Raw genomic sequence first — 72,089 nt, forward strand, 5'->3', positions numbered from 1 at the left:
CTGCTGTTTGTCCCAGCATCCTGTAGACAGAGGTATGCTCCCTCTGTACATGACAGTCCCATGTAGCTAACATGACTAATAATGCATCTGTCATAAGAGATGGGAAAGGATGGAATGGAAAAGAAAAATGGTAAGGTGAAACCATCACAAAGCTTTAGTCTAAACGAGGGGTGGCCAACTTGAAGCTATCCAGCTGCTATTGGACTACAACAATCATCATTCCCAGCCTCTGTGGCTGGGGATAATGGAAGCTGTAGTCCAGTGACAGCTGGAGAACCTCAGGTTGGCCACACCTGACTAAATAATGTTCATATTTTGTACCATAAACCAGGCCAAGAATTGCTTGGCTGTGGCTTACAGTCGAGAAGAGACAAAATATAAAGATAAAAGTCAGGAGCAGAAGCTATCTATCTGAGCAGAGTTAATAGTCAAAAGGTTAGTCTGCCTCCAAATACCAGCTTGCTGGAGACAAAGAATAGGCAATGCCTTTATGTCCTCCTTGTAGCCTTGCTGGAAGCATCTGGCTGGCAAGTGTTAGAACCAGGATTCTGGATTAGAAGGTATTTGGTCTAATCCAGGACTGCACATTTTCAGGCATCCAGCTGTTTTTGGACTACAACTCCCATCATCCCCAGCCACAGTGGTCAACAATCAGGAATGATGGGAGTTGTAGTCCAGCATCTGTAGGAGAGCTGAAGTTGTGCAGCGCTAGTCTAATCTAATGAACGCGTCTGTTATGCTCATGTTTACCTAGAAACAAGTTTGTGTTCAATGGGGCTTCTAACTTGCCTATCTTATTTCATAATTGTTATGTGTTTGCATAAATTTTGACACAGTGGGACCCAAACTCAGGCTAGTTGTAATTAATTAATTAATTAATTAATTAATATTTATACATGTGTATACCTTGCATTACCAAAGTCTCTAGGAGGTTTACAACAATAAAACAAAGAAATTAAAACATATAAAAAGTTAAAATTAAGATAGCTGCCCATAAAAACTATGAGATCGCTAAAAAGCTTGGCTGAAGAAATGTGTCTTCAGTTGTTTTCTAAAAGTCCACAGGGATGGAGCAGGTCTAATCTCAGCAGGAAGTGTGTTCCACAGCTCTGGAGCAACTTCAGAGAAGCTGAGTCATCACCCAACGAGCTGGTGGTACCCTCAGATGAACCTCCCCTGAAGAACCTAATAGGTGGCGGGGTTCATAACATTCTTTTGGGGTATCTCTTTTCCCCCATATGGATCATAGATTTTGTTTTCACCAGAAGCTTTAGCTGTAAGGGTTTTGAAAGCTTTTGAATTCATTTTGGTTTGAATTAAACAAACTGTAGTTCAAATGAGACTCTAGTCTCAGTGATCCAACGTAAGGCCAAAAGGCAGAAGAATTCAGTCAGTCATCCAATGCTGTGAAACCATATCCACAATTTGAATCAATGTTATGTAGTTTCTCTGATTTATTAATGCAAGTCAAATCTGCACTATAGCCTAAAACTGGTTTAACAGTCATTCCTTCTCTCCAGGGAACTCAGAGAACATTGGTTCTGTGATCTTGGGGGAAGGGGCACCAGGGATCTCTGCGAGAGAATTCTCAGCACCCTCTCTAAACTGCACGCTCTCAAATTCTTTGCCGAAAGCCATCGTATAAAACCAATATGTTTGTAATGTAGATATATCCACAGAGAAAATGTGCAGCTGCAAAGAATACAAATGTATTGCCTCCTCAAAAGGTCCAAATTCACTGGGAATTGTGTGGTTTAAATAGCAACAGTACACTTCAGTGTCACATCAAGGATATGGCAGTCTAGCAAAGAATTTTTCCAATTAAACTGTTTTAAGTGGGCAAGGCAGAACTGTGCGCATGGCTCAGGTTTTTCAAAAGTACTATGTGACTACAGATTGCTTGGATGAAAATCCCAAATTATCACATCACAAGGGACTATGAGAGAAGTATATATTGCCTTAAGAAATATGCTTGTCTATTGATTTCAAATTACATGATGGATGTGGTGGGGGGAAGCTTCTTTTGCTCAGGAGAGGAGCAGTGTGCTCTTATTCTGTAGAATGGAACTAGAAGAAGAAGAAGAAGAAGAAGCTGCCTTCTTAGTCTAATCCTTTTTTTTAAAAAAAGAAATCATTAGAATAACTGATACACATGAAAAAAACCACACTCTCTTGTGGTATAGGAAGAGACCAATTCATGTTGAAGTAGTCAGCAAAGGTATAGAAGAGAATTAGCCTCCATTATGTCAAACACATGTTTTATGTTGAGAATCAGGCTCCATAACATTCCATAATTCTCCATAAGGGAATTAGTCTCCATAATGTTAAACAGGGCAGAGGTTGGAACTCCATTTTGTCTGAATGCATGAAACTGTGGTTTCGAGCTGAAAGTTACTAGGGGTGTGCATGGTCCAGAATTCCCCCAGTCCAGCATGGGGGGGGGACTGTTACTTTAAGCGGGGGGGGGTGGTAGTACTTAAACCCCCCCCCCACCGCTCTTCCCCCTCCAGCGCTGGTCCTTTTAAAAATCTTCTTGGGGCGGCAAAGTTCCTCCCTGCCGCCCCTGCCCCCGTCGTTGTTCCTTAAGGCTTAAAGAGAGTAGAGCTAGCGGCGCACATGCTCCCTTCGCAGTGCGCACACTCGTCTCTGTTGCTGGTGTGCGCGCGCCGCATACGTCACGTGTGACATCACACGTGACGTATGTGGCGCGTGCGCGCCAGCGACAGAGACGAACGCATGCGCTGCGAAGGTAGCATGCGCACTGCTAGCTCTACTCTCTTTAAGCCTTAAGGAACAACGACGGGGGCAGGGGCGGCAGGGAGGAACTTTGCCGCCCCAAGAAGATTTTTAAAAGGACCAGCTCCGGAGGGGGAAGAGCGGCGGGGGGGGGGAAGTACTACCACCCCCCGCTTAAAGTAACAGTCCCCCGCCCATCCAAACCTCCGGACCAGGGGAATTACGGACTGGTCCGGAGGGCTTTTAAATAGTGCCCGAACCAAAACCATGCACACTACTAAATGTTACCTGTGGTTTGGCTTGCCAAACCCTAATTTGAATCTTCAGTTAGAAAAGAGGTTCACTACTGAGACCTCCGGTTTGGCTGCCAAAGTGTTATGTCCAACTCCAGATGCTGCCATAACCGTGGTTTCATGTCAATGTTCGAACCGCAATAATAGAGGCAATGGTGCACACCCACCCAGGGACATGGTTGCTCTATGCATGCTATGGCTTTTGCTGGCCGCCTCTTGGAAATACAGCCCCACACCTCCTGTCACACGTGCAGCTATGGAGTTGCTTGGCAAGAGGGACGCCGCCCCATCCCATTGAAGGCTTGTCATTCTCTCAAGTGGCACAGCCCCACAGGGGCATTCCCTCTTCCCACTCTGTCCCTTGCTCCCCACATCTGGCAAGCAGGAGGGGGAGGGGGAGGGGGAGGGATGATGGGATGGGCACTAAGTGCTTCACTCCCCAAGAATAAAGTGACAATGATGTATGTTCATAAGCACAAACACTAAGCAGGGCACCCCATCACTGCATTGGGAGGGGAACACTTAGCGGGTTTGTGTGTGAGTGGGGTCAAGTCCAATCCCCAAGCAGGCATTCTGGAGCAGCCGAGTTCTATTTGTTCACAGAAAGGTTGAGGGTGGGGGCAGCCCCTAGGATTGCTCATGAGAAGGACCATCTGTGAGCAATAATTTCAAATGTACTAGGTGGTGCTCTAATACTTGCTGCCCATTATCCCACAGACTGCTCTCTCACAAGAGTGCCAGCCCATCGGGGTTCGGCATTGAGCAAGGATGCTCTATGGAGGAAAGCCGTGGGGGCAGGTACTTTAGGGAGTGCTGTCATGGTCTTGGCAACTGCCACCATGTAGCTATTAAACCATGCACCTTGTCAACCTGTCCAACCATGTAGAAATGTGCACCCTTGCCTGCATCCCAAAATGCTGCCCCCTCAGACCTGGGTCCACTGGAAACTGGGGGCTCCCCTCTCCCGCAAATCCCCACACTGGAAGATCTACATATGGTGCAATGCTGGACTGAGCCCAGGAATTTTGAATGGGCTTAAAGGTCCATCCCAGAACTGCAGAAGGCTTTGTGGAGAAAGGGGTGTGGCGGTGCTTGAGCTCAATCTTTTGCCAGCAAGCAACCCCTGCTGGAGTGATTAGCTTGACCAGTGAGAGTGCAGTCTGGAGTGAGATCAAACATCCCCTGATCCTCATGGATAGCCAACATGAGCAGGGCACCCCATCACTGGGAGGGGAGCAAATATTTTGGTGGTAGGGTGCTCCTATCTGAGTTTAAAAGGCAGCCTCAAGCAGGAATTCTGGAGCAGGCAAGTTCTATCTTTTTCACTGAAAGATTGGGGAAGGGGAAACCACCTTCCCCTTTGCAGGGGGTTGTGCTACCCAGGCTTACTCATGAGCAAGGCTGGTCAACAGGTTCAGTAATGCCCCAGTTGCAGGAGAATGCACAACTACTGTGAAGGCAAATATGGCCAACCTGGGATGGACCCACTGCTTACTTCAGGCCATGGGGACACCCCCTTACAACTCATGTGAAGGACCATCTGAGTGGAGGAGAGAGAATTGCCAAGCAAAATTTCTGATTATGCCTGACAGCAAAACATCCCCTTTACCCATGGACCAGTCTCTCACGAGAGTGACAGGTCACTGGAGCTCTATATTGAGCCAGGTTGCTATGTGAAGGAAAGCCATGGGGAGTGGTACCCCGGATACTGCTCTCCTTGTCTTGGTGACTGTCACCAAGTTGCTGTCAGTGTGCCCCCTGCCAGGCCCTCCATCCATGTGGACAGGTGCACCCTTGCCTGTGCCCCAAAATGGTTACCCCACTGTCCTAGCAACACTTGAAACTGTGGGCTCCCTTCTCCTGTGATTCCCCATGCTGGCAGACCTGCACACGAGCAAAAAATTCCTCACCCAGTTTGAGGGTGGCAAGTGCCATTAAAATTTGTTTTTAAAAAGGCCCTGGGAGTGCTGTAGTAGCCCTGGCAGCTCCCCCTGCCCCCACCAGCCTCCCCAGGCCAGTTTGGCCTTGTTTGCATGCACAGTGGCCATTTTGTGGTGGTCATTTGCATGGCCTAGGCCTATCGGAGATGGGGGCTGCCGGACATACCCCCGTGGCCACTGCAGAAACCCCTGAGGCTGCCGAAGCCCTCGGAGATGGTAAGTCAACCTTTTAAAAAACAATTATTTTATTATTATTATTTTTAACAGCACTCACCATCCTCAAACCAGGCCTGAATGAGCCCAAGAGGTTTTGTCCGACCTCGGACCAAACCACACCCAGTTCGGTCCAAGGTTGAGCCTTCAAACCGATCCAGTATTAGTGCAAGCCAGCTTGATTTTGAGCTGGTTTGTACGTTCCTATTAGAACAGACCACCCCAGCATATTTTGCCCTCCCTCATCTACATATTCCCTCCTGGAAAGGCTCAATGTTCCCCTCCCAGAGTAACAGGGAAAGAGCCCATCCCCACTCACTGGATTCGTGCTTGTGCAGTACTATCAGACTGTAGGGCTCTTTGGGAGCTGCCAGTGCCATCGCTGCCAAGGGTGGGTGGTTCGCTCCAAAAATGCATGATTGTGCTCAGCTCACCTCCTTTGAGATAGTGGTCAACTGTGGATGTTCTGTTGACGTGCTGACGCTTTGCCCACAGTCTGGCTATGGAGCTTGCTGGGATTGGCCTCAGAGGCCACACAGAAGAGAGGGAACTCCGGAAACTGGAGGTTGGTGGGCCATGGCTTGATGAACCTCCACAGTGCAATTTACTGTTTGAAGTTGAAACCTTGGGTTTGCCAACCTCCGGTTTCATATTATGTATGAACTAGGCCTTTTTAATGTACTGCTACTTGACTTGGCATAGCAGCAAGGTGAAAGTTGAGGTTTCTGAACAGACAATATTGAAATGTCATTCATTTCATAGCTTTGAAATGTCATTTATTTTATGTGATTTGGTCACTTTATTTTTATGTGATTTGGTCATTGTGACACAAACATACAAGCTATAGTTTTTCTGGGTGCCATATGAATTTCTGCTCCATTTATATATCATTATTCATCCCACTTCTTATCAAAGACGTTTACTAGGCAGGGCAGCTGTGTCCAGCCTATTTGAGCCAAGCACAGAAATGAGATGAGTGAATTAGGATTAAGTAACTTTTCTAGTCTGAGAAGCTGCAAAAAAGTAGTTCTCTTACCCAAATACAGATGCAACATTTAACCTGGTTATAAAACAAACAAACAAACAAACAAACAAACAAACAAACAAACAAACAGGTTCCAGCATTACATCTGAAACAACTGTTGGAATGACACATTTGCTTCCTTTCCATTCTTAGTGAGGAAGTTGCACTCATTTAGGCCTTCTGCTCATTAAAGACAGACAGACACACACTGAAACCACGATGACTGAGGCAGAAAAGAAATGCAGCTTCCACATCTTAACAATCTGCCTTTTTCCCCCCAATCTATCTTTTCTTTGTGCTAGGATAACCAGAAAATGGGATTTGCAGATTGCAGAGCTGAAGCTGTCCTTGAAAATTGGTGGTGCTCACTCTCCATATGACTCTCCATCCAAATGTTACCAGTCTGGTGTGAAGTATGGGTGTGAAGTCTGCTTCCACTATGGGGAAGCAGGGACATCTTATTAGGGATGTGCATGGAACTGTGGAGGCACGGTCCGGCGCTGGCGGGGATCTCCCTGTAAGGGTGGGGCGGGTTGCACTTACCCTCCACTGCTTTTCCCCCGCCAGAGCTCCATTTTTCCGAAATGTTTTTGGGCGGCAGCATTCTTCCCTGATGCCCCTGCCCCCGTTGTTTGCCGGAAATACCCGAAGTACAGATTACGTGTGCGCCCGTTGCACATGTTGCACATTGCGTGCGATGTGAGCACACAACATGTGATTGCATGGCAGGCGCGTGCATGGTGGCAAAAGGTGCATGCACGATCGGTACTTTTGGCAAACAAAGGGGGCAGGGGCAGCAGGGAGGAACGCTGCCACCCCAAAAACATTTTGGAAAAACAGAGCGCTGGTGGGGGAAAGTGGCAGGAGGGGTAAATGAAAAAAAAAAACGCCCTTAAAGAACCCCCCCCCCGGTGCTGGACCGGGCCACTTTTGAGCCGGTTTGGAGGCCTCTATAATGGCCTCCAGACCATTTCATGCACATCCCTGCAGCTTATATGGATATAAGAAGCTTCCAGTTATTGGTCCATCTATATTCTTGCAATGCCTACTCACCAGTAGAAGTTTTCCAAGGCTTCTAGAAGAGATCCCTCCTAACCCTGCTACCTGAGATACCAAGGAGTGAAACCTGGAACCTTCTGCATGCAAACTATGTGCTCTACCACAAATTTATGACGCCTCTCAATTACACTACTCCAGTAACATAGAAACTGGGCCTCTATGTCTTTACAAGGTTTGTTTGTTTTTTAAATCCCTTGGTCGCTGTCACTTGCTACAGATGCATTGTCCACAAGTTCAAGAGATGAGCTCAAACAATATACAACACGATCTCAGAAATGATTTGGAGGCTACCCCACCAGTCTCTGCCAAAAATATGTCCATGTCCATCTATAACAATTGATCTCCAGACATCCAGTAATACAAGGGTAAACTGGCTAATCCCATAGCTACTGTCAGCGTTTGCTGATATGTTTGTTTCCTGTCTGAAGCCAACTAAAAGTCAAATAGATCTTTAGGACACATAACTGTATAATAATTAAATCCCACTAAGGACTGAAAAAGAGGGAAAGGCCTATGGGGGAAACACTATTTTTTCTAGAGGAAAAAATGCTTTAAAATACTTATGGAAAACATGTTTTTTTGCTATGTATGTTCAGAGGAATGGGGCTGGCTCGAGCATCCATGCCTCCCATTACCAGCCAGAATCATTGCTTCACCTTGCTGCTTCCTTCCATTGTTCCTGCCTGTCATCATTTCCCAGCCAGCTAGCACTCACTAGCTGTATGAGTTATTTTCTTTCTTGCTCACTCCTAACGCCAGCTCATTGGGATCAGGGCACAAGAGCAGCCCATTGGAGCCCAGATGAACCAACGGCCAGCAGTGGCTCATTTCCCCAGTGGGCAGTTGGTTCATCTGGCCTCTGATGGCCCGCAGTTGCACCAATGACAATGTCCTGGTGTCAGAGGTGTGGTTGGCATTAGGGTGCGGGCGCTTCCCATAGCCATTTCCCAGCTGGTTAGTGCAGTGCTCACCAGCAGCATGGGTTCTCTTTTCTCTCTTGCTCAATAGTACAGAACCCATGCAACCAATGAGCATTGTGCTAGCCATCTGAGAAATGGAGACAGGTGGCTGCAGGGAGCAGTGAAGCAGGTGAGATGACAACCTTGGGCAGAGGGGGGAGGCGGGGTGCAATGCCCTCAACTCACTGCCCCAGGATGCAGGTGCTCCCTGAGGCCATTGCCTCACTTTACCTCATTGGTGAACCACTCCTGCTGGGAAATGAATCTCAAGGCTCTTTGTGTTTAAAATGACTTTTGAAATTCATACAGGAACAATGCTTTAATTCAGCCTCTTGCAAATTTTGTATCTTGGAGTTTTCTATGTGATGCGGTATGAACCAAGCCACATGACTCGATGGCACAACTTTACTTTACACAGTAGAATAATCCCATGCTGCAGCTCCTGGATTGTAACACATCAGGCTACAGTGGGAATTATGTATGAATTCTAACCCATTTGAAATAGCTACTTGCACAAAGAGCCTCAAGCTCTACTTGATAAACGCTTTAGGCAGAACTGCGAAAGGTTCATAAAACACCACATTCTTGGATGAGCACAACCATCCAAACCAGTACTCCATTGTATAAATGTGGAGAGCCAGGTGTCACTGCATACCTCAAAAGCAGTGCATGAAGACAACCACTGTGTCCCCTACTCTTTGGCATCTGTCTCCGAACGGGGGAGTTTATCTAGTTATGATGGATGATATGCACTCATCGATCAGTCCTCCATTAATTTACTTTTAAAACCCTTTAAAACCCTTTTAATCAACACATCTTGAAGAGCTGAATTCCATAAGTTAATTATGAATTGTATGAAGTAGTATTGTCTTCTTCACAGTACTACTGGGTGCTTTCCAGACTGTGAGCTTCAACGTGGGAGGAAGCGGTGTAAAATCTGAAGGCTAACCCTAACCGACTTCAAAGCGTGTCACATTTTGAATCCGGTTAGGCTTAGCTGTCAGATTTTACACCACGTCCTCCTGTGCTGAGGCTTTGAGGGGAAAGAGTAAGAGAAAGGAAGCAACCCCACATCTCTGGATCCTCACACAGAGCGCTTCCCTGTGTGAGAGAGAAGATTAGATGGGGCGGATGACATGATGGCTTTCACTCCCCTGCTCCCCCCCCGGAGAATTTGTGCAAGAGCTCCAGGCTCTTGTAATAATACTAATACTAATACTAATTGGCTGATTGCAACCGAGGGAGGTACAAAGGGAGAATGCAAGAGCAGCACCAGGGATTTTTTTTTTAAAGCCAATTGCAGAGGCTGGTTGCTTTGTGCAAGAACGGAAGGGGCAAGGAGGCTGATTTCAAAAGCTGAGAGGCAGAGATTAAGATATATCCACGGATAAGCCCTCCACATGACACTTCAGGGAGAAAACAGAGCAAGCCTGCAAACTGCTCTCAAAACTAAGAAAATCATCTACTATTGCACATACAATGCTTTAAACCTGAAACGTCAAGATAAGATCCAAATACAGGCTGTGGCTGTGAGAATGGCACCTTTCTGCTGCCATATACAAGACAGTGTCAAAACCCAGATCATACAAAAGCGCACCAAGCCTATATGTAAAGTAATTTTAAGTTGCTGTCTGGAAAGCACCCTGCCAGTCAACTTCACTGGGTGCCCCCATACAACACATAATAGTCATCTGTAGTATTCCCCACCCCACTAAAAAAAGTTAAAACAACTATCCAGGCTGTGGGGGGGGGGGAGTTTAGCCCTTTTTCTCCCTCTTTCAGCTTCTAGCCTCCAAATTGATTTGGTCCTGTGAGGGGAATGATAGGGGTACTCCTTAATTTTCCTCCCATTGGGTCAAAAGTAGTTTTGAGGGGCTGATTTGGAAGTGACAACTGGTGGACAGGATGGAAAGTTGCCCCCTTCATGGCCTCCATGCCAGTCTTCCATCAAAGATTGGAATCTTGGAGGATGAATTACATAAAGAAACAAGGAATGAAAAAAATATTAGGGAGGAAACAACAATTAATGTTGTGCATCTCAGTTTAACCTTCAGAGTCCACTGAAATGCAACAAGCCACAGAAAATCAGTTAGTCTGATCAAGAGCACATTTTGTGTTCTGTGAACATTGCTTAGTGACATATATAAGTTCCTTTGAGAGTAGATTTGTGCATGATACCCAACTCTATTTCTCCTTCCCATCACATTCCATGAAGGCTATTGAAGTGCTAAATTGGTGTGTGGGGGTGGTAACAGACTGGATGGGGGCAAACAAATTAAAGCTTAATGCAGACAAGAAAGAAATGTTCTTGTTGATCTGGTATTAGGAACTCAACTGTCTTGGATAGGGTAGCATTCCCCTTGAGAATTCAAGTGTGTAGCTTGGGGTACTCCTAGATGCTCAGATGGCTGTGTCTAGGAGTGTGTTTGCTGAACTTAGGTTAGTGCAGAGGCGTAACTATAGGGGGGGCAAGGGGGGCACGTACCCCGGGCGCCATCTTTTCTGGTCACATGGGGGTGCCACCATGACAAAAATATTTTTTTAATTTTTTTAAAATTTTTTGTTAATACAAATGTTTCCTGCTCAGTGCAGCAGCACTGCAGCAGTCAAGGGAGCACATCAGTGCCCCCTCCCCCACGAGCGGTCCCTTCCGTGCCGCCCACGCCCCCCCCCATTGCTTTGCTTGGCGGCGGGCGCTTGTGAGGAAAAACCTAAGTATAATGTAGTATGTTGGGGGAGTGGGGGGGGGGCGCAGGGGGCGCCATTTCAGTGCTTGCCCTGGGCGCCGTTTTCCCTAGTTACGCCTCTGGGTTAGTGTGTCACATCTGGCCACGGTAACACATGCCTTAGTTACTTTGTGATGGTACTATTGCAATGCTCTCAATGTGGGCTCAAAAGTGTTAGAATTTAGCTGATCCAGAATGCTGTAATCAGAGCCAGTTATCAGCAGCATCCCATATTAAATAGGTCACTGGCTTCCAATCAATTTCCAAGCCCAGTTCAAATGTCCGCTCTTTGACATCTGTGTCTGCTTCTAAGAAACAACTAAATACCTTTTTATTTGTTCAGGCTTTTACCCCTTAGGGGCTGCCACAACCCTTAACTCTCCTGCTTCTTTTCCTTTTTTTAAATGCTTGTTGTTTTTTGGTGTTATGGTTTTTACTGTTTAACTGATTTTAAGGTTTTAAATGTGATTTGGGGGGGGAGTTTTATTGTATTTTAAATAAAATAAAATAAAATAGTGTTCTCCCATATGATTCTGCTCTTCTGCAGAGATCTTCTAATTTTCTTTCTCTTGACTGCATTTGGAGCGGAATACTGGAGAAGGCCCCTCTGTGGGCTGGAATTCACAGGCCTGCCACACACCCCTCTTTGATGATTTCATCGCTATATTGATACTTTTCCTTTCTGGCAGCTATTTGAACTGCTGACCTCCTAAGTTTTTATCTCTTTGGTATTTGTATTATCTGCTAGTTTATCTTTCTCTTTTTAAATCAATGTGCATATCTTACCTTTTGTATTTAAATGCCTTATTCTGTTGTGAACCAGAGGTGGGCAAGCTTCAGGGTTGCAGGATCTGCTTTATTTTTCACTAGAATTCTAAGGTCCACCAACCAGAGCCAGGAACAAAATGGCTGTATTCATCAGCACAAATCTGCATCTGAGTTACTAAAGATCAGGAATTCTAATACAACCTGACCCTACACCATCTTTATTATAATCTGTTCTGTTCTCATGTAATCCTTACCTTCCTACTCAGCAATTCCCTGGTTGTGGGTGGGACTCTAGGGCCTGAGCTCAATTAGGTATGGAAGGGGTTGGGGAAGAGAGAAGGTGAAGCCCCATACTGGTGTAATGCAACCCCATCCTTCTCTGTTTTTGTAAAGGGCAAGGGGGGAAATCCAGTGGGCTACTTTTTAAATATCTTTAACAAAAACAAAGGTTTATTTAACAAAGAAGGGGGGGAGGGGAAGAAACAACAGGAATGACTCAAACAGATAGACAATTTCAAAATCAATCTCTAACCCACATAGTAAAAGACCATTGGTGTTCAGTGTCTCAGCTGGGTCTCTCATCTACAACAGCTTGCAGGGTCATGCTGTAGTTCTTGCTTGCAGCTGTAGTACCTGCGGCACTAAAGTTTCCATATGTGTCCTGTCTATACAGCCAATGACGCCTGGGAAACCCTTCTGCTGGAACTCTGCAATCACCTCCTCTGGGCTGCCCACCTGGATCACTTTTTCAAAGAACAGTTCTACCAACAGGTAAACCACTTACCAGAAAATCTCGCATGCCGCTGAGGCGCCAACCGCAAGCAGGATTGGCTCCATCTTGCTGTCAAGGAAGCTGAAGGTATCTCTAGACATCCTGAAGCTGCTAATGAGCTGCTCATCATCCCACTCCCAGGTGTCATCCATGGACTACCATGTGTTGTCATACCTTATGGTACACACCTTCTGTCTGCAGTCCAGTCCTCCTGCAGAAGGTAGGCTAGGGTGGAGAGGTCCTGAGCACTTCCCTGAATGCTCGCCATGGTGCTCTGAAGCGTGCATTGAATCTATTGCACCTGGCTGATATATCATGGAACCTAGTAGCTGCTGCCCCTGCACACCCCAGGCTTCTGAGAGCCTGCAGCACTTCCCTCTTCTGCAGAGATCTGTCTCTAACTTCCTTCTCCATGCTGTGATGGATGATCTCCATGACGCTGTACACAGCCACACTGGGTGCCGTGCCCACCACTGCAAGACTGTTCCTTGTTGCCAGGCAAGTAGGTGGGATTTGGCCACACATGCTCTGGAAACTTTGCAGTGTGAAGGTCCTTGGATGGGCACTTCCAATATAAGGGGTGGGGGTGAGTGGGATTGTGCGACCTTTGACCTCTTAGCCAACTGTGTGGCAATAGTCGGAGTTCCTGCAGAGGAGGAAGCTTTACTGGTGAGAGTCCTTCCCCTAGGCACGTGGTGGTGGACAATCTTTTTACGGCTATCTAAGCCTTGCCAGGCTTCCAGGGGAGAGGTTCTGTGGCATTCTAGCCTTCCTAGGCCTTCACTCTGCACACTGATCAACCTTGACTTACAGCTTGTGTGTCTGGTCCCTACTTCTGGCCCATCCAATGTGTGGGAGCAGTGGCTTTCCTCCTTCCAGTAGATTCTGCAATGAGGGCCACTGAGACTGTTACCTCCTTTTTGCAACCACACAGTGCCCATTACTGTGGCACAAACATTCCCAACCCATACTTCAAGGTAGAGGGTGAACCACACAGTACTATTTATGGATGTGCAAACCAGCTTGACGTGGAGCCAGTTTGACACTGAGCCGGTTCAGTTTGACGGTTTGAGGTTGAACTGAACCACCCACTGTTCGGTCCGATTCCAGACCGAACAGCCCCCAAATGTTAGGGGGTTTGCGGACCATTTTTTGTTAATAAATAAATAAATTTCACATTACCCCCCTTGGGGGAGTTCCTGGAGGCAGCGGCGAGGGGGGGGGTCCACAGAGGTTCCCCCACCCCCCGTTGACTTTCTATATGCCTCCCTCCGGCCGGTTTGGCCAGCTCTTTGGCCGGTTTTCGGCCTTCCCTGCTTGGTGCCGCAGCCTGTTTGGAGGCCAATCGCACAAGCACACAGCCTCCAAAATGGCCACCGCACAGAGCAGGGATGGCCGAAAACCAGCTGGAGGGGGGCATATAGAAAGCCAGAGGCGGGAGGACCTCTGCGGACCCTCCTGCCACCTGCCACCTCCAGGAAATCACCCATGGAGGATAAGGTAATTAAAAAAACAAAACGAAAAAGGGTACATGACCCCCACCCCCTGAACATAGGAACATAGGAAACTGCCATATACTGAGTCAGACCATTGGTCTATCTAGCTCAGTATTGTCTTCACAGACTGGCAGTGGCTTCTCCAAGGTTGCAGGCAGGAATCTCTCTCAACCTTATCTTGGAGATGCCAGGGAGGGAACCTGGAACCTAGAGGCTCTTCTCAGAGTGGCTTCATCCCCTGAGGGGAATATCTTGCAGTGCTCACACATCAAGTCTCCCATTCAGATACAACCAGGGCAGACCCTGCTTAGCTATGGGGACAAGTCATGCTTGCTACCACAAGACCAGCTCTCCTCCCCTGGACCAGACCAAGCCAGCGGGGTTTGAGGAGGTGCCAGACTGGACTGGCCTAGTCGGGTTCACATTGGTCCAGACTCAAACAGAACCAAGCCACACGGTTCCATGTACATCCCTAGTACTATTTGCAGTGCCCAGTTGAAAACTACCTAGATGATGTAAACTGCCCAGAGATGGAAGTTTGGGGTAGTCTACAAATTTGAGAAATAAATATTATTTGAAAACCCAACATTGCAGGGACACTCCAGCATGGCCACAGAGTAGGGATGTGCACAAAAACCAGTTCACCTGATTTGGTTCGAATTTGAACCGGGTTTGAACTGGGAAGGGGAGGTTCGGTTTTGGTTTTGCTCAACCCCCCCGGTTCAGATCGAAATTGAACTGTTTTGAACCGGTTAAAACTGGTTTGGACTGGTTCAAACCTCCCAAAGTGGGTGGGGTGGTAGCTGGCACTCATGAGTACCTACCACCCAACCCCCAAAGCAATTGGACACTTGTATGATTTTTTAATGAATTTTTGATTTTTCCCCTCATAGGGTATAATGGGACTCGAACCAGCCCATTATTCCCTATTGTGGAGCACCCATGTGGAGCCTACCACCACCCCACGTTTGTGCCCCTAGGTGCTCCATAATAGGGGATAATGGGCTGGTTCGAGTCCTATTATACCCTATGAGAAAAATAATTAAAAATATTTCAAATATTCATAAAAAATCATAGGCATGTCTGATTGCTTTGGGGTTTGGGTGGTAGTTGGCACCTATGGGTGCTCCACAATAGGGAACTGTGGGCTGGTTCAAGTCCCATTATACCCTCTGAGAAAATATATATATGAATTCAAATATTCATAAAAAAATCGTACAAGTATCAGATTGCTTTGGTGGTTGGATGGTAGGTACTCATGGGTGCCAGCTACCACCCCACCCACTTTTGGAGGTTCAAACTGGTTCAAACCGGTTCAAATCAGTTTGAATCGAACCCCCTCCAGTTTGGTTCAAATTCAAAACAATTTGAACCTGATGGCTGGTTCTGGAACCTGATGTCTGGTTCGGTTCGAATTTGAACCATCGAACCAAACCTGTTTGAATTTGAACCGTTTGCACATCCCTACCACAGAGCTCCACCACAATGATCAAAAACTTCATAATGCTAATTGGCCCCTGTTTTTGCAGCAGGCATTTGGATGCAGGCAGGCCTGCCTAGGCAATCACTTGCACAGTGCATTGTGAGCACTGGTGTGGATAACAAACCTGGGGGGAGCACACCATTGAAAGAAATGGCTGAATCAACTCTGAAATTTGGCTGGCAGGACAGGCATGATTGCTCTTTGGCATGCATCAATCCAGCAGCCTCTAAAACTTCCTCAATCCTTATTCCTTGCCTGAGGAGAAGGAAGACTGGGCAAGTTGCACCCCCATTGCTCTGCTTCTCATGGGCACCATATTTTGGGAGTCCATTGCCTCCAATGTCCCCACTCTTCCCCCTTTCCCTTTGGGCAGCCCATGAAAGAGTGTGCCTCTGCACCATTTCCTTTCACTGGGCCTTTATTTTTCCATGGGGATATGTGGGTGGGGGCAAAATACTTTGGTAGGTGTATGAGCACTCCCTTTGCCACAAGACAACAGGTTTTCAGTGGTGTGCGGTGGAAAAATGTTGCCTTTTTTGGCCCTTCTGGGGTGGCAGATCCCACCACCTGGCCCACATAACCAGGCCCCCACCCACACACACACCCTTGTGTCTCCTGCTGTTGGAGACATGTGCACTCTCCAGGTGTTTCCTCGAGGGGCCGAAGGGGCTGCTCACACACATAGAGGCTATTCCCACGATCAGGCGAAATCCCCTAGCCTGATTTCCCCTGACCATGAGAACAACCAGGCTCGGTGGCCTCTAAGCAGTTAACCCGCTAAAGTAACCCTGCCCTAAAACCAGGTTTGTGAAGTGAGCACTCCTCAAACCTGGGTTTTTTAATTGTGTGTTGCTGTGGCGCAGCTCCACGCTGCAGCCTCATGAGTAGACCCCCAGCCGGGAGGCTTAAAATCAGCCTCCTGGCTCGGGGGTCTCTCCAGCATGACCTGCACGCTTGCACAGGGCATGCTGGAGCTTCTGGGGGCCACGCAGCCCCCGATCCTCCCAGACTCCGCTGGCTCCATAATGGAGCTGGCAGTCATGTGGGTGGCCACTTCGGCCACCCGGAGCAGACTGCCTGCTCATGTGTGAGGAGAATGGGCTAAGCCCGCTCTCCTCGCTAACCCACTCCAGGCTCTTCTCACTGATCATCACACCTCATAGTCTGAAAAACCTGCACCTTTCTTGAGCAAGGGCCCTGTCTACAACCCCCAGCATGCTCCCTCTCCTGGACATCACATCACTGAGGTGATGTGAATGAACAGATCCTCCAGCTTCTGAGTGTCCAGTATTTTCCCCAGGGCTCTACCTGTGCCAAATGTTGAACCCTGCACAAGCTCCTGCTCCAGCAGGGAGCCCTGGCTCTCCTCTTCCAAGTAGTGGGAGGTGCTGCAGGGAATTTATCTGTGTCTTATCATCATAGTTGTCCCCAAAGTCCATGGAGTAGAGCCCTGACTGGAAGGGCATCCACAAATTGCACAAGTGCACCCCTCTCCCTGGCTTCCCTGGAAGGTTCAGCAGTAGCTGGCACACCTATGTGGTGCATGGTGGGCTGAGGCAGGCATGATGGGCCTGACACACTAGAGCAGCCTGGAACCTCTGTTGCCCTCATGGGTAACTTTGGCATGGCTGCATGGGGCACCATAGTAGTTGCTGCAGCTGGACCACCAGGATGGGCAGATGAGGCAGTGGAGGTGGCTGCTTCCCCAAATGCTTGTTGCTGCCACCATTTGGCTTGCTCTTTGCCTCTTGCCTTGGATGGGGTGCCCAGTGCCTGCAGTTGCCCAGGCATAATGTCCACCCTGTCCAGGAGGACTGATGTCAGCTGGTGATATAGCTGGAGTGGAGTGGAGTGGAGTGGAGTGGAGTGGAGTGGAGTGGAGTGAGTGGAGTGGAGTGGAGTGGAGTGGAGTGGAGTCCTCAACTTGTTGTGGGTAGTGACCTACTTGAATTTCTTCTTGAAGTGCTTCAGTCTCTCCTTGCACTGGGCAACGGAGTGTTGGAATTTCTGCTTTAACCAGTTAAACAAGGACTCATTCCAGAACTGGTTCGGGAGTGCAGACTGCCCTGAGTCCAGAACACCCCAGTCTCTACATCAGTCCACAGTTTAGCACTGACCTTCTTGACTCCTTCCCCAGCCTGCCTGCTCATGGTGCCTGTGGCACTAGTGGATGGTGAGGCGGTGTTAGGGTGCTGTGACTGCATGGCTATTGCCAACTTCCAAAGAAGGGAGTTAGAGGTTCAGGGACCCCAACCCATTGTCTTCACACAAGGGAGAAGGTCGATGGGAATGGGCCAAGACTGCATGGGGTTTGTGTGGGTTGGCACCTCATTTACACACAGAGGGCTTGAGGCATAGACTGGCCTTCAAGGCCTTTCACATGCTTTGCTCTGCCCATGAAAGCTGCCTGTAAGGTTTTGTTCTCAGAGACAGCTGCAGGCCACGAGATAGCACCAAGGAGGATGGACAGTGATGACAGATTCATGGAGCACCTTTGGGGGGTTACAAGTCTGACTAGGCAAGCTTCCTAGGAGAACTCAGGGAAGCACATGGGTGGCACCTTTCTCTGCACCAGCACCCAGTTCCAGGCCCACACCTGGAACCTCACCCAATACTTGTGGTGGGACTAGGAGTTAATACGTAATCACAATGCCGTTCTGAGGCTGATGTTAAGAAAGGGTCACTTGCAGGATGGCTCTGGGGAACTGGGGCCCAGCTTGAACATCCCCTCCTCCAAGCTCTATCCTTGTATGTGGACACTCCTCCATAGAACATCTGTAGCACTTGTGGCTGCATCGAATGAGCAGGCAGTCCTTTGCACCTCTCCTAACTTTTGCACATAGCATCCCCGATGGGCCCTCTTTTATGTACTACCAGAGATATGTGTCATCAGACCACCAACAGGAATTTTGTCCCTGTTGTTGCCCTGGGCACACAACACAAATTCCCCGCAGAAATACCAAATATGAAGGCCATGCACCTGATGGTCTAGAGGCCAGGTGGCACATCTGTCATGTCTACTTTGCAATTCTGAGTGCATTGCAGGAGCACAGTTTGTGGCATGAGGTAAATGGGTTTAGGAGGGGGGAAGAACAGACTTGAAAATATCTTCTAGAGTGCCCCCAGGATAAAGTCGGGGGCACAGCGGTGCAGGTGGCAAAATTGACATGGGGCTCACTCTATGAATTCTGCAACAAGGCTCCATTTCTGCTTTCCATGAAGCAACACGTTTTGTGGGTTGCAGGAGAACTTCTCCATGTAATCATCCCCATCTGACACTCCTCTCATGTCACAAGAACCCTGCTCATGAAGCGTACAACTTACAGTAGGCATCCACCAATGTTCTTCTGTCCCTTTAAATGCTGCATCTGGAGGGACGTGGTATCCCTGTTGCCAGGGGGTAGGAGGAGGAGAAGGGAGAAAGCTGTGGGGTGGGGTGCAGGCTCCAAGAGGTGGCCAGCGTGAAGCATGGCAGACATGGAACTGATGCTTTTCTGTTCTGAACTGCTCTCTCTATGGTTCCGGGAGCAGCCATGGCACGAAACCCAGGTTACGATGGCAGCAGAATTCAGATGGCACTGTGGCACCTCCAAACCTCAGGTCGGAGCAGCAAAACTTGCGACAAACTGAAGCTTCAATTCACAGTTTGGGGAGTGAAACCTTGGGTTGCTTTTGTGATGAAACTGCAGTTTCACATATTCAGATGGCCATGAAAGCAAACCTCTGCCTTGCTTGCCTCCAGTTTGGCGCTCTGTCCAAAGGCAGCCTTACAGTTGGAAGGGATTTTGGAAGCCTTCTTGATCAGTGCAGGAATGTGATACAGTATCCAGCCTTTGTTTGAAGGCCACCAACAAATGAAAGCCCAACAATGGACAGGACAGACTGTTCCACTGTCAAGCAGCTCTTACTATTAGAAAACGCCTCCTAATGTCTGCATCTGCTTCCTTGTAATTTCAACTCAGTGATCCTAGCCGTGCCCTCAGAGAAATATGATTGTTTTCTTGCATGCCCCTAGTATCTAGTTGTCACATTTAGATGTCAGTGGGTTCTGCAAGTTGACAATTATGAAATAAAGTTATGCTAGCACATATCTAGTTATGCTAGCACATATCTAGTCACAGAATGACCTTCAGAGATCAATTCTGAATGTGACAGTAAGTGAGGAAAAAGTATTTTATTTGATTGGTATTCTCAGGGAGATGAAAGCATTTTAATGATCAATTTATGCAGCTAAACATGGCTGTCGCAGCAGAGAAAACCACTAACTTTAAGGTTTCACAACCAGAGCATTTAAGGAAGTGTTTCATATTGACAGTCACGGCACATAATTGGGTGTGGCATGCCTGGGGTTTTCTATATTGGCATGGCAATGCTCTTGTTCAGGTCTCATTCACTTTGGTGGGGCTTGTAGTGTGTTCCTGTGGCTTTCAAGCCTTATTCAGACATTTTTAAAAATGGTGCTGTAAATATGTACAGTGATGCAAATGGTTTGAAAGTTCTACCCCAAACCCATCACTCACTGTTCTGCCATGCTGCTCACACTTACAGTGGTGTTTGTCTGAACAGGGAAGCACCATTTCCATGATGGTGAGTGCTTCCCTCATCATGAGGCTGGATCACCCCAGCCTGATGATCATGGAAGCACCCAACATCACAGATACAATTCTTCCCTGTTCTGATAAATGCTGCTATATGCATGAGCAGTGACATGGTGAATGACAGGGCAGGGGTGGGATTTCCAACCCATTTACATTGCTGTACAGTGCTGGAAAACACTTCTGTGTTGATTTGTTCCAAATGAATTTGCAAGCTTTTTAGTGTTCAATCCAGTGTCTGTTCACAGATCAAAGTAGAACTTGCAAATATTTCGAGTTGGCTTTTACTGTCTTTATGGTATCACTAGTAAGTGAGGCCCATTGTTGACTTGGCAAAGTCATTTTTGTGTAGATTAAACTTCTATGAAAGTGTACAATTTACACACCATGAAGCAGTTGAGTATATTCAGATAGACTAATTTCTTTGGGGCTGGGGGGCGGGGAGGTAGTAACAAGGCTGATTTATGACATTGCAAGAAAGCTCTTGATAGATTTCTGCACTGACAGAAAAACTTTGTATTTCCTCAGAAGTCAATTTCTCATAAATTGTGGACAAAAGAGCATGAGAAATTGACCCAACCGATCTGTACCTTGCTTTACATCCATCTCCATCACATTTACATCTCCCCTTGTCAAATGTGAAGGAGTATCAAATCAGGAAGAAATCAAATCTGTTTCCTTTCCCATGCCCTATCCTCACTTATTAGCCCTATCCACACATTATGTTCACTACTCATAGAATCTGTGTACAGTGTACACAGGTACAATTAATCACTCATTATATTGAACACAAATTTAGCAATACTCTTTGTATCTGTACCATGTATCTGAGGGACTAGGGATGCACACAAAATGGATTTTGCATGCTCTTCCGAGCTTGAAATGAAACAAAAATGGCCAGAATGTTTCGCCAAAATGTCTGTTCAACAGAACAAACTCAATGTTGTTCATATGTTCTATGGAACAAACTTGAAACGTTTCAAGTGTTTTGTCCATAGTGAACAATGGGGAAACTTGAAACACCCTATTATTCCCCTAGGGACAACAAAGTGGGTTGGGTGGTAGGGTATGATGGGTGCTACCTACCACCCAACCCACAAAAGAAATGTACTAAGCAGGCAATTTTAAACATTTTTTTTTACATTTCCTCAAAACCCCAATAAGATCCAGAGCAGACCAGAGCAGTGAGCAGTGTTCCCTCTAACAGGGATTCTTAGATGTTGTTGATCACAACTCCCAGAATCTCCAAGCAAAAGCCATTGCAGCTGAGGATACTGGGAATTGTAGTCAACAACATCTGGGAATCCCTGTTAGAGGGAACACTGGCAGTGAGTGAAGCACAAATTAGTCTCATTGCCAAACATGGGGCTTATCACAGCAGTCACCAAGGAATCTCTCTCTCTCTCTCTCTCTCTCTCTCTCTCTCTCTCTCTCTCTCTCTCTCATTCTCTCTCTCTCTCTCTCTCTCTCTCTCTCTCTCACACACACACACACACACACACACTTTATTGGTACTGTCCATGTCTCACCACACGCTATCTCACAAACAAAAGAAATCACAACTCGAGGAAACATCAGGTACCTAAGTTTTGCCTTTGTCAATTTGAGATCCAGCAAAACCAGATAGTTATAGAAGCAATAGCACAGCATATTATACTGTGAAAAGAAAACCACAAAAGCAAATCTTCCTTCTTCCTCCCCTGTCCTGATGTATCCTCTTCTTCAAGAGAGGCACAATATAAGGGCTCTCTCTGCCTCCCAGTCCCTTTGAATATATTTTGAATTTGAAATTCCCTCCTTTTGTGTTTCCCCTCCCTCCTCCCAGCCAATGAGGGCACAGTTGCCCATGACAACACTTGATTTGAATAATAACAAGCCAACCAAGTAGCAAGGAGATTCTAAGCAAATTAGAAGTCAGTGCCAGGAAACCAATCACCAAGGGAAAAACAGCCCCCCCCCCAAATGCATGAAATGTCAAAACATTTCAATCAAAACAGGGTTGTTGTACCCAGGCCCAGGCCCAAGAAGACACAGAGACATAGTATTGGGATAAATGAGCCACGCTTTATTAATTACAACAAACCTGGCGGACTGAAAGGTGATGAATCACCTGAACGAAACAGTGTGGGCACCTAGGCTTGGGCTAGGATTCCTTCATCCTACCCATCAGCCAAAAGGGCAACACACCCTGGCTCAGGAAGGAGGCAGGTACATCCCGCCTCGTTCCTTCGCAGCCAACCACCCCCTATGAAAGAGGGGATCTGGGCAGCTTAGGGTCTTTACCCCCCCGGACCGCAGAGCCCAAAGGTTGGCAAAGACCCAAAGCAGGTTTCTTGGCAATCAAAGTCTTCCCGTACTGCACAGGCAACAAGGAAGCGACTGACCAATCCACCTTAAAGTACCCAAGGGTGCTCACCGATAAACTAAACCAACTTACCCAAGCCCGCATTGTTCCTGCCAGCGTGGCCAAACTAAATGCACCTAACTAAGACCTGACTGCAGAACGAGTAGGCGAAAAAAAACCCAACAGGTGCCGATCAGTTGAGAGCAAAAAATTCCTACTCGGCCCCAAAGGTGACCAGTCGCTAGACCCGTTCTGCAACAGGGAGGGAGGGCGGGGAAGCTGAAAACGCTCTGAGACGCCGAGCGGGACGCCACTCGGTGGGGAGCCTAAGTCCCGCCCCCGCAGGCCGATCAGCCAATCAGGCTGCTTCTTGGGCCTGCCTATCGGGGCTGGGACAAACACCCTCCCGCTTGCACGAGGCAAGGGGAGGGGAATTCTTTTCTGAGTTCAAAATAAGACCTTTATTTAGAGGTTGTCCAGTGCTGAGTTTGAAACACTTGACATGATGTGTTCTGAGTAGGAATGTTTTGTGGTTGAAACACTCTGCACATTCCTATGAGGGACTTGTACCCAGGTTCACTTTTTAAATGAATGCAGGTAGGTACAGGTCCACACAAATAGACATCTGAATGCAGAAGTGTACAAGCATCTGAATGCAGGTACAACAGAATGTCTGAACAGGGCTATTGTCATATCCCAGATGGTTCAGAAGAGTCCAGTAAAGAGGCTTCTAAGTTATATATGCAATGATCTGATGTTTCAGTGTGTTTTGAATAGAACTTGACAGCTGGGGTCAAAGTATCATCTGACTGAAGGACGGGGACCTCTTTCAAGCTTTGACACGAGATATTGCTTCTGTTCCAATAATTATGCCAATGGCTTTGGGCGTGCTCTTTTTTGCTTGCTGTATAGCATATCACGTCTTTCAAGGTTTTGATATCTCAGTGAAAGGAACATCTGATACATTTCCCCCATGCGCTATGGAGGAACAGTTGTAGAAACAGCAGCTGGATTGTGTAATAAGACAAACTGTATCAGAGGCAACACATTAGAGAAACTCCTTGAAAGAACTTTACATTTTTGCAGGCCTCTCGAAAGTAGGAAACAGGTCTGTCCATATTGTATCTTTGTTGCAAAGTCATTGTGTGGCTTTTCCCATCTTTGCTTGTTCATTGATTCCATTGTTCTCTCATTTGTTTTGCTCATTGTGGTGCAGCATCTGCTCATTAGTGAGAGTAAAATCATTTTCCCCACTTGTTCTCAGCATCTTGACTGTTTCCTCTGGGCCATTTTGCACAATGTCATCTGTGCAGAACACAGCTCTTGCTTTGATGGTATTTTCAGTTCAGCATAAATTAGTAGTGTCGGGCGGGAGGAGGAAGTCAACTGCAAAATGGGGACGCTGGGATACATTTTAAGAGCATTCACTTTTCAAGGCAGCAGAGAAGAAATCACATTGACAAAATTAAGAAAATAAAAATACATGCCTGGATTATTGTCTAGGCTTATTAATGTAGCAGGATTCAAAGGAACAAAGTAAGGGGTTTTGGTACTTTAAAAACACCTATTTCAATACTGGATTGTGGGCAGCCAATATCTTAACTTTTCAACTATTTGATTTGCATCTAAATGACACATTGCTTGGAAATGCAGGTTACAGTAGAATGGCAGTCCCTTTTAAAAACTGAAAATGCCACTTCTGGAAAAGGACAACTGGGATCAGAGAACCAGTGGGGTGTGTGCACATAATCTTTTTTTTTTTTTAAACACTACCCACCTTTTGGGGGGGGGTTACTCTGGATTTTGCACCCCCAAGCAGGGTTTCAAAATAATCTTTTTCTTGTAAAGGGAAGTGAATCACTTGGGGAAATTTTTGAAATATGATAAGAGTTTGAACAACTGTGCCACTTCTTCAGTCCCATTAGTTGCACTCCCCAGCAGCTTTCCTTTCCTTTCCCTTTCCTTTTTTAAAGGTGGCCATTGGGCTATTGATAAACATTTGCATGGAACTTGTAATTTAGCCCTCAGGCAATCAATCAATCAATCAGTCAGTCATGGAAGGCAGGGTTGCCACTGATCCAACGCATCCATTACTGGGGTCTGAAATTCAGCAAAATCCAGAATCTGCCCTACCTACATCCTGGCTTTGTACGTCCTGGTTCTTCAACATCTAGTCTCTTCCCTTCAAGTGGGTTTGTGATTGTTATTATTTGGTTGTATGAATCTGACCCAATTTGTGTGAATGTAGAGTCTCTCTCTTGTAGGAACATACCTAGTTTTAGTTCATTGGGGCATTTTCCAGACTAGCTGCTCATCAGCAGCAAAATGCCTCTGTTTGGGCAAGTTGCATTCAAAACATAAACAGCAGGGGGAGGAGTCTCGCAGCAACTAACAACCCAAAAAACCAGCAACCTTTTCACGCTGGATATACAACATCCTAGCTCTATATCACAGTGATTAAATTCAAAACAAGGCATTAGAAATGTGAATGGTACCCTGCGGTCTGCATAGGGACTGCGGTGTCATGACGCAGGAAGTGTGGAAGCACCTGTTGTAGGATTTAATCTGGAAAGTGTCCAGTAGAAAGGGGGCCCAAGCTCCATGGTTTTCATGTACCAGCTACACAGTTTTTAAGTATATGTATCCAAGGCCAAAGTTTTTCTTAGGGACCTGGGGTGGGGGGTGGGGGGGAAGAAAGCAACCAGCAATGGATTAACCTCTAAAAATAAACTAGAATTGGAAAGTTTATTTTCCTCAGGAAAAAAAAAAAGGAAAGGAAAAATCAATAAGCTCTGGGAGTTTGTGAGCCAGAGTGCTTAGCCTGCTAAATGCAGCTTCTCAAATAATGTGTCAGTATCTGACTGTAATTCTTAAGCTGCTTACTCTGGAGTAATGCTGCTGAAGTGAGTGGAAATACTCTGGAGTATACAGTTTGTGGACCTCAACCTTAGTGCAACGAAACTAAAGGAGTTCTATGATTTACTGATATTATGGAGTTGCCGGTAAATGTCAGCAGGTTATAGGATCAAATACAGAGTAAGAAAAGTTTCTACTAAAGTTTCCATCAGCACTAAAATATAAAAAAATTGCAAAACTACAAGTTCATTCTTTTTCTATTGCTCAATAAGTTAAAGTTAGGATGGTATATGATCGCTCCTTAAAGACTCTAACTCTTGGAACTTATTGGAGGCAGAAGAGAATAAATTCCTATAATTTTACTGCATGTGTGTTACACTAGTAAGGCTCAGAGCTTTAGCTAATGTAATCAGTAGATTAATCAGCCAAAGCTTTTGTTGATTAATGGACAGAAGCCAATTTTAATCAGTGAGACGGTGAGTTAAGAAATCATGCGGTTGTTGTTGCTACTGTCCAGCTTTTTAAAATCATCCAGTGTGACCTCTCAATCAGCTAGTCTTAGGGATGAGCACATTTCCTCAGTTCTGCTTCATGAATGCTGAGCAATTTCAACATCCTTTTGCTTCCACTCTGGTGGAATTCCTCCAGAAGTACTGGATTGTTGGAATGGATTTGTGCATGTATCCTAAAATTGGGGTGGTGAAACAAAGCAATTCAAACACATTTTAAATAGAAATACTGGTTTATAAAAGTATTCCTTCTCTGAGGGAAGGAAGGATGCCTCCTTGTCTTAAGGAGGAAGTCATTAGATCATTTCTGAAGAGGCCTGCCTTAGATCCCTCAGAGTTAAGCAACTACAGACCTGTCTCCAACCTTCCATGGCTGGGCAAGGTGATTGAGAAGGTGGTGGCCTCCCAGCTCCAGGTGGTCCTGGAGGAAACTATCTAGACCCATTTCAAACTGGCTTTCGGGTGGGCTATGGGGTGGAGACCGCCTTGGTCGGCCTGATGGATGATCTCCTATTGGGAATTGGCAGAGGGAGCGTGACTCAGTTGGGCCTTTTGTATCTCTCAGCGGCTTTTGATACTATTGACCATAGTATCCTTTAGGAATGTCTGAGGGGATTGGGGGTGGGAGGCACTGCTTTGCAGTAGTTCTGTTTCTATCTCATGGGTAGATTCCAGATGGTGTCCCTTGGAGAATGTTGTTCTTCAAAATCTGAACTTGCATATGGTGTCCCTCAGGGCTCCATATTGTTTCCGAAGTTATTTAACATCTACATGAAACCTCTGGGAGAGATCATCAGGAGATTTGGTGCAGGGTGTTATCAATATGCTAATGACACCCAAACCTATTTCTCCACGTCAACATCAATTGGAGAAGGCATAACCTCCTTAAATGCCTGCCTGGAGGCAGTAATGGGCTGGATGAGGGATAACAAACTGAGGCTGATTCCAGATAAGATGGAGGTACTTATTGTGCGGGGTCAGAACTTGGGAGATGATTTTGATCTGCTGGTTCTGGATGGGCTCATGCTTCCCTGGAAGGAACAGATTCACAGTCTGGGGGTGCTTCTGGATTTGAACTTCTTATTGGTGTCCCAGGTAGAGGTGGTGGCCAGAGGTGCTATTTATCATCTTCAGCTGATACGCCAGCTGCATCTGTTTCTAGAGATGAACAAACTCAAAATGGTGGCACATATGCTGGTAACCTCTAGGCTGGATTACTACAATACACTCTACAATGTGGGGTTGCCTTTGTATGTAGTCCGGAAACTACAGCTGGTTCAGAATGCAGCAGCCAGGTTGGTCTCTGGGTCATCTAGAAGAGACCATATTACTCCTGTGTTGAAAAAACTACATGTTCCAGGCAAAATACAAGGTGCTGGTTATTACCTATAAAGTCCGAAAAAAACTTAGGTGCAAGGTGAATAAAGAATGTCTTCCTTCACCATGAGCCCCACTGCCTGTTAAGATCATCTGGAGAGGTGCATTTGTGGTTGCTGCCAATTCTTTAGATGGCTACTCAGGAACGGGACTTCTCCATTGGTGCTCCTGGATTTTGGAATGTGCTTCCTGTTGAAATAAGAGCCTCCCCATCTCTGGCAAGTTTAAAAAGGCACTGAAGACACATTTATTCACCCAGGCTTTTAATTAAATGTATGGTTTAAAATTTTTAATGTTGGTTTTAAATGATTTTAATGTTTGTTTAAATGATTTTATTTGTTTAACTTAATTTTTATTATAATTGTTAATTGATTTTAATTGTGTTTGTTTTGATGTAAACCACCCAAAGCCATTTTTGGAAGGGTGGTATATAACTCAAATAAATAATATTTATAATAATAATAATTATTATTATTAATAGTAATAAAAATAAATTTTGCTTTAAAATGTGAATAATTTCACTGCTGAGCTATAGTGCAAATTCAAAAATAAAACAAAATGTGGGGTGCCTTTCGAAGGTAGAATTCATTTCTTAAATTTACTTTTGGTACACTTTTACTGAAAAAAACAAGACTTGCAGGAATATCTCCGCAAATGGTTATGTAAATACACCTTTAGAACAATAATTGATTCTGTTATTTTGAGTTCCACACTTGTAAACCTAACCAGTCCAGTGAAAACTCAGAAATTGGTTGGAATACAGCAGAAGCAGACCAGAAGCATCCCTACTATATACCCAGCCCCTCCCCTCTCCAACAGCTAGAAAAGATTAGCAACTTGAGAATTAACAGTGGGGGATTTAAAACATTAAGAGTGGCAACAAAATAATTCTTCTTTTTCACTACTAAGAACATAAGAACATCCCTGCTGGATCAGGCCCAAGATCTATCTAGCATCCTGTTTCACACAGTGGCCCGCCAGATGACTCCAGAGAGCCCACAGGCAAGAGGTGAGGGTATGCCCTCTCTCTTGCTGTTGCTCCCCTGCAACTAGTATTGACAGGCTTCATGCCTCAGATGCTAGAGATGGCCCATAGCCACCAGTCTAGTAGTCATTGATAAACGTGTCCTTAATGAATTTGTCCAAGCCCCTTTTAAAGCCATCCAAGCTAGTGGCCATCACCACATCCCATGGCATAGAATTCCGTAGATTAATTAAGCACTGTGTGAAAAAGTACTTCCTTTTGTTGGTTCTCAATTTCCTGGCCATCAGTTTCATGGGATCTAGTGTTGTGAGAGAGGGAGAAAAAATTTATTTACTCCAGGCGTAATTTTATACATCTCAATCATGTCTCTGCTTAGTGGCCTCTTTTCCAAACTAAATTGCCCCAGATGCTTTATCCTTGCCTCATAAGGAAGGTGCTCCATGCCCCTGATCATCTTGGTTGCCTAGCTACTCTTTCACAACTAGCTACTTTGAGATGTTGACAGTTTCTCATTTGTGGAAGTGCAGGAGATGGTGAGGGCTGAACCAGTGCTTTAAATCTCTCCAGAATTCCATTACTGAAAGGATCAGTTATGCAAGGAAGCCCTAAGGGGTTCTACACAGGAGGAACTGGTTGTGTTGCACATGAACAGAATAATGTATAGCCAGATTCTAATTCTATGTTTGGTTGTCGCTGTTGAGTCTAGTCAAACTTAGTTCTCCCCCCCCCGCTCTTTTTAAAAACTAAAAGGACACCATTTTTACCCAAACACTAAAGATTGTGGCAAAGCCACCTACCATAAGAAGTTCCTCTTGAATGGACTGAGATTTTCTCTTCTCAAATCCTACTTCTGTGTTCCTGTTGAAATGGGTCCATCAGGCATATTTAAGTGTCTAACTTTGAAAGTGGTTCCACTGCTAATACTTGTCCAAGCAGAACTAAGCCTCCAAGCAAAACAGAAAATAACTTTTAAGAAAACCTAAGCTCCGAGAAGCAGTTTTGAAACTTGAAAATTGTCTTCTAAAGGAGGCTAAGCTCAAAGAAACTTCACTGAAAACTTTTCCTTCTAACTATGAAGTAGCTGGAAATTGAATTTCCTTTTAAATTGGCTGTTGACATGAATCTTGATTGTTTGAAAACATTAATAATTGTGATGTTACTTCTCCAGTTATTCTATGTCAGGCCTATGCAACATATGACCCAATGAGCTAAACACAGAATACAAGCCTAGCATGGCAGTCTTGTAGGGCTTGATAAACTGTTTACTGCCTTCCAAGACTAGAAACACTGGGGATGTGTGTTAGTCACCTGGATTAATAATACAGTCATCCCTTGCCAACCACAAGGGTTCCATTCTCACAAAACCCTGAGGTTGGCAAAATTGCGGTTGGCAAGGCATAGACGTCAATGGGAATGAAGGGATTAGGGAAACCACCATCACAAAACGTTGAAAAAAAATCACTTTTTAAAAAGTTGAAATTCACTAAAATAATAACTAGAAATCTCTAGGAATTAACCCTCCCTACCTAGCCCTCTACCCTCTCCATCTTGAGAAAGAGCAGTGGCAGGAGGAAGAGGAGAGGAAACAGCAAGTGGGAAGGAACATTGCAGCCTTGGCACACACCGGGTGGAGGAGAAAGTCTGTTGAGTGGGGAGAGAAACTCAAGAAAACAAGAGGGGAAAGAGGGGTCTGTGGGCACCAGGAGTCAAAATCGACTTGATGGCACACCTTATGGTTTGAAAATGTAAACTGGTAAATCCTTAGTGGTGCACTGGTGAGATTGAGTAGGAACTGAAAAGTGGATCTGTTTTTCTTTAAGCGAGGATACAATGGGGAGAACTTTGAATGTTGGACCAAACCAGCATCTCAGGTGATGTCCCACTCAAGGAGCCAATCCTGGATTCCCCCACTCCCCACCCCAGGACTTAAGGGAAAAGTTAGGTCTGCTAGGGCTGGAAATCTCCTAGGGTTGGATTTCTGGTTGGCTGGCAGTGTTTGTGTCGTTGCCAGGGGAGAATCCCGAGTGGAGGATTCATTCATTCCAGATGAGGGCCCCAGCTTGTGGGAGGCCCCACATTCCCGAACTGAGTCAGTTTGACTGCTGGTGTTAAATACAAGGCTCGGACCAGAGGAGCTTTGCTCCCCGGAAGTTTGCTAACAGGAGTTTGCAAACAGATAACAAAGGAATTTAGCAGGAGTTTAGTGGGAGATTGGTGGGGAAAGCTGTGGGGAGACACACAAGGCAAGAATAAGGTGAATACTACTCAACCTTTGTAATTTTCTTGGAAGGCATGACTAAAAACCATTAATTAGCTGACAACGGTACCCAGTACCTAGCTTCAATCCCCATATACTCGAAATAGCCAATAAAACTAGTTATGAAGGTAGAATGCCAGCAGGGGAGGGGCTGCTTCAGAGTGTATTGCATAGAACGTCGCATGTATGACTATCTGCCTGAGGGGCAGAAGTCGTGGATGTGCACTTGGTGGAAAGAGCTCTTGGCTCTCAGGGAACAAGTTCATTCCCTTGAAGCCAAGGTGGCTGACTTGGAGAAGCTCAGGGAGGCAGAGAGGTGTGTGGATGAGACCCTCAGGGATGTGGTAGAGGCATCCCACTCCCATGCTGATGGAGCTTCTGCTGTCATGGAGAATGAGGGTCTCAGGGAAGGAGGACATAGGCCTGAGGAAGAAGGAAACACTCTCTTAGCAGGGACCCCTCCTTGGGTGATGTGCCCATATCCTCTCACACAAAGGATACTCCTCCAGGGGGTGGGGTGGGGGCTCTTAGTGATTCAGTCATTAGGGGCAAAGAGAGATGGGTCTGTGACCCATGTGTAGACCATACAGTGACTTGCTTGCCTGGTGCAAAGGTTGTGGACATCACACTGCATCTAGGTAGGCTGTTGGGCAGTGCTGAGGAGCAGTAAGCTGTCATGGTGAACGCTGGCACCAACGATGTTGGGAAATAGTCGGGAGGTCCTGGAAGCCAAATTTAGGCTGCTAGGTAGCATACTGAAGTCCAGGACCCACAGGGTAGCGTTCTCTGAAGTGCTACCTGTTCCACACGCAGGGACAGCGAGACAGGCGGAGCTGAAGGGTCTCAATGCATGAATGAGAAAGTGGTTCCAGGAGGAAGGATTTAGATTCGTTAGGTACTGGGATACATTTTGGGGAAAGCAAAGCCTGTACAAAATGGATGGGCTCCACTTGAACCAAAATTGAACCAGGCTGTGGGCGCTAAAAATCAAGAAGGTCACAGAGTAGCTTTTAAAATGATGCCTGGGGGTTTGCCAGCAGGAACAGGGTGGTATCTGCTTCAGCCGGCAAAATCCCCTAAGGTGTGAGGGTGAACATGTTTTGGATAGCAATAGCACTAGCAATAGCACTTACATTTATATACCGCTCTATAGCCAGAGCTCTCTAAGCAGTTTACAATGATTTTAGCATATTGCCCCCAACATTCTGGGTACTCATTTTACCGACCTCAGAAAGATGGAAGGCTGAGTCAACCTTGAGCCCCTGGTCAGGATTGAACTTGTAACCTTCTGGTTACAGGGCGGCAGTTTTACCACTGCGCCACCAGGGGCTCCTCTGGATGAACCTGAAGGGGACAGAGTAGAGTCAGGAGTTGAGCAGAAGGAAACACAGGATAGTTTCCAAATAGGTCAAATGATAGTAAGGTGGATAGCACATGCCAGCTCCAGGTGAGGGAGCCAGCGTATAGGTGTCTGTATATCAATGCCAGAAGCCTCTGAGCCAAGATGGGTGAGCTGGAGTACTTGGTTACTAGTGAAAACATAGAAATAGTGGGTGTAACAGACACTTGGTTCAATGGTGAGAACCAGTGGGACATGATTATTCCTGGATATAAATTCTATAGAAGGGACAGGGAGAGGAGGGTTAGGGGAGGAGTGGTACTGTATATCAAAAAAGGGAAAGATTCCAATAACCTAGAAAAACCTAGGTGGACCAGAGTCCTCCACAGAATCATTATGAGTAACATTACGAGGACTGAAAAGAAATGTGTTACTAGGGACGTGCTATTGCCCACCGGATCAAAGCACTGAGAATGCCCCGGAGTTGGAGAAACAAATAAGAGAGGCATCAAAGAGAGACAGGGCAGAAATAATGGGTGACTTCAACTACCCACACATAGACCGGGTAAATTCACATTCAAGTAATGACAGAGAGGCCACATTTCTAGATGTGCTAAATGACTGGTGCCTTAGGACAGTTAGTCACGGAACCAACCATAGATATGGCGACTTTGGATTTAATCCTGTGTGGTGCCCAGGACCTGGTGCAAGATGTCAGAGTTGCAGAACCATTGGGTAGCAGTGACCATATTGTGATTCAATTCCACATATATGTGAGTGGAGAATTGTCAAGGAAGTCCAACACAAATGCATTGGACTTCAGAAGGGGAAACTTCTAAAAAATGAGGGGACTGGTAAGAAGGAAGTTGAAAGGGCAAGTCAGGAGGGTCAGATCACTCCAGAAAGCATGGAACTTACTTAAAACCACAATACTAGAAGCTCAGTTGGAATATATACCAAGAAGGAGGAAAGGTACCACGAAGTTCAGGAGGATGCCAATGTGGCTAACAAATAGAGTCAGGGAAGCTATAAAAGGGAAGAAGACTTCCTTCAGAAAATGGAAGTCCTGCCCAAATGAAAATAACAGGAAGAAACAGAAACTCTGGCAAAAGAAATGCAAGGACACAATAAGGGATGCAAAGAGAGAGTTTGAGAAGCATATAGCTAGAAGTGTCAAGGGAAATAAAAACTTCTTTAAATATATCAGAAGTAGAAAACCTGCCAGGGAGGCAGTTGGCCCCTTAGGTGATGAGGGTGTGAAAGGGATAATTAAGGAGGACAAAGAGATTGCAGAGAAGCTGAATGAGTTCTTTGCATCTGTCTTCATGGTGGAGGACACTTACTACACACCCTCTCCAGAATTGAGTTTTTCAGGTGAATTTGAGGTGACAAGGGAAGATGCTCTAAACCAGGGTTTCTCAACGTGTGGGTCCCCAGATGTAATTGGACTTCAACTCCCATAATTCCCAGCCAAAGGCCACTGGAGCTGGGGATTATGGGAGTTGAAGTCCAATAACATCTGGGGACCCACACGTTGAGAAACCCTGCTCTAAACTGTCTTGAAAAGCTAAAAAATAAACAAATCACCAAGGCCGGAGGGTTCTGAAGGAAGTCAAATGTGAAATTGCCGGTCTCCTAGCAAATATATATAACTTGTCCATACAATCAGGCTCTGTACCAGACTGAAAAGTAGCCCATGTGACTACCATTTTCAAGAAGGGATCCAGGGGGGAACCAGGAAATTACAGGCTTAATAATACAGGCTTTACCCAGCTTAACTTTGGTGCCGGGTAAATTGATGGAAATTATACTTAAGGATGAAATTAAGCATATAGAAGAACAGGCCTTGTTGAAGGAGAACCAGCATGGCTTCTGCAAGGGAAAGTCTTACCTCACTAAACTTTTGGAGTTCTTTGAGAGTGTCAACAGGCATGTGGATAAAGGTGAGCCAGTTGACATCGTATACTCGGACTTCCAAAAAGCTTTTGATAAAGTTCCCCACCAAAGGCTCTTGAGTAAACTTAGCAGTCATGGAATAAGGGGACAGGTTCATGTGTGGATCGGTAACTGGTTGAAGGACAGGAAACAGAGGGTAGGAATAAATGGACAGTTTTCACAATGGAGGTAGGTAGGAAGTAGAGTCCCCCAGGGATCGGTACTGGGACCCGTGCTCTTGTTCATAAACGATCTAGAAGTTGGGGTGACCTGCGAAGTGGCCAAATTTGCAGATGATTCTAAACTATTTAGGGTAGTGAAATACACAATGGATTGTGAGGAACTCACAAAAACTCTCTCCAAACTGGGGGACCGAGCGACAAAATGGCAAATGTGGCTCAATGTAAGCAAGTGTAAAATGATGCACATTGGGGCAAAAAACAAACTTTGTATATACGCTGATGGGATCTGAGCTGTCGGTGACTGACCAGGAGAGAGATCTTGTGGTCGTGGTGGACAGCTCATTGAAAGTGTCATCACAGTGCACAACAGCTGTGAAAAAAGCTAATTCCATGCTAGGAATCATTAGGAAAGGGTTTAAAATAAAAATGCTACTATTATAATGCCCTTATACAAATCTATGGTGTGGCCATATATGGAGTACTGTGTACAGCTTTGGTCACCATATGTTAAGAAGGATATTGTAGAACTGGAAAAGGTGCAGAAGAGGGCAACCAAAATGATTAGGGGCCTAGAGATTCATCATGAGGCTAGGCTACAGCATCTGGGGCTCTTTACCTTGGAAAAGAGGCAACTAAGGGGGAAAATGATCAAAGTGTATAAAATTATGCATGGAGTGGAGAGGGTAGAGAGAGAGATTTTTCTCTCTCTTTCACAACATGAAACTGATGGTTCAGAAATTTAGGACTGACAAACGAAAGTACTTCTTCACACAGCACATAATTAATCTATGGAATTCCTTGCCATGGGATGTGGTGATGGCCACCAGCTTGGATGGCTTTAAAAGGGGCTTAGACAGATTCATGGAGGACAGGTCTATCAATGGCTACTAGTCTGATGGCTTTGGGCCATCTCCAGACTCAGAGGCATGATGCCTCTCAATACCAGTTCCAGGGGAGCAACAGCAGAAGAGAGGGCACCTGTGTGAAACTGGAAGCTGAACTAGATGGGCCTTGTGCCTGATCCAGGAGGGCTGTTCTTATGTTCACCTCTGTTTCTGGGAAATTCTCCGCATGAAGGAGAAATGCCTCTGCCCCAGCTCCAGAGTGTGAGGTGACAAGGAGAGAAGTAATGGAGGAAGGAAGGAAGGAAAGAAGGAAGAAAGGGAAAGAAGGATGAACAGCAAGTGGGGAGGAATGTTGCTTCCTCGTCACATGCGGGGGGGCAGAGAAACCCGGTAGGAGAGAGAAGAAGCTCCAGAGTGTGGGGTGGGGAGGGGAGAAACAGTGGCTGCAAGAGGAAGCAACAGCAAATGAGGAGGAAGATTGCGGTCTCGGCATGCACCAGGGGTGGAGGTGGAAGAAAACTCGACGGGGGGGGCTCTCCCCCCCCCTCACCTCTGCCTCTTTTTCTCTCTCTCTCCCTTGGTCCTATCTTTCTCTTTCTCTCCTCTGCTTCTCTCTGCTTCACGTCAGCTCAAGTCGTGATAGATGAGACAGTCTACAAAAACTCAGTCACATATACTTAGGCAAATTCACAGTTGGGAAGGGATGAATGTATATGGCTTGTGGACAGCATATGGCTTTGTTGGTTCACAAGCTGTGCAGGCCTTTTCATGATGACTGAAAACTTCCTTGTTTTCATGATGACTGAAAACTTCCTTACATTTGTAAAACAATGACTTAAAAGGACTGTTCCTCTCTCATAATATTCCTTGAAACATCCATGTTAAGATCATGTAGCAGAAAAATGTTTTTTTAAAAAAACATACTTCCATTAGAAACCACATCTCTGCACAATGGAAACTACATCATGAAGTGGCTACTGTTCACTTCCTAAACAAATCAAATGGAAGTTAAATCTTCCTAGACAATAAATTATATTGGAATTAGTGAGAATTCAGTTCCAAAGCTCTGAATAAATTCCAATATGCAAGTGCATGATTTATCATTCACTCCAGTGCTGGGAAGCTTTACACATACATAAGGTTATTTGCCATGCAGTAAAACACATGAATAAATTATTATATGTATGAGAAGGTCTATGTGAACATCAAAGCTCCTATGAATTCAAGACTGACTGGATGTGGCTGTCAGGTATAAGACATTTTTCTTTACAGGGCAGATTTATTTTTTAAAACAATAGGTTGAAATAATACTTCATTGAAAATAAATTGCCATGTTCTTTAGCCTTCTAGGGTACTAAAAACTTGCTGATGTACTTTTGGATTCTCTGTCTATCATCTTTGAGAAATTCTGGAGAACAGGTGAACAAAACTAGAGACAGGCTAATGTGCAAATATTCAAAAGGGGAGGGGCAGGAAGATTCAAGAAGCTATGGGACAGTCAATGTGACTTCAGTACAGGGAAAACACTAGAACAAATGATAACACAGTCTTCCTGTAAACATCTTCAAAGCAATGCAGTGCTTTGATCTTGACAGCATGGATCTGTCAAGAAAAAAGTATTTCCAGATTCAACATCTCTCTTTTTTTATTCAGTTAGTAAATTAGTGGATTGGGGTCATGTTGTGGATGTAATTTATCTTGATTTCAACAAATTTGACAAAGTTCGCCATGATATTTTGATTAGCCAACTAGTCAACTACAGGATAGATTATAAATTACTATCAAATGAATTCACAAATAGTTGGAAAACAGTATAGTACTCAAAGAGTGCTCATCAATGTTTCAAACTGGAGGGCTATCATCAAACTGGAGGGCTATCTTGAGTAGGGTGCCTCAGCGCTCTGTTCTGAGCCCAGTGATCTTCAACATGTTTACTTAAATGAAGTAGTAGAGGAAATTTTCATCAAAACTGCATATGACAGAAAGCTTGGAAGGATAGCTGACACCTCGGAATAGGAACAGAATTAAACCTTGGGAAAAAAATGAAATGTAATTAACCAAATGTAATTCAACAAAGTTGAAATGCTCCGAAGTGCTGGCTAGACACCTCAACTATGCTTTTGGCTTTTTAGTGGGGCAATTAGCTTGACTTGGGGAGCAGTTTGGCTTCTGTTTCAATTTGAGCAAGTTTTGGCATCTTGGAAAAGATGAAGAGACAAATAAAGTTCAACAAGTTTTATTGATTGATTGATTGATTGATTGATTGATTGATTGATTGTTAAATCTGTATAGTGTCTTTCAGTAAAAACAATCTCAAGGCAGTTCACACAGAAAAATTAAAACAAGACTATAAAAATACACAATTAAAATATTAAGCTAGAATATAAAAACACAGACTTAAAAGATTGAAAATACAAGCACAATATAACTATAAAAAATACAAAGCAGCAGTAGAGACAATCATATAAAAGCCTGGGCTTGGGTGGGGCGGGGGGAGCTAAGATTTCACATTTTCTAAAAGCTGTGATGGGGTGAGGAAAAAGAGGGGCAAGAGGTTTACCGATCCTTCCTGGTTCAAGTTGGTGTGTTCTTTGCATGTTGGCAAGGAGGCTTCCTCTCAGGGGACCAGGAAGGAAATCGAAGAAGAGGAGCAGAGGGGCTACAACTTGTGTGTATGAAAGTCCATAGGATAGTGATCCAAGCAAATTCGGAGGCCATGAGCTTTGGCTAGAAGTAGATATACCTTGACGCATGCCCTGAGGCAGTTAACAATCATTCTGCTTACCAAGAGGGTGGCAGATTCCATGCAAGACAAAGAAATCTTTTGCACTCACACTTAATCACTCTGAGGTAGCTTGCCCAACAGAGGCACTGGTAAAGTTATGTAAATGTGTTGGACATGCTGAATAGAACTGCTGGGCTGACTATCAAGAACAGGACGCTTTCCTTCAGGTGTCTAGATTTTTGATTGATTGATTGATTGATTGATTGAATCAATCAATCAATCAATTTCCCTGAGTCCTTCCTTGCCAGCTAAATTGTTAATTTAGAACAGGTTGAGAAAGGCACCGATTAGCTGTGTGCCTCTCGAGGAGTGCTCACCATTATCTCTTGTGAAAGGGAGAATTCCTTTCTTGATTAATTCACCTTTTGAAATGGGGCATGCTCACTGCCTACTGCCTTCTCTCTGAAAGAGAGGCGCGTGGGTGTCTCATCCAGTCTTTACTATTGTGACTTTGAGGTATATTGCCCCATGCTTTGCTCATGCTGCGCAATGAGCTGTGAGTCTTGCCAGACATAGGAAAGTGAAATGTTCACCGTAGGGACTACAAACCCAAAGACTCGGGCTGTATAGCTTTCCCATGTAGCATAGATAAAGGGGTGCTCAGCTACCCCAAAATCGGGCTGTCTGGCAAAAAAAGGTAATTGCAGAGTCCGGCAATTAGACAAACAAAAGTAAATACATAGTTATGGTAAAACTGGCTTGAGTGATAGAACTTTTCTAATACATGAAAGGTTGACAAAGAAGATATCAGAAGTTTATTTTCTGCAGCTCCTCGGTCCAAGTCTAGATCTAATGGCTTAACTTTCAGGAGGGTAGATTCTAGCTGAACATTAAAAGAAAGATCTTAATGGTAAGAACAATCTGACAATGGAACCATTAACTGGGGGCGAGACGGACTCTCCCTCCTGGGAATCTTGAAACAGAGGCTCAACAACTATTTAGTCCAATCCCTGCATAAAAGTGGGATTGGATTAGATGGCCTCCAAGTTCTCCTCCAACTGTATAAGTCTATGTGAAATGGCTGAGCCTGTAGGGACAACTTTAATTGCTAACATATTCTAACAGCAACTTCTGAAGCTACCTTTAAAACATTGTCCTATTATAGCAAGATTAAATAATTTGTTCAATGATAGTTTTTTTCAAACTTCCATATAACACTTATGAAAGAACTTTTTAAAATAATGTTTTTGACATGTAAGCTATGCAATTTGTAGGGAATTGCTATTATTGCATGTAGTAAACTAAGAGATTGCCAATAGTTTCCATTGTTCACAGTTACATGTCTCCAGGACTGTGTGGATGGTGCAATCTTGCAGGAGAAATAGAGAGTCACAGGATGCAGAATGCAGCTTTTATTTTGGCACAGATTTCTTTTTAAAAATGATCCCTAATATATAGTCCAATATCTTAATTTTCACAAATTTGGAGGCAGTGGTTCCTTTCCTGTAGTATACAGAATCTTCTATACCATATTCTCCTTCCTCTCTCTCTGTTCTTGATCACCTTGATATTCAGGCATTTACAAATCCACTTGTCAGTTCACTAGTACAAGCGTAGTGAGCAGGACACCCAGCACCGCACAGATCTCCTCACCAGGAGTCTCATTTCCACTGCCATTTTTGAGAAGAAAGAGCAAGATTCTTTTCTGAGCAGCAGAAGAAGAAAAAAGCAGAGAGTCCTCTCTGTTTCTTACCAATCTCTATATCCCAGTGTAAATGACAGATTCTCTTCTGTATACTAGTCAGCAATGGCATTTTGAGCCTACTGCATAGGGCTATAGTGTTTTTCTCCAAAGCCCTCTACCTGTGCACTAGAAAAGAATCTGAGGGAAAAGAGGGAGTTGGTAGTGACCACAAATAATGACTGGCCAGTGAGCTAAGCCTAAATTTGTGGATCCCTGTGAAACATATGTTTTTCTGCATTTGCAATTGACTACACACCTGTGAACCTGAACTTCACCTTGGAATCTCAATTTTTGATAGTTATTATCTTCTTATTGTCCATTAAACATAACTTGCTACACTGTCATTTTAGTAGTTTATTTTAGCCTCTTTTGTGTTTTTCTAATTGGTGTTATATTTTTAAATTATTTAAAATATTATTTATTGTCAGCCCCTGGTGGTGCAGTGGTAAAAACTGCCACCCTGTAACCAGAAGGTTACAAGTTCAATCCTGACCAGGGGCTCAAGGTTGACTCAGCCTTCCATCCTTCCGAGGTCAGTAAAATGAGTACCGAGAATGTTGGGGGCAATATGCTAAATCATTGTAAACCGCTTAGAGAGCTCCGGCTATAGAGCGGTATATAAATGTAAGTGCTATTGCTATTGCTATTGCTATTGCTATATTAATGTGAACTTTGGTAAACTATTATCTTCTCCTGACTCTCTAATCTCTTGTGTAACAGAACCTTATTTAATCCTTTAATCATATATTTATTACTTTATCTCATTCCCCAGCACTATTCGGAAAATGTACATTACAATTTTGTGATTTATTACATAGTAATTATTAGTGGCTTTTAAAAACACTTTCATGCAAGAGTTTTCCAGTTTTCTGAACTGAGGAGGGGATAGACTAGAAGATCTCAAGATCTTCCAGCTCTAACATCCCATGATTCTGCATTCAACTTTCAGTCTATATTATATCTAGGGATGAGTGACACCTCAATAAGAAATATGCAGAGTCCTATCAAATTTCTTTAATCACTCTCATGTTCTGCCTGAGCAGAAACCTACAAATCAGCCTTGAAATATATCTTTAGGTGAGCTTTGTTACTAGTGCTGGACATGAAAAATCCTACTGAGAAACACAGCTAGGATTATGGAAATTTTGTTTCATCAACGTTCTTTGGATATTTTGCCTGAACAAAATTTAGCAACTCTCTGCTCCCTAGTATCCAAGAAAACATTACAGAAGTTACCTAAAGCAGACAACTGGCAATGTAACACCTAAAAAAAGCCATACCCAGTGCATCAGCTGGAGTCTCACTCTCTCTCTCTCTCTCTCTCTCTCACACACACACACACACACACACACACTCGAAAAAATCTGGTGGACCTTTTAGCTAGTTGACCTTGTGTTGCCTAACCCATTTTGTTACTGGAGACACCCAGTGCTTAACTTCTCAAGAAAGAGGGATGTATGCTATAGCTTTAGGCTTCCTGGAAATTGTGGACTTTGACCTGGAAGTCTTTTCCCTTAGTCTCAGAAATTGCTCAGATGTTTCCCCTTCAAATTTATTTCACTTTTAGTTTACACAAAATTACAGCAACTCAAATTTGAAGTTAAAAGCACCGTTTTCCCTCTCTGTCAAAAGATTTTCTCTTCTGTTTCCTAGTCAGCGATGGCATTCTGAGCCTACTGCATAGGGCTATAATGAGCAGTCATGAGTAAGGATAACTCCCAAGTGTAACAAGTATCAGTCAAGGCTGACATTAGCACAAAGTATCCTTTGACAGCTGCCAAGGGCCCAGTACCCTGGGAGAGCTGACTGCCGAGGTCTGCTCTGGCTTCCTGGTGACAACTGGGCCCAGCCAGCTACTGGGAGCCTGCTTGACTGGGCTTTTATTATTATGTTGAACACATTGTGGAAGAGAAACACATGGTATGCTGCTGCTGTTCTCTTACTCGTGAAATAAATCCCTGTCTTCCACCAGGACAGATGGGGACCCTTCCAGAGGTCACCTTGCTGAGGTTCCCCTCAAATCTGAAGCTGGATGCTGTAAATATGGCAGAAGAAGCCTGTAGCCAGCCCTGCTAAAAAATAACTTGCGTTAATACATAACTGCCTGCCAGATCATTTTAAAAATACTTTAAAAAGAGGATGAAGGGGTTGCAAACATTTTTATTTTTAAGCACACTAAAACATTCAAAGGATTCACATCATGACTGTGAAATATATTTTGTCCTGTTTACCTACAGAGAGAGAGTATAGATTCAATATGCATGACCAAATCTGGTTTCACATCTCTGGATGTTTCTGCTAATTTGGCTTCATTGGCAATTTTAACACAAAGCTTTCAAATCAAAATCAGTCCTGGGTGAGCTTTTGCTTATGTTGCAGGAGGCATGTAGCTAAGAGAGAGAGCATGTGAGGTGTATTTATTTATTATGTATGCTCTAGTTCTCAAACGATGTGCTCTTTTGAATCAGGACTTGCAAAATCTAAATGTACCATGAAGAGGTATTGTATAAACTTAGAAACAGAAATGGACCCTTAAGGTCCAAGGGAACACACAGCCATATTTAATGCACCAGCTGTCAGTAATAATTAAAAATTAGGAATGCACATGGACCTGCAAAATGCATCACATAGAAACTGGCTGAAATGTAGCACATTAACTTTTTAGAGTTTTTAAAAAGCTAGTTTTCTTATAGTGTCAGTGTATGGCCATAGATGGCTGTACCAGATCCTAGACCAAAGAGTCAACACTCCCAAGAGTCCTAAAGGTTAGGTCTGGGCTTTAAATGCAGCAGAGTTGAAAGCGGTATAATTATATGAAAAGGGCAGTTTCCCCTCATATGCTATGAAGGGCTCAGTTTATTTATTTATGTATTTATTAAATGAATGAATGAATGAATAAATGAATAAATAAATAAATGTTTTAAACTTTATATTACTTTAACTGTTGTGAGCCACCCTGAGCAGTATTGTACTGGAGGGGAGGAATAGAAATATTTGTAATAAAAATAAAAATAATATATGTGATTTCAATATTGGCTTCTATCTAGCCAAGAAATTGTTGGAGATAGCCTAGTTAATTATTTTATTATATTATTTTACACAGTCAGACAGGTGTTATTGACTGGTTTGTTTTATCCAGACATCGAGTCCTTCCCAAGGACCTGGGATGCCAGAATTTTATTGTCAATGTTGTTGCTGTTATAGATATCGTCGCAGAATATAGGCTGTTCCCAGTAAAGCTAATTTTTGTAATTGGCTGATGGTGATTTCTGTGGCCCCTATGGTGTTGAGGTGCTCCTCAAGGTCTTTTGGAACTGCACCCAGGGCGCCAATTACCACTGGGATTATTTTGGTCTTCTTCTGCCACAGCCTTTCAATTTCAATTTGTAGATCTTTGTATTTGGTGATTTTTTCTTTTTCTTTTTCTTCTATTCTGCTATCCCCTGGTATTGCTATGTCGATTATTTTGATTTGTTTTTCTTTCTTCTCGACTACAGTTCTATCTGGTGTATTGTGTGGCAGATGTTTGTCTGTTTGTAGTCGGAAGTCCCATAATATTTTTGCATCTTCATTTTCTTCAACTTTTTCAATTTTATGGTCCCACCAATTCTTGGCTACAGGTAGCTTGTATTTTTTGCAGATGTTCCAGTGTATCATCCCTGCTACTTTGTCATGCCTTTGTTTGTAGTCAGTCTGTGCAATCTTCTTACAACAGCTGATTAGGTGGTCCACGGTTTCATCTGCTTCTTTACAAAGGCAGCACTTGCTGTTTGTGGTTGATTTTTCGACTTTTGCTCTTATTGCATTTGTTCTTAGTGCCTGTTCTTGTGCAGCCAACATTAAACCCTCAGTTTCTTTCTTCAAGTTGCCATTCTTAAGCCATTGCCAGGTCTTGGTGATGTCTGATTTTCCACTTATATTGTGCAAATATTGACCACACAGTGGCTTATTTTTCTATTTTTCTGCTCGGTTCTTGACTTGTTCTTTCTTGTAGGCCTATTTTGTTTCATTATACCCCACCTCTCCAGTATACTACAGCTCAGGGCAGCTTGCAACAATAAAATAGATACAATATACAATAAAAGTAATAAAATTAACCAAATTAAGTAAACAAGTTAAAAGTCAGGTTAAAAACCACAATCAGTATTAAGTTCAAATTAAAGGTTATTTTAAAAGCTAAAAACTAAGAATTATAAAAACTAAAAACTAAAGAACCTACCAGTCATAACCAAAGATGGAGCATTAAAAATTCCCCATAAAAAGGTGTGTTTTTAGTTGTTTTTAAAAAACATTGAGGGAGGAGCATGGTGAAGCTCTTCAGGGAGAGCGTTCCAAAGCTAAGAGGCCACAACTGAAATGGTCCAGTCTCTAGTCCCCGCCAACTGGATCTCTGTTAGTGGTGGGGCCATGAGTGGTGGGGCCATGCTTTTGGAAGCTCAGGTGGAGGCGGTGGCCAGGGGTGCCTTTGCACGGCTCCGGCTGGTGCACCAGCTGCGTCCCTTTCTTGAGAAGGCAGATCTGGCCACAGTTACCCACGCCTTAGTCACGTCGCGGCTGGATTACTGTAACGCGCTCTACGTGGGGCTGCCCTTGAAGAATATCCGGAAACTGCAGCTAGTGCAAAATGCGGCAGCGAGGGTTTTATCCGGAGCTGCCCGCTGGGAACATATCACCCCCATTTTGAAAGAGCTGCACTGGCTGCCAGTTTGTTTCCGGGTCCAATTCAAGGTGCTGGTTTTGACCTTTAAAGCCCTAAACGGTTTGGGCCCGGGGTATTTGAGGGACCGCCTGCTCCCAAGGGTTGCTGCCCGCTTGACTAGGACATCTGAGGGGGCCCTGCTCTGGGTGCCGACAATGAGGGAGGCCCAGCTGTCGTACACTCGGGACAGGGCCTTCTCTGTTGCTGCTCCTAGACTCTGGAATGCTCTCCCGGTGGCCATTCGTTCCTTGGAATCCATCACAGCTTTTAGAAAGCTTTTAAAGACTTGGCTTTTTACCCAGGCTTTTACATAATCGTTTTTTACTACTGTTCTTGTGTGTTTTTATCTGCTCTCTTGTTTTTATGTATGTTTTTAGCTTGATGTTTTTACTGCTTTTATTGTATGTTTTGGTTTTTGTGAACTGCCTTGGGGTTTTCTTTTAACGAAAGGCGATATAGAAATGTAAAAATAAATAAATAAAAATGAGCAGGGCCTGAGACAATGAATGGAGGGCCTTGGCAGATTCATATAGGCGAATGCAGTCTGGCAGGTACCCCAGCCCTGAGCTGTGTAGAGGTTTAAAGGTCAAGACCAGAACCTTGAATCTAGCCTGGAAGTGGACCAGTAACCAATGGAACTGCTGCAGGATGGGTGTGATACTCATGAAATGATTTGCACCCATGAGCATCCTTGCAGCAGCATTCTAGACCAGCTGAAGCTTCCAAACAGTCTTCAAGGGCAGCCCCACATAGAGCACATTGCAGTAGTCCAATCTGGATGTTACCAACACCTGAGTGACTGAGGTCAGGTCTGACTTCTCTAAGTAAGGTGGCAGCTGACATACCAGCCAAAGTTGGTAAAAGGTGCACCTGTACACTGCCACCACCTACGCAGTAATGGTTAATACAAAGTAATGGTTATTACCTTTAAAGCCCTAAACGGCTTAGGTCTGGGTTACCTTAGAAAGCGCCTTCTTCTGTATGATCCCCATTGCACATTGAGTTCATTCAGAGAGGCCATCTCCAGTTACCACCGGCACACCTGTGGTAACTTGGAACTGGGCCTTCTCTGTAGCTGCTCCTGGCCTATGGAATGCACTCCCGGCAGATATCAATAGTCTGGGCTCATTGTTGGCCTTCAAGAGAACCCTAAAGACTTACTTGTTTGGCCTGGCCTTCCAAGGTTTTGAAATTGCTTTTAAGTATTTTTAATTGTTTTTAAATGGCTCTGAACTGTTTTATATTTGTTTTTATATTGTTTTAACCTGTTTGTTTTAAATGCTGTTTGTTGTAGTATTTTACCTGTTGTGCACCCACCAGAGCCTTTGGATGGGGTGGTACAGAAAAAGCAACCAAATAAATAAATAAATATTTGCCAGTATTCATAATTGACATGCAACAGGATTTCGTATTTAACAGATAATGTACAAATGGTAGTTAGGAACTGATAGTTTTTAATAGAAGACATGCAATGGTGTTTCACATCTGACAGTATTTAATGATTGGCATATCACAGCAGCTGACATATACTGTGGTAACTATAGGACAATATTCCTGTGAAATGTTATGCTCCTCTATGCACAAAAAGACCCCTGTGCACAAAAATCTAGCAGCTCACAGAGATGGTTAGGCTAGAATTCTTTTCTTTAGGCCAGTCCAATCCAACAACACGCAACTAGCCTGTTGAACAGAGGCGTATCTAGGAAAAATAGAGCCTAGGGCAAACACTACAATTGCACCCCTGTCCAAACACCCATCTTTCAGATAACTTTACCATAATATCAGCTCAAAAATACAAGTTCAGACACTTTCAGGGGAAACAGGTTGTAAGCAACACACACATGCATACACACACCCATACAACCAGTCGCCTTCCCAAGGAAACGCAGCACATCCATGTGCTGGGCATGCCTCCATAGAGCTAAGCGGTGAAAACTCTCTTTAGCAAATGATCTGCTACCTCAGCCCACCTCACTACAGGTTGCTGCCTCCAAGAAATTCAAGGATGGTTTTTTTCTGTCCAGACACATTTGCCTTAAAGGGAGATGGTTGCAATGGGAAATCCTAGGGGCCTCAAACAATCTGAAATTATCCAACAGCTTACAATAGGCTTGGATCCAGCAGCCTGATCAGGAAGAAGGTGGAAGCTGCAACTAGCCACAGAACAGGAAAACAGTGTGATAGCTATTCAGTTTGTTTGTTTTTTTAAAGCACCACACAAGTTAAAGGCAGGCACTTTCCAAGTTTGAAATCCCACAAACCTTATAATCAGATTGGTTGACAATATGCAGATAAAGACAGAGCTCTGTATAGAGAATTAAACAGCATGCTGTTTTATTCCTTGCCTCTCTCCCCACCCTTCAGTTTTGACAGCTTACAAGCTATTAAACCAACATTGACTTTTTAAGGGATGTTTTGTCCACTTACTTTTGTGCCATTTATATCCGTTTTTTAAATGCTCAGGTCCCTTGCCAACAACTTTGCATTCTTCTGACTCCCTAGATCAGGGAAAAATCTAGACTTGGGTCTTGCAGAAGCCATTTGAGCATGTGTGGTGGCCATTTTTTTTTTCAGCAGCCTTAAAAAAAAATTTTTTTAATGGCCACCGCACGTGCTGAAATGGTCCCTGTGAGGTCCTATGCCTTGTCAGGCCTCGCAAAGGCCTTCTGAGCATGTGCGGTGACCTCCAAAATGGCCACCGCACTGATCTTTGTAGGCCCAAACAGGCCTGGAAATTAGCCCGAGACAGTCTGCGGCAGTGACCTAAGAGGCCGGTGGGGGGAGGGGGAACCTTTGCAGACACCCCCCCCCCCCGCAGCCCTTAGGAAGCCCCCCGAAGGGGCTACAGGTATTTTTTTTTAATTAAAAAAATATCTGCGAATTGGGGAGGGGTTGGGGAGCAGCATGGCACTGGCGCCCCCCCCCCAGGTGCGTAGGGCACATGCCCTGGCTGCCTCCCCTAGTTACGCCTATGCTGTTGAAACATACAGGGAGAAGTGCATGATGCATGTGTAACCCTATCTAGCATGCCATTTCACCGCCACATACTGTAGACATGACAAACTTGTGTCTAAACCAACTATCACTATACAAGCTACATAAGTATTTAAACAGTGTGGTGAGGGATAGTTCACATTCCATCCCCCTCATGATTATGTGGCAGTAGGTCAAGCACCAGGTGCGTAAGATGGCTGCAATGTGCACACATGCGCTTCATTGAACATATGGGAGGCTAGCCAAGTGGTACTGTCTGAATTAGTCCTCTCACTGGCCCTAGCTTTCTATATGCAGGTGTGTGCTTCCCTCTGCCTTCCTTTCACCCAACTGAACAACGTGCAGTCATCTGAGTTCCCAGTCTTGGGCAGTTTGGACACTAGTTGACCACCTCAGTGAAAATTAAGCTTTAATCCGGCTTCATTTCAGATTGGCCTTGGTATTCACAATCTTAAAGTCCCAGAAAGCAACCCATGCTATGCAGCTAATAATATGATTACCATTTCTGTGTCATATATGTCCTTCATTCTGGCTGATCACCAAGGTTGTTGAACCGATACTTCAATCATGTGTTTCCGAAATGGTTCTTCAGAATGATGAGCTTGTTTTAAAAAAAACATCGTTGGCAGAAACAAAAATGAATCAAGGCAGTGGGATGTAGATCCTTCATTATTGTCATATTGTTTCAATTATACATTTGTCTTGTTGGCGGTCTTCTAAAATTAAATTATAATTATACTTCTCATCAAAAACTGCTAGTTCATTGCAGCTTCTCATTTTAGCTTTCTAGTTATTCTGAGAGCCAAACTAAATGTGACAATGAGCTAAGTGACTTTTTTCAGATAGCATTTGAGGGCAATCTGGATTAGGAACAACCTGTTGCAGGAAAAGTGGGAATTAACTCTTTCCCCCTTAGACCATTCTTCTAATTAATAAGTGCTCCAAAGCTGCTATTTGCCCCATATTAAAATACAAATGCACTTTTCTGTACCTACTGTATAAATTGCAGCTGGAAAACTGGGGTTTTCACTGGGAAAAGTGGCACAGGAAGAAAGTATTAAACCAATTCATAGATAGGACAGCTGCTAGGATTGCTGTTCCCAATCAGTTTCAATATAAATTCTTATCAAGGGAATATTCAATTCCTTTATAAACCAAGTCAAACTGCATTACAATAACCTCCAACAAACTGTTTAGAGCTGTTATAGATTCTCCTCTTCATTTATCAGAAAGTGTTAAACCTTTCATCTCATGTCACAGTCTCAATCTGGAATTAACAATTTATGTTTGAAAAACAAGTTAAAGAGACGTGTTCATGTACCTCCATCACCAAGACTACTTTGACCCTAAAAATGGAACTGCACTCCTTTGTCACCTACAGCTAATTGGGGATGTGCAAACCGGTTCAAATTAGAACCAATTCGGTTTGATGGTTCGAACTTGGGCCAAACCGGGCATTGTGTTTGCAATGCTGGTCCAAGTTTGAACCAATCAAGTCTTGGTTTGGTTCAAACTGGTTCAAACCTCTTCAAGCCGGTTTGAAGCTTCTAGGCTCCATTTTAGGTATTGTCCTCCATTTTGTGAGACTTTTTTTGCTTGTTTGCATTGGCCGAGCTATTGATTCTGTGATTGGCTTTTACTTTTTGTTGGGTTTGAATTTTCTTCTGGCTAATCATAAATTTTTATTGATATAATATTAATTAATAATATGTTTATTAATACTTTTTGAGCTTGTGGATATGGGATGGGACCCTTACTGCGAATGTTTTGCTCTGTGCCCAAACCAATTATAATATTCAATGTATATGTTATTATTTTTTTTGTTCATTTTGGCTCTCCCCTCTTTATATTGTTTAACTGCTGGATGCTAAGTTGGTTTAGAGGTTTGAAATTTTACTGATGGTAAGACTGAGGTCCATGTCAACATTTCTTACTCTATAATTATATATGTATGTGTATACACACACACACACACACACACACACACACATACATCTCTTGCATATAGAGGAGGTTCTTATGATGGATATGTTCTTGTTTGTAATCATGTACGACTCTCAGAAATGTAATGCATCTAATAAATGGATTATAAAATATATTTAAAAAGATTCTGTGATTGGCCAGATGAGTCTGGCTCTCTGGTAGGCTGTGCACCGTGCCAGTGTTTCAGAGCTGACACCCTATTGGCCGTGTGTGTGTGTGTGTGTGTGTGTGTGTGTGTGTGTGTGTGTGTGTGCAAAGGTGGGGGCTCCCAAAGGAGGGAGTTTCAAATCCTGTATAAAGCCAAGCCTCTGGCCCAGCAAATCACTCTGGTTGCAGTTGCTGCTTGGCTTTGTTCTAGCCAGTCTGCAGTGCTGTGCTTTATTTGCGCCCATCCACAGTTCCATTGCCTTGCTGCCTTCTCTCTTTCTACCCTGCCCCCTGCTTTAAACCTTAATATTTTCCCACTGTGTGTGTGCTTTATCCCGTGTGTGTTTGTCTCTCTCCCATCTGCTCACCTAAGGCCTTAGGGCCTTAGGCCTCTGGTCTTCTCTCTCTCTCTCTCTCTCTCTCCTTTTAAACCTTCTTTTCTATTCCCACTGTTTTTCCCTCTGCTTTTATTCTCTCTCTCTCTCTCTCCACTAGGCCAGGGGCTGGGGGCCCACCCCAGGCCTTTGGGCCTTAGGCGTCTGGCCTGTCCCATTCCATCAATCCCCCCACCTGTTCCCCCCCAATCTCTCTTTCCTTTTAAACCATCTTTTCCATTCTCACTGTTTTTCCCCTCTGCTTTTATTTTATTTTTTCTGGGTTATTGCCGGGGGGGGGTGGGGTGTGGTCCTGTGTTTTCTCTGGAGCAGGTGGTTCTTTTTAATCTTTTTCTGCTTTGCTTATGCACATGCCTGCTCCAGCACCCCCTTTTCCCTTCCCTCCCCCTGTCCCATTCCCACAGCACAACCAGCCTTTTATTTATTTATTTTTGCAGTGTTTATTTTAAGTTGTTTGTTTGGGCAGGTGAGTTGCTGAAAAGCTTCTCATTCTGCCCTCCCACTTGCCTGGCTGTGCCAGCCTGTGTCCCCCTTTGCTGTGTGCCAGCCTCTGCTGCCACTGATGTGTGATTATTATTATTTTTTGGTCCTGTGACCAGTGTGTGGGGCAGAAGATTCCGGAAGAGGAGGGGTGAGTTTTTCCTTTTTGTTGTCCCCTTTTCTCGCTAGTGTTTTTTAAATAGGGCCTCCTTTTGTATTTGAGTGTGGGGAGCGATATTTTATGTGTTTTTTCCTTTGCAGGTTGTCTCTCTTTTTAGTAGGTTGTTTCTGATTTTTAGAGGTCTCCCCATTGTGTAGTAGTGTATAATTGATTGCTTTCTTTGTTTTCATTGTATTGTTTTATTTATTTATTTATTATTTATTTATTCGATTTCTATACTGCCCTTCCAAAAATGGCTCAGGGCAGTTTCCACAGAGAAATAATAAATAAATAAGATGGATCCCTGTCCCCAAAGGGCTCACAAACTAAAAAGAAACATAAGATAGACACCAGCAACAGTCACTGGAGGTACTGTGCTGGGGGTGGATAGGGCCAGTTACTCTCCCCCTGCTAAATAAAAGAGAATCCCCAATAGGCTTTCATTAAATAAGCTTGGTCTCCCCCCCCCAAGTTATTTTTTTAAGAAAAAGGTTTCCGCCAACTCCACCTGTTTTTTTTAAAGGTTCCCACCACCCCATCAGGTTGTTTTTTTTAAAACAGGTTTCTCCTGCCACCCCATTAAGTTTTTTTTTAGTGTTCCCCCCCCCAATTGGCTGTTTTTAAAATAAGGTTCCCCTTCCCTCAATTGGCTTTTTAAAAAGCTTTTTGTCCCTCAGATCTTTCTTTTTAAAATCTCCCACCCAGCTCCAATCTTTTTTTTTTTTTTACTTTTTCCTAAGTTTTTTATTAATCCAGACTATGAGTCACCATGTCTAAGCACCATGTTACAAGCAGGGCTCGCAGCAGGATGGCAGGCAGAGGTGGGAGAGGTCCCCAAGCTGGTGCTCGGGGCCATGGTGGGAGCCAGAGGAGACACCATCCCAAACTGTCACAGTCAGCCCCTGTTGGTGGTCCAGGTAAGGTGGTGGCATGAAGGCTCTCCTACCTGGAGGGAGAGCCTGCTGCCACCGAACCAGTTCCTGAACCTGTGGTGGTGGGTTCATCACTGAGTGGTGAACCACCGGTGTTGCCAGAGGCTGGTGGTGTTGGGGACTCTTCTGCCAGGGCAGGAGTGTAGAATGCAGAGGGCAGGGAGGACGTGATGACTGGCAGGGCAGCCAGATTTTCCCTCCCATTTGTTCCCCCCCAACTTCTTTTGCCAATCAGTGCCCCCCCCCAGGATGTCCAGGTCGTGCCGGAGTCCAGTGCTGGGTCCTGCTAGTCTGGCTCCGAGGAGTAAGGGTCTGCTGCTGAGGTGGAGAGGTCTGCCCCTCCAGGGGTGCCTACCACCCACCAAACCCCAAGGCAATCGGAGACTCCTGCGATTATTGGTGAATTTTTGAAGGTTCCCCCCCCATTTTTTAAATTTCTCCCGTCAGGAATAATGGGGCTTTGAGGCAACCCTATCCCCCCACTTTGGGGGATGCCAGAGCACCACAAAGTGGGTCTGGGGGCACGGCACGGCCAGCCTCAACTCCCCCCAGGCACTCCCAAGTTGATAGGATTTATTGTTCTTTAATCAGGAATTTTTAAAGAATTAATTTTTGGATCCATTGGAAAGCATTCAGTGATGCTTTCATTCAGGAAAAAAAACCTACTACTACTGATCTAATTGTTTTATTGCTGTGAACCAAACACAGAGTTCAGAGCAATAAAAAGCAATTAAGATCAGTAGGTGAAAGTACAGTGTATTCTTTGAACGGCTCGCTCAGTGACTTGGAGAGAATCACCAAGGAAGTCTAACACAGACACTTGAAATTTCAGAAGGGGAAACTTCTCCAAAATGAGGAGTATGTTGAAAAGAAAGCTGAAAGGGGAAATCAGGAGAGTCACTTTGCTCCAGAGTGCAAGGAGTTTACTCATAACCACAATACCAGAAGCCTAGTTAGATTGTATACCCAAAAGGAGGAAAGGTACCACTAAGTCCAGGAGGGTGCCAGCATGGCTAACAGATAACGTCAAGGAAGCCATAAAGGGAAGAAGACTTCCTTCCGAAATTGGAAGGCCTGCCCAAATGAGGAGAACAGAAAGGAACACAAACTTTGGCAAAAGAAATTCAAGGACGCAATAAGGGAGGCAAAAAGAGAGTTTGAGGAACATTTAGCAAAAAGCATCCAGGGGATAACAAAAACTTCTTTAAATACATCAGAGGCAGGAAACCTGTCAGGGAGGTGGTTGGACCGTTAGATAATGCGGGAGTGAAAGGGATTATTAAGGATGATATGGAGCTTGCATAGAAGCCAAATGAGTTCTTTGCGTACGTGTTCAGGGCAGAGGATACTGAGCATATACCCTGTTTCCCCAAAAGTAAGACCTACCCCAAAAGTAAGACCTAGCAGTAATTTCTGATGTACCGCTAATTGCCCTAGTGCATTTTTGGGGGCTAAAATTAATATAAGACGCTGTCTTATTTTCAGGGAAACACGGTACCTGTTCCTGAACCAGGCTTTTCGGGGATGGACGCTAAAGAACTGAGTCAGATAGAAGTGACAAGAGATGATGTTCTAAACTGTCTGGAAAGAATGAAAACTAGCAAATCGCCAGGGCCAGATGACATCCATCCAAGAGTCCTCAAAACATTCAAATGTGAAATTGCCAACCTCCTTGCAAAAATATATAACTTATCCCTGCAACCAGGCTCCGTACCGGAGGACTGGAAAGTAGCAAATGTAACACCGATTTTCAAAAAGGGATCCGGGGCAATCTGGGAAATTACAGGCTGGTTACCTTAACATCCTTTCCAGGCAGATTGATGGAAAGCATCCTCAAGGATAAAATTGTAAAGCACAGGCCCTGCTGGGAGAGAACCAACATGGCTTCTGCAAAGGGAAATCTTACCTCACTAACCATTTGGAGTTCTTTGAGCATGTCAGCAGGCATGTGGATAAAGGTGATCCAATTGACATAGTATACTTTGTCAAAAAGCTTTTGACAAATTTCTCCACCAAAGGCTCTTGAGTACACTTAGCAGTCATGGGATAAGAAGACAGATTAATGTGTGGATCGGTAACTGGTTGAAGGACAAAACCAGCCCCTGCCAGACTAAGAAATCATTGTAATTTGCCCCTTCCTGTCACAAGCAGCATGCTGTTCTTTTATTATTGACTCTAACTCTCAGATATCCCAGTCATGGATGGAAAATTCAGGGTCAATTTACAACAGACACATTTTCTACATGGAAGTTTCTTCTGTGCAGGTGTTGTGCAGAAACCCATGTGTAGTGACCGCCAGGGGCATAGCAAGGTTGGAATGGGCCAAGATGAGATTTTAAAATGGGCCCCAGGCCCTCAAAGTCCAGGGCCTCCACACACCCCAGGCCCCCAAGGATTTAAGTCTGATATTTCAAAATAAGTATGCTGCCTGGAAATACATTTCACTGAATACACACACGCACACTTCACAGTATATAGTGATATACATTGAGTACTATATATTTGTGCTACTTTTAATGCCTAGAACACACTAGAAACACTAATTATTAAAATGGCCCCCTCGCTGCAGATTAGCAAAGGAGACTTTCAACTATGCAGGGTGAGCCTATGTTTGTTTTCTCAGAATTCTGAACAAATTCAGTAAAGTTTGATTCCAGGAGGTTTTTCATACGAGGCTTTTAAAGCCCTTTAAAACACATCTCCTCTGGAATGGAGGTGCTGCATTCACACGTTGGCCAGATTTACCCTGAAGTCCCTGCGAGTTATTGGAGAGCAGTTCACACACAAGAAAAATAAAATAATAAAATAAAATAAAATAAAATAAAATAAAATAAAAGCACAACACATGCTTCACAGTTCTCACTCAGACCTTCTGGGTTGCAAAACAACCTGAACATAAGTGAATTTATGAATGAATGAATGAATGAAAATAAATAAATAAAATATACTTGTTCCAGAAGTTTTTGTAATTTCCTGCCATGAAATAAGCCACTTATAGGCCTTTTTAGATAGTTTTTGTTTTTAAAGCTAGCACATTTTTAGTCTGTTTTAAATTAAATACTCAGAGACTTCTCAGTCTCGCCCCACCCCCCATATCAAAGCCATATGGCAAGCAGATCCCTATATACGGGGGTAACCACAAAAAGGAATTCACAGCCTACCTGGCAAAAGCTGTGCTGGATGGTCTGCTCTGCTGCAGGGAGGGTCTGCTGCAGGGATCTCTGCCAGCCTCCTTCCTGGCTTGCTGGGGCCTGCCGAGTTCAGGCTTCAGGGAGGCCTACTCTGAGGCCTCTCTGGAAGCCCCGCCCACCCACCGATCAGCTGAGAGGTGGGGAGAGAAGAGCTCTGCAGTTTGCACGCTGCTCCAGTCCTAGGCCTCCTCGCTGATCATAGGCCGGAGCTGGAGGCAAGTGGCTGAGGGGCCCTGGGGCTGGGCAGGTAGGCAATGGGGTATGGGTGGCAGGAACTGGCATGGTGCCCCCACCTCAGTGGCACCTAGGACACGTGCCCTACCTGCCCCCCCCCCAGTTCCGCCTATGATGTTGTAGAGAAAGTGGACAGAGAGAAATTATTCTCCCTCTCACATAACACTAGAACCAGGAGTCATCCCATGAAATTGATTGCCAGGAAATATAGGACCAGCAAACAGAAGTATTATTTTCATACAATGTTGGTGACAGCCAACAACATGGAAGGCTTTAAGAAGGGTTTGGATAATGTCATGGAGGAGAGGTCTATCAACAGCTACTAGTAGGAGGGCTGTGGGCCACCTCCAGCCTCAAAGGCAGGATGCCTCTGAGTACCAGTTGCATGGGAGTAATAGCAGGAGAGAGGGCATACCCTCAACTCCTGCCTGTGGCTTCCAGCAGCATCTGGTGGGCCACCGTGCGAAACAGGATGCTGGACTAGATGGGCCTTGGGCCTGATCCAGCAGGGCTGTTCTTATGTTATGTGTTATGTTCTTCATTATTTTCCTCACTCTGAGGTGCTGCTGGGGAGAGCGGCAAACCTCTCCTCTAGATGTGCCCCTTCACTATTGTTTTAGAAAGCTATGGTGGACATGATGTGGCTGAACTGAGAGGGGCTGTTGTGTGGTTTTCACGGATGTTCCCTGTGCAGGATCAGCTGTCAATTCCTCCCAACTTTTTTACCGCTGCCACCAAGTAGATATTTTGTGTCTAATGGGCTGAGTCCACTAGAATAGCCCTTACACCTTTTTCAAAAAATGTCAACCCCCTAAAAAAAACATTCAGTAGTGTGGAATGGCTTATAGGTGTGGGTTGGAGACAAATATACAAGCTTCTAATTAATAATAAGCCAGTTTACTTTTTTAAAAATCAGTTCAATTAAAACATTACTTTTTCATTTCTTTACACAGCAAAAATGCACAATCAAAACATTTACCAAAAGAGCATACCAATGCACACTCAAAACAGTTACCAAAAGAGCATACCAGAGAAATTTTCTCTCGTCTCAGCATCTGGCTTGCCTTGGTCACAGCACAGGTCTGGGGCTCAATCCAACCCGGTTCTTCCGTGATTTCAGCTCAACTTGAGTCTTCAGATGGATTTCTCTCTGAAACTCTCTCAATATATATACTTTTCTGGCCCAACAGTTTTTCAACCGAAGCAATCATTAGAAATGAAAATTCCCTCCATTTTTCAAAATCACTTTCCCCTCCAAAACCTACTTTCAAACTGCCAATCCAAATGTGAAACTAAAGAAAAAACAAAGTATGAACTTTTGACCCTGCCAGCACTCTTTGCAAGGCAAATACACATATTAGCCCATTATTTTTTTAAAAAATAAATTAGGGATATTAATTCAATTCATATTATAATACAATTTACAAGGGCTTATTTATAAACTAAGAGGTCTATGCCTCATTCTTCCATACCCCTCCCTTTCACCAAAATCTGGGCATTGGATTGTAGATAGGGGCTCACATGATCATATTCTTCTCCATAGAATAATTTGTCAGAGGAAAACATTTCTATCCCAGTCTTCTCTCTGCTAATTCTCCACATGTAAGGATGTCTTCTTTTAAAAGTGAATACTCTGTGAGCCGGGTCTCATGATCCGTGAGACACGGTTTGGGGCGGTGAGTGGGGAGGGAGCCCTGGGTGGCTGGATCAGCCACCCACACGATTGCCGGCTCCGTGACGGAGCTGGTGGGGGCTGGGGAGCTTGGGGGCCGTGCGGCCCCTGGAAGGCCCAGTATGCCCTGCGTGAGTGCGCAGGGCATACTGGGGAGACCCCCAGAGGCGGGAGGCGGGAGGAGCTGCACCGTGGCTACTCACTATCAGATAGCCCAGGTTTGCAGAGCGCTCGCTCCACAAACCTGGGCTAAGGGGAGGGGTATTTGAGCAGGTTACCTGCTCTAGAATCACCAGGCTCACAGCTAAGCCTGGTGGTTTTCACGATCAGCAAAAATCGGGCTAGCAGAGGCTAGCTCGATTTTTGCTGATCATGGGAATAGCCCCTATATGTGAGACAACTGCAATATGAGGTGGTACAACAAGGGTTGCACATTTCCCCAACCTAACTTGGTTTCTGCAGGCTTTTTTGTTTGCTTGGTTTTGCTTTTTTCTCAGGTGACAGGTGGCAATAGGCTAATCTCAGGCCATTTGGGGGGCAACACTGTACCACTGGCCTCTGTGTGGTACCAGCTCCCCCTCCCCATTTTTCAAGGGTTGACAGTTTTGAGAAATTACCAGGCCCTGCTTTGTGGAATCACTAGCCGCCTTGCCCACCTCCACTCAGAAATGTCAGGTTTTTTGATGCATTTGACTTAGCAATCCTAGGTACAGCCCCAAAGAGGTTTGCTACCTTATGTGGTTTCCTAACTAGGCTTTAGCCACCGAACTGTTCCAGCTTAGCCTAAAAATACAATTTTATACTTGTGTTATCATGATTCTACCAGATCAGGAACATATTTTACATTTTAGAACAAGCTACAGTTACTAATTTGTTTTCCATCTGTTAAGCAGTCCATTTGGGGGAAAAGAAATACAATCAAGAACAAAAGCTTTAGAAACTGGTTTCTGCCAGGTGGATATGCACAGCTGTGTGACTGCTTCTGCCACTGTTTCCCCCCCCCCTCCAAAGGGAAAAAAAAGTTATTTGGGAACAAACATTTCTTTTAAATTTCAATCATATGGCCATATGCCACTTTCCTTCCATTGTGCAATTCTTCTTGATGTCAGCTTGCCTGATTGCAAGCATCCCATGTTCTAGGGTTTCCCTTTCCCTTTCAAATCCCGTGTGATAACTGTACTGCAGATGAATATTTTATTTCTGTATAAGTAATTTGTTTGGGGAGGGGTAGACCAGTATTTCTACTAGCTTCATTTCCCTCCTTAGAGTACAAACATGAGGCTTCAGAAATGAACTGAGAAAGAGTTTGCTTTCTCTGAGAGAGAGGGAGAGAGAGAGAGAGAGAGAGAGTAGGAATATATTTCCTAATGGTTGCAATGTGTATGGGAATGTGGCCATAACGATGGACTGTAAAACTGGGTTTCATTCAGAAATCTTTGAGATGTTTCCCCCTATGGCGGTCATAAAATAAGAAACTGTATTGGTCAACAAAGAACAGGCAAACCACAATAGTTTTTAGTTAGAACCACACCATCATTTAAAATCCACTGGATACTTTTACCTGAATGTTGCCTGAAAATTCTGCTACTTTGAAAGGTTAAAGTAGAGTAGATGCTATAGCAAGCTAAGCCAGACACAGACCACTAGCCATCTGTGTTCATTTTGACAGGACACAGGTCGAGCTCAGCAATTAATGCAGTCCCTATTATTGTTTACTTTCTATTACCAAAGCAGTGTAAGCTTTCAAAATTCTTTCACACAAACATATTTTTTCAGTTTGTGTTCATTTATTTAGGTGAGGGTATACCAGTCTGCTTAGTAACACACTGAGGCTCTCCACACGAGCAATGTGGAGAGCCTGCAGGGAGTTTTTCAGGGAGAGCAGGCTTGACCCGCTCTCCCCACAGACGAAAAGGCAGCTTGTCCTGGGTGGCTGGATTGGCCATCCATACCATTAACAGTTCCATCATGGAGCCAGTTGGCGCAGTGGGGATCGGGGGCTAATTATTGTAGCCTCTGGGTCGGTGGTCTCCTCATGAGTTGCTGAGGCGCATGACCAACTAAATTCTCCTCGAGCGTCCGGGTCAGGGGCCTCCTCATGAATCGCTGTGACACACAACCAACTAAATGTGATTAGTGGAGCGCACGCTCTGCTAATCTCATTTGGGAAGAGAAATTAGGCCATACGACTCCTGGCGGTTCACATGCATGGTGGAAACTGGGCTGCGCTCCCTTAGCCTGGTTTCCACTGCGCATGAGAATAGCCTCACTGTCTCCTGTTCATTTTTTGCTGTTCAAAATATCTCCACTCCAACATTAAAATGTTGGTTTTATTTAGCATACATAGCTAGTTTCATTTTGAAGTACACAGTTTACATTCATCATCACACACCTCTTCTTCTTTTCATCCCAGTTTGAATGGAAACAAATGCAAGTGCATTATTTTCAGGAAACCTATTTTCATGCTCAGTACAAAATACTAATCACAAAGAAATCTGTTTGAATTCAGTAATGCTCTAATCACATTATATACTGGATAAATCAACTTCCACTCAAGGAGATGCATAGCGTGGATAATATGACATTTTTGTTTTTAATCAACAGAACCAACTTGCTACCTCCAAGTTGATGGGCTTCTATTTAACTTTACCCAGTCAGAAATGTCAGTCAATACTTGCTCTGCCAGAATGTGAAAATATATAATGATGTTCTACACAACAGATCGTTTTGTCTGCTCTAAAGTGCACCATTATCTTAATTTTCCATAGCCTATAACTGCATTGTCATTCTTGATCTCTCTTTGCTCTCCAGACTATGAAGAAAAATGTCAACAATCACTCAAATTACCTTCACAAAGCAGCCCGCTTCTGATTTTACAATCTCCCAGAACATTACATATATATTTCCACGGATCTGAATGTACATTGTAATTTTTTTTTTAATATCAAAGCCAAGCTAGCCTAAAGCCTTATCTAGTTTGATTGATGCTATTGAGGAAAGATTTTCTAAAGCTAGTTTGTGGTTAGCAATTTTCTGGAATACATATGTTTCAGCAGAACTCTGCATGCTTCTGGTGCAAAATTTTACCAGAGTCAGCCTGCTCTCTCAAGTATATGATAATTATCTAGTGCAACAGACGTAATCATACGGTTTATGTTTCAGTCTACTGTACTAATTGGCTGTAAAGAGAACTGGGTCCCATGAAAACTAGGGAAAACCTACTTCATGTACCAGTTTGCTTTTCTTCCTGCAAAGGAAATGTCACTGCTTTCCATATGTATGAGCCTTAGGACAATTGTAAAAATCAATGGAGGGCAAAATTAGGAGATATTATAGGGTTCACAAAATGTGAATACATTCAAGTACAATCCATTGGTTCTCTGAGCTTTCACTGTAGTTACTTGGAGGCTGTGTATGAACAGCAGCATTTTGGGAATGTTATTGCAAAGTTACTGCCTTTGCTACACATGCTTGTGTTTTCTTTCCTACTGAGGTCTCAGATTAAACCATTACAGCATGTTTTTGCAGCCCTTCAAGCTGTATCCTGGAAAAGCTGTGAACCGTCCTGCTGCAATAAATGTGTACAACACTGCAATGTGACTGTTGAGGTTGCCTATTAGATAGCAGCCAAAATGAAAAATATTCCCTCACAATGTCCAGAGCACTTCCGGAACTATTAGGCGAGGACTGTTTCACGTACTATGTAAAGACAAACCCAGAATTGGCACCAAGTGTGTACCTAACAGGAACTGCAGTCACTCACAACTCCATAACAAATGTAGCTGTATTATTCACACATTTGCAAATACACTTGTTAAATTAACTTTTGTGTGTGAAAAAAACATATTTGATGTATGTGTGAGCATCAGTGGAAAGCTTTTGTCACTTGTATAGAGGTGCCCTCTGTCCTCCCTTAGGAACAGAAAAGAGGACATAACTTCTCTCCTTCACCCATGTTTCAGACCACATGTGATTACTGCTTAGGACAGGGATTGGCAATCTTTCAGAAGTGGTGTGCCAAGTCTTTACTTACAAGCCAAGTGTGCCAAGTCTTTACTTACTTACTTACAAGCCAGTAATACTTTTTAACATCAAATGCAGCATTGAAGTTGGGGCTGCTCCACAAGAAGGGGTTGGTTCACATTGCTAAGGGCCTTGGCGTGCAGGGGAGGGAGTTGTTTCACTCCATTCCTCTTCCTGCTGGTCTGGCCTCTGCCAAGAGGAACCACACCTCCCATTCTGTCCATCCTGTCATCCCCATCCCCACTGCGTTGAATAAAGTGAAGCTATTCCTATATCCCTTCAGGCATCTCCCACTTTCTGCTTTGGTTCCCTTGCCCCTCTCAAACCTCTGCTGCCCTGCTCCTGAACTTGGTGCTGGATCTCCCCTGCCTCTGTACAGGGCAACAGCTCTACCCCACTACTCAACTTCCAGCCACAATTGGGGTCACCATGGGGGCATGGCTCCAGGAGGGATGCTGTGCCCGTCAAACATTCATTCATTCATTCATTCATTCATTCATTCATTCATTTATTGTTATTTTATTTATTTATCGTTAAATTTATATACCGCCTTTCATTAAAACAATCCCAAGGCAGTTTACAGCAAAATTTAAAAACAGGATTGTAAAAAAGACACAATTAAAATATTAAGCTAAAAATATAAAACAAATCTGATTAAAATTTTTAAACATAAGCATAAAAACAGTACAAAATACAAAGAGCAGCAGCAGAGACAATCATATAAAAGCCTGGGTAAAAAGCCAGGATTTAGAATGCTTTCTAAAAGTTGTGATGGAGACCGAGGAGTGAATAATCACTGGGAGAGCATTCCAGAGTCTGGGGGCAGCAATAGAGAAGGCCCTGTCTCACGTGCACAACAACTGAGCCTCCCTCATTATCGGCACCCAGAACAGAGCCCGCTCAGATGACCTCATCAAGCGGGCAGCAGCCCTTGGGAGCAGGCGGTCCCTCAGGTATCCCAGGCCCAAACCATTAAGGGCTTTAAAGATCAAAACCAGCACCTTGAACTGGACCCAGAAACAAACTGGTAGCCAGTGCAGCTCTTTCAAAATGGGTGTGATGTGCTACCACCGGGCAGCTCCAGATAAAACCCTAGCTTCTGCATTCTGCACTAGCTGCAGTTTCCAGATATTCTTCAAAGGCAGCCCCACGTAGAGCGCATTACAGTAATCCAGCTGTGACGTGACTAAGGCATGGGTAACCATGGCCAGATCTGCCTTCTCAAGAAAGAGACGCAGCTAGCACACTAGATGAAGCCGTGCAAAGGCACCCCTGGCCACCGCCTCCACCTGAGCTTCCAAAAGCAGAGCCGGGTCTAGTAATACCCCCAAGCTGCATATTTGCTCCTTCAAGGGGAGTGCAACCCCATCCAGAACTGGTAAAATCTCCTCATCCCGATTGGCTCTCCTATTGACCAACATTACCTCTGTCTTGTCCAGATTCAATTTCATTTTATTAGCCCACATCCAACCCATCACGGCCTCCAGCCCCCGATTCAGGACATCTACCATCTCCCTAGGATCAGGTGACAAGGAGATATATTGCTGAGTGTCATCTGCATATTGCTGACAACTCAGTCCAATTCCCCAGATGACCTCTCCCAGCAGCTTCATGTAGATGTTAAATAGCATGGGGGGACAAGACTGAACCCTGCGGGACTACACAGGCCAATGGCCACAGAGCCGAGCAGTAGTCCCTCTGGACCTTCTGGACCCTCCTCACAAGAAAGGACCGGAACCACCGCAACACAGTACCTCTGATTCCCATATTTGAGAGGCGGCCCAGAAGGAAACCATGGTCGATGGTATCAAACACCACCGAGAGATCCACCAGAACCAACAGGGACGCACTCCCCCCATCTAATTCTCGGCGTAGGTCATCCACTAAAGCGACCAAGGCAGTCTCAGTCCCATATCCAGGGCGGAAGCCAGATTGAAAAGGGTCCAGATAATCCGTATCATCCAAGACCCTCTGCAGCTGGGATGCCACCACATGCTCTATCATCTTGCCCAAAAAGGGCCAGTTAGAGATTGGTCTATAGTTGTGCGGGTTGGAGGGATCACGAGAAGGCTTTTTTAATAATAGTCTTACCACCGCCTCCTTGAGGCATGACGGTATCCTGCCCTCCCTTAGTGAGGCATTAATAATCACTTCCAACCATCTGTAGCTACCATGGCAGCTTTTATTAGCCATGAAGGGCAAGGGTCAGGAGCACACGGTGTCACCCGCACACTGCCCAGGATCTTGTCCACAGCCTTAGGCTGCACCAACTGCACCCTGCACCTACATCTCCAAAGCTTCAGGCTCCGGGTGTGATGTGGCCAGTGTTGCTGTCTGTCATGACCCTGGTCTCTCCATGGCTGTTCTCTTGTTTTATGTCTCCCTCTCACCCTCCCCAGGCAGGGTTTCAGAGTTTTTGAGGGGAGGGGGTTTGGTTCACCCAAGTCCTCCTTCTCCAGGCTCCTTGGGGTCACTGTGGCAGTATCTCTCTGGAGGCCTCCACCACTCACCTTCCAACTGCCTCTCATTACTGGCTGAGCCTGCCTGAAATCCCTCCTGACAACTGATGCATCCCATGCCCCAGCTGATTGGACCTCTACCCCACCATATCAGGCTGCTCTCACCCTTATCCCCCTCAGCTGTGCGGCTGTCTGCTGCTGACTCCTCCCTGCCTCACCCCCGCCCTTCCCCCAGCCCCTCTAGCCTGGCTCCTTGTTCTTGCAGCATCGACAAGCTGACTGCTTGTCGGGCTGCTTTGCCTGGCCGCCTGCCCCGCCTGGGGCCTCTCTGGCTATGGCTGCCGAGGGAACATTGGAGCTAGTAAGGCCAGTGGGGGCCCCCACCAGACATTGTCATAGAGCTGCAGTTGCAGGAGGGATCCTGTGCCAACACAAGATGCCACTCAAAATCTCTTTCCATGCCACTTTTTGCACATGTGCCATAGGTTGGTGACCTCTGGCATAGGATCATCTATATCTCTAGTTACCTCACTCACTGTATCTGTGTTCGACTCACTGTACCCCTAAACCCTGACACATATTGTATGTGCCACATGCACCATGCAACCTACATGCCAGGCCATGCATGAATCAAGCCTTTTTGTCAACAACATGGCTTGGCCAAACCAAAGATGACCAGCAATAAACCAATCATTACTAACATGGTGATGAGAAATGTACAGAAGTGAAGTATTTCACCAGCGAAGGTCACAAGGGAGTAAACAATTGCTGTTGAAAGGAATAGTGAAATACCTACTTGCTATTGGAGCAGTAGCTGCTGATAACTTTGGAGCTGGCAGAGCCAAAATAATTGCCAACTTCAATCCTTTCCTCACACCAAAGTCTGTACAACAGGTGTGAAGAAGGGAGTGTTTTTAACATAAGGAGAATGCAGTGGTAACCCCACTGAGAAATAAATTATTCTTTATAAACTATACAGTGGGAACAGCTTCTACCCAACAGAACAATGATTTCCAGCCAAAATGGAGTCCCAGAACTTCTCATTTAGCAATTAAACCATGCCACATTAATGACAACTCTTTTAATCCATGCATCTTTTTGAAGGAACAAACAACACACACCCATTGTCAATATCAAAACAACAAATGCATCAGCTTTTAAAGTGCTAGAGAAAACTGGCTCCTGATTGTACACAAGGGTTTTTTCCCCTTCCAAATACCTCCATTCAGTTCTAAAAACACCAAATAACATACCTCTCTAAAGTGGAAAAAGAAATTATTTCAGCGACATGTACAAAAATAAAGACTCCATCTGGGCCAAGGGCCAACTGTTTAGCATCAGAACGGATTTTCAATGCGTGGAAATGTGAACTGATAATATCTGACCATATGCAGAGTATCTCATCACAGACTTATCTCAGAGTGCTGCTGTATGACCAGGATTAGGGAAAATATCTCCCAGTTTTAGGGGAAAACATGCCCACAAACAAGCCAGGCAACACAAACTGAGTTGCAAAGTCAATGCCTTGCTTGCTGTCAATGAGAGATTAAAACCAGACTTGGTGTCTGCAATGAAAGGGATGTACCCTCATACTCCTGCCTTTAAAATCTAAAAGTTTTACATTACCAGGCAAGATATTACGCTTCTACCCCATCCACCCAACATTGAAATTCAGTGCAAGCAGATATTCACCCACCAACTTATATTAGGAAAGCTAGTGAACTGAAGCACTGAAGTAAAGTTCAGAAAAATGATCTTTCACACAGTGGGGCAGGGTTTCAACTGTTCGGATATATAGCCCAGCAATAGAGCAGGTTTTAAAAACCCGTTCAAGCTGAGATAAGGCCTAGTATGCAGTTCAGACTCAGGCAGCATGGAGGAGTATTGGAGTAAACCTTTCAATGACTTAGGCTCCTTCATGTATCTCTTGGACTTCGACCAGATGAGCTTCCTGCCACATAGTTCCATGGCACAGCACAAATAATAGGCTCTTTCCTCTCAGCTCTAGATACACCAATTGTGTTTGCCTTTGCATGAGGAAGAGGAGGAGCTAACAAAGGAATAGTTCCAAGACTGGAGCTGAGAGAGGCAACAGCCCGTCCCCCGGGTAATGCTGCTGACTGAGAGGGAGAGGTCTTGCCCCAGAGATGTGGCAAACCTGAATGATTAGATGTCTTCTTGTGCAGACACTCAGCCCTGAGATTCAACGCACCATGGGCCCAGTAACATTTATAACTCCCCCCAGCCTTGTCTGTTATGAAAAATATGTTAGAGGGTTGATTGATGCCTTCTCACTTCTTTAGAGCCCATGTTTAAGATCCCTACATTACAATTCATCTGGCTGCCCAATATGTATATATAGCCAGGTATGGTATGTATGAAGATTACTTGTACATAAGGAACAAGTGACCTGTGTACAACACTCTCTTTATAACAAAGGAAGCATTGTGTTATCTATAAATTCTGAAAACCAGAAAACTAACTCATTTTTGATCGGGGAGGACACAGCATTTCCACCATAATGCTAGGGTTATCACTGTCTGGAATTTGGAAGCATTTTGATGGTATACAGTGATATGTATCTGTACCTTTAAGATAAATTATAGGTGCCAGCTCTACTCTCTATGATTTCTTGAATCTCAGATTGCTTTCCTCTGCTTCCCTGGTCAGCCTGCCATGTTGTAGGCAGTCTTGTTGCCAGAAATAAAGTTAATTGTGTAGTTACTCCCCATTCCTGTTCTCCATGGATTGGCTTGAAATAAGTTGAGCTATTCCTCACTCCAAGACTGAGAAATAGTTCTGCTTATTCCTATAGAATCTAGAGGAAAGAGTTGCGGCATCCAATGACAAGACAGTGGGGTTAAATCAGGAATTTTAATGGCTTAATGAGACAGATATTGAGGCTGTTCCCACAATCCCTGGAAAGCGGGCTAAGGAAGCTTAGCCTGCTTTCCAGGGATTGTGGGAACCACTGGGCTCACAGGCGAGCCCAGTGCTCCCAAGGTGGCTAGCTCACCTAATTCCCCCTCCCTTTAAATGAGGTTAACAGAGCAAGTGCTCCGTTAATCTAATTTTGTTTGCTCATGTGTTGCCGCAGCACACGGTGACACACAAGTAGACCCCTGACCGGGATGCTGCAAGTAGCCTCCCGGGCTCGGGGGTCTCTCCAGGATGCCCTGCATGCTCACATGGGGCATCCTGGAACTTCTGGGGGGGTCACGTGGCCCCTGATCCCCACAGCTCCCACCGGCTCTGTGACGGAGTCAGCAGTCATGTGGGCAGCCTATCCCAGGCCTGCCTTTTGATCATCTGCAGAGAGAGCAGGCTAGGCCTGGAAGAAGCTCTTTTCATCAATCGAGAGAAGAGCTTCATTATTCACAGAGAGGCACATGTAGTTTGCTTTCAGTGCTCTTGCTGCTGGCTGTTTGTTAGCCCTGCCTCTCCTACAGGACTAGAATAAAAGTAACTAAAGTAATATCCAAAAGCTGGCCTGGATCAATGAATGGATTAATGAACAAACAGAACACAACTCCATTGCAACCCTGATCAGGATCCAACCCCCTTGAGTCCTCCCATCCAGCAGCATCTGTTTGTTTTTCCTAACACCCCTGAAGGCTCTACACATGATCAGTGTACAGAGCCAAAAGGGGTTCTGCGGGGAAAGCATGCTTGACCGGCTTTCCCCACAGACGATCACACACCCCTTCTCAGGCGGGCAGATTGCCTGCCCAGATGAGCGGCAGCTTCCCTCTGGCCACAGCTTGCCTGGCAGCTCTAGGGGTCGGGCAAAGGGAAGTGCCACTGTGTGGTCCCCCCCCCCCCGGATCCCCAGTAATGCACCATGCAAGTGAGCAGTGCATTCCTGGGATCCCCTCCCCTCTCCCTCCTCTTCCCCCTCCCTCCCACTGTGGCTGCGAGCAGCTGCAGCTGACACACAATCATTAAAACCAGATAAATGGAGTGCTCGCTCCGTTAACCTCATTTAAGCCACTGTGGAGCCGAGCCCAGTTTTGCTCGCTCATGAGAATCACCTCCTGGTGTAGCAGTGCTAGCATCATGCACCAGTGGGCAACGAAAACCAGACCTTGCTGCCAAAGTAACAGTAGTAAAGTAAGCAGACAGGCAGGAGGGGGCTTGGAGACTCATGGGTGACTGTGGGGTTGGAGGAGCTGACTTCTTCTCTAAATCAAAGTTTAACCAGATGCAGAAAGGTGAGCATTACAAATTGCCAGCAAGGGATTATGTAGCTCAGCCACATTACATCTCTACTTCTGTGAGCCCTCATTTGCCTGTTTGATTCTTAACGTTGATATATAGTGAATATGACAGGCTTCTGAACTCACATATAAGTAGAAGTTCACTACTGTTTTAACCTTGATTTTGGTGTACCTCCAGAGTGTTTCTCTTCCAGTCCCTTAGAAGCCCAGATACTGATTTTTGTTTCATTTAGATAATTTTCTTTTTTTCCAACAATCTGTTGCAGTTTTTAACAAATGAAGAAACTGTTCCTTTTGCCCTTTATTGTTTCTCAAACACAGTTGTACACTTTCAGCTCTGTGTTTTAAAAATCATATTTAAAAGCAAAACCAAATATCTTTCCATGCTCTGTCCATGTTCATTTCTATGCATGGCTAGCATCAGATCAGATAAAACAATTTTTCTTTGGACTAGTTATAGTTGATTTTTTTAACCCATCTTGTAGCAGTGTGCCCGAACCGGTCCGGCGGCCATTCCAAAGAATGGCCGAACTGCCGGACCGGTCCGGCCCTGCCTGGTTCGGGTCCGGGTGGGGGGTATGCCTTTAAGGGCGGGAGGGCTTGCTTAGCCCTCCCGCCTCCTTGCCCCCGCCAGCGCCAGTAATGAACAGTATAGGGGCGCTGGAAACCAGCTGCCCCCCCGCCGCGGCGGCGGCGAAATAATCCCCAAGGTCAGCCAGCCCTCCCTCCCTCCCAGCTAGCTGCCCTCCCACCCACCCACCCGCTCGCTCACCCGCTCGAACACTGTATAAAAAACGAGAGGAGCTCCGGCACAGAGCTCCTCTCGTTCGGAAGGCCTCCTGAAGAATGGCGGCTTGCGCGCGTGCACATGCGCGCGCCGCAAAGCACGCCGTTCTCCGGAGGCCCGGTCTACCCGGCGGGAAAGGGCCGGGTAGACCGGGCCTCCGATCGCTGAGTAGACCGGGCCTCCGATCGCCGGAGGCCCGGTCTACCCAGCGATCGGAGGCCCGGTCTACCCGGCCCTTTCCCGCCGGGTAGACCGGGCCTCCGATCGCTGAGTAGACCGGGCCTCCGATCGCCGGAGGCCCGGTCTACCCAGCGATCGGAGGCCCGGTCTACCCGGCGGGAAAGGGCCAGGTAGACCGGGCCTCCGGCGATCGGAGGCCCGGTCTACTCAGCGATCGGAGGCCCGGTCTACCCGGCGGGAAAGGGCCGGGTAGACCGGGCCTCTGATCGCTGGGTAGACCGGGCCTCCGGCGATCGGAGGCCCGGTCTACTCAGCGATCGGAGGCCCGGTCTACCCGGCCCTTTCCCGGCGGGTAGACCGGGCCTCCGGAGAACGGCGTGCTTTGCGGCACGCGCATGCGCGCGCGCGCGCAAGCCGCCATTCTTCAGGAGGCCTTCCGAACGAGAGGAGCTCTGTGCCGGAGCTCCTCTCGTTTTTTATACAGTGTTCGAGCGGGTGAGCGAGCGGGTGGGTGGGTGGGAGGGCAGCTAGCTGGGAGGGAGGGAGGGCTGGCTGACCTTGGGGATTATTTCGCCGCGGCGGCGGCGGCGGGGGGGGGCGGCTGGTTTCCAGCGCCCCTATACTGTTCAATACGGGCGCTGGCGGGGGCAAGGAGGCGGGAGGGCTAAGCAAGCCCTCCCCGCCCTAGAAACAAGGCCCCCCTTCGGTGCCGGTCCGGACTTCTCCGGACCGTGCACATCACTACCATCTTGGCCACATTTGCATGTAACATGGAACCACAGGTCCAATGGACCCGCAGTTCTGCAACCCTCCCCACACTCCGCTCTCCTGTCCAAATTTGGACATAGTAGAGAGCATCTCCTCTGCAGCCAGCAAGGCTGTAGAGAAGTGAGGGAGCTAACTGTGTGGGCTTCCTTCTTTCTTGAAGTACAGCCCACACAGCCAGTCAGGGAGCAAGAAAAGAAGGAGCTTCCTCCCTCAATTTCAGTCTAGCTGAATTTAGCCTCTAGTGCTGTATTCAGATGGAGCGGGGGCTCCCTGGACCCTCGATTTGGAACAGCGAAACTCACTACAAAACAAGGATTCAAACTGGAGTCTCCTGAGCACAACCTTGGGTCATGCTATGGATGGAACCGGATTTACATACGTTCAAATGTAATGGTAAGGAAACGCGGCTCCCTGAAACTCCGCTCCCCCGTTACGTGCAAATGCGGCCCTTCTTTTCCTCTTGTAGGGCGAAACAGACATCCATTCTAAATGTTACAGAAGAAGTCTTAACACACATTCTCTTGCCTGAGAGCCTGTGCAGTGTAGTAGTTGCAATACCATGGAGTAGTTTACTACCATGGAGGCCTTGGTACAAATCCCACCACCTGCATAGTTCACTGGATACCCTTGTGCTAGTCATTAAGGTTGTTCACATGGCCTTTTGCTCAGCCAGGAAGGGTGGGCGGACAGGCTAGTTGCCGCAAAGAGAGAAGGTAGGAGACTGTGCATGCTATCTTGAGCTCTTTGAAAGGTACTGAAGTGGAATGTATTGTATGTATTCAAGTACTGAAGTGGAATGAGTGGAATCAACTGCCTTGGAATACAGTGAATGTGTGCTGAAACCACTTCTACCATACTTCAAAATGTCTGCTTTCTGATGTACTTACTTTATTTAATGTACTCAAGAATCCACTTCATATGTCTTTACATTTTCTAGGTATAATTCACCAACAAAATTGATGAGAAGTAATGTTGTCTCTAGTAAGGGGATTTTGTTCGCTTCATTTTTTAAAAATTTTATTTTGTAAATATGGAAGAAAGCTTTTATACTTGCAAATGAGTGACTGCTATATTTTATATTTTCAAAAACACAAAGTGAAGGCAGTTTTTGTTTCTTTCTCCAGTTTTCATTTCTGGGGACAACTAAGGTCACTGGGGCATTATAACATTGGGACACAGTAAGTACCTTATTTACCAAGAGTGTGAAAAGTTTGCAGCATGCTTAATGTTGATGCCATATTTGAGCAAATTTATTCATTATTTATTTATTTATTCGATTATTATACCACCCTTCCGATATGGCTCAGGGCAGTTTACAATTAAAAAACAGAAATCATTAAAAACAATTAAAACAGAAATACAAATATAAACATCAATTTAAAAAATCTTAAAAAACAATTAAACTATCAAAACAATTAAAACCCTGAAAAACAGGTTAACATTAAAACAAATTAAAAACCCTGAAAGGCCAGGCCAAACAGATGGGTTTTAAGGGCTCTCTTGAAGGACAGTAAAGAATTAATATTACAAATTTCTGCTGGGAGTACATTCCACAGCCCAGGAGCAGCTACAGAGAAGGCCTGCCTCTGAGTTGCCACCAAACGAACCGGTGGTAACTGGAGACGGACCTCCCCAGATGACCTTAATGTGAGGTGGGGATCATGTAAAAGAAGGCCCTCTCTAAGATATCTCAGACCCAAGCCGTTCAGGGCTTTAAAGGTAATAACCAGCACTTTGTATTTTGCCCAGAAACATATAGACAGCCAGTGTAACTGTTTCAAAACAGGCATCATATGTGCTCTCCGGGTTGCCACAGAGACCAATCTGGCTGCCGCATTCTGAACTAACTGAAGTTTCCGGACTACGTACAAAGGCAGCCCCATGAAGAGCACATTACAATAGTCAAGCTGGGAGGTTACCAGCTGATGGGTGTAGTGGTTAGAGTGCTGGACTAGGACCGGGGAGACCCGAGTTCAAATCCCCATTCAGCCATAATACTAGCTGGGTGACTCTGGGCCAGTCACTTCTCTCTCAGCCTAGCCTACTTCACAGGGTTGTTGTGAAAGAGAAACTTAAGTATGTAATACACCGCTCTGGGCTCCTTGGAGTAAGAGCGGGATATAAATGTAATAATGATGATGATGATGATGATGATGATGATGATGCACCACTGTTTTGAGGTCATCCTCTTCGAGCAATGGGCGCAGCTATCAAATCAGCCGAAGCTGATAGAATGCATTCCTGGCCATGGCCTCCACCTGAGATACCAGAGTGAGGCCTGTGTCCAGGAGTACTCCCAAGCTGTGCAGCTGCTCCTTCTGGGAGAGTGTAACCCCATCCAGCACAGCAAGATCTAACTCACCCCTCAGATTCTGACCCCCCACAATGAGCACCTCCATCTTGCTTGGATTCAGCTTCAATTTGTTATGCCTCATCCAGCCCATTACTGCCTGTAGGCAGGCATTTAGAGAATGAGTGCCATTTCCTGAAGATGAAAAGGAGAAGTAGTTTTGGGTGTCATCAGCATACTGATAACACCCAGCACCAAACCTCCTGATGACCTCACCCAGTGGTTTCATGTAGATGTTAAAGAGCATTGGTGACAGAATGGCGCCCTGAGGGACTCCATATTACAGCTCATGTTTTGAGGAGCAACTGTCACCAAGCTCCACCATCTGGAATCTACCTGAGAGATAGGAATGGAACCACTGCAAGGCAGTGCCCCCTATCCCCAACTCCCCCAGGTGATCCAGAAGGATACCATGGTCAATGGTATCGAACGCCACTGAGAGATCCAGAAGAACCCAGAGTCACACTCCCTCTGTCGATTCTCCCGTAAAGGTCATCCATCAGGCCGACCAAGGCTGTCTCAACCCCATAGCGAGCTCTAAAGCCAGTTTGAAATGAGTCTAGATAATCAGTTTCCTCCAAGACTGCCTGGATCTGGTTGGCCACCACCCTCTCAATCACCTTGCCCAACCAAGGCAGATTGGAGATTGGCCTGTAACTGTCCATCGCTAAGGGGTCCAGGGAAGGCTTCTTTAAGAGTGGTCTAACCATTGCCTCCTTCAGGCAGGGGGGCACCCTACCCTCCCTCAGCAATGCATTTACGATATTAACTAGGCAACCTCCAACAATCTCCCTGCTAGACAGAAGCAGCCAAGTTGGCGAAGGATCCAGAGAACAGGTGGTAGGCTGCACCGCCCCAAGCAGCTTGTCCACATTCTCAGGAGTCACAGATGGAAACTGATCCAATCTAATACTGCAAGAGGGATCGCTGGACACCTCCTCTATAGACCTTGCAGAAATAGTGGAGTCCAAGTCAGCCCGAATACAAATAACTGCATTACCTTTAATTGAAGGTTTAGAGTCAAGTTACACAGTTAACAGAAATATACTGTGAGCTAGGTCAGATGATAGTCTCTGGCATACACAATTAGGAAGGGAACACACTGAGAATGCAACCATTGCAGCATCCCCTATGGTTGTCCCAATGCCCTCCCAGCTGAATGGCCCTTCTACATGTTCTCCAGATACTTGTTAAAAGAGGAGAAGGTCACAGTAGGTGTGCTCTTGGCACATCCCTTTCATCCAAATGGCTTCTAT

The sequence above is a fragment of the Hemicordylus capensis genome, chromosome 5, assembly GCF_027244095.1.
Source record: "Hemicordylus capensis ecotype Gifberg chromosome 5, rHemCap1.1.pri, whole genome shotgun sequence".
Classification (NCBI taxonomy): domain Eukaryota; kingdom Metazoa; phylum Chordata; class Lepidosauria; order Squamata; family Cordylidae; genus Hemicordylus; species Hemicordylus capensis.